The 65,791-nt window shown below is 42.7% G+C and overlaps 2 protein-coding genes and 1 pseudogene across 3 annotated transcripts; all 3 read left to right on the plus strand.

The window, feature by feature from the left end:
- Positions 1-4,154: 4,154 nt before the first annotated feature.
- On the plus strand, positions 4,155-35,724 carry ano5a (anoctamin 5a; the record flags this gene model as incomplete). Its single annotated transcript, XM_080539657.1, has 22 exons — positions 4,155-4,227; positions 9,500-9,567; positions 10,386-10,523; positions 10,987-11,028; positions 22,418-22,525; positions 24,308-24,376; positions 24,725-25,009; positions 27,246-27,365; positions 27,534-27,649; positions 27,771-27,905; positions 28,342-28,447; positions 28,800-28,860; positions 29,097-29,248; positions 29,425-29,505; positions 30,489-30,717; positions 31,044-31,222; positions 31,490-31,587; positions 34,042-34,172; positions 34,283-34,488; positions 34,626-34,828; positions 34,990-35,095; positions 35,491-35,724. The coding sequence occupies 22 exons, from the start codon at positions 4,155-4,157 to the stop codon at positions 35,722-35,724; spliced, it is 2,940 nt and encodes a 979-aa protein (XP_080395783.1).
- Positions 35,725-38,594: 2,870 nt separating this feature from the next.
- On the plus strand, positions 38,595-41,684 carry LOC308165506 (P2Y purinoceptor 3-like; annotated as a pseudogene). Its single transcript has 2 exons — positions 38,595-38,618; positions 40,651-41,684. The product of its transcript is annotated as a P2Y purinoceptor 3-like (transcript).
- A 1,625-nt stretch (positions 41,685-43,309) lies between these two features.
- On the plus strand, positions 43,310-52,094 carry LOC308165507 (vesicular glutamate transporter 2.1; the record flags this gene model as incomplete). Its single annotated transcript, XM_080539658.1, has 12 exons — positions 43,310-43,395; positions 44,995-45,250; positions 45,687-45,805; positions 46,771-46,885; positions 48,199-48,286; positions 48,578-48,664; positions 49,861-50,003; positions 50,099-50,248; positions 50,908-51,040; positions 51,249-51,359; positions 51,522-51,649; positions 51,762-52,094. The coding sequence occupies 12 exons, from the start codon at positions 43,310-43,312 to the stop codon at positions 52,092-52,094; spliced, it is 1,749 nt and encodes a 582-aa protein (XP_080395784.1).
- Positions 52,095-65,791: the final 13,697 nt, after the last annotated feature.

Raw genomic sequence — 65,791 nt, forward strand, 5'->3', positions numbered from 1 at the left:
GTACTTTTATATGACAGGATATGGGTTAGGGTTATATGTAGCGAGATAGATAGATAGAGCCAAAAGTAAAAAGTCGCTGAGAGACGCAAGCAGGGTCTGGGCTGGTAATTGTATGACGAGCCAAACAATCCGCTGAGATGAAATGTTTTAGAGCATTTATTGAATAGAACAATCAAACTTGGCGACGTACCAAAATAATCCATAAGCGATCAAAACCAGAAAAATAACAAACTATGCGTATAGAATATGCGTATAATGCGGTCAACAAAAATACATCGCTCCCCTCACTCTCCACTACCGCCAGGTGCGCAGGTGCTTAAATTACCTTGCAATATCACCCCCCATAACCATCTGACTTCTCAATACGGTGATCTAGGCAATAAACAAACAATCAAAGTAAACTCACAATAAACCGATTAGCCTGTTATACTAAATACCCCCTAAATCATATTCATACCTCCTACAACACCTCAGGCCTTTGGGTTGGGTGGTTCATCCACATGGATGGAGGCAGACTGAAAGGACACACATTCATTGCCTATTTCATAAATGTTCTCCATATAACGACGTCGATCATTGATCGGCAACGACACTATATAATTGTTTGCCTGACTGGCCATCGGATTTGGGCAGTCTGGGGATTTACACGGCAAATCAAATGAAGAACTACAAATCCCTGATGACAGGGAGATTATGACTGCTCTGATGAATCAACCCCTATTTCATTAATTTTCTCTATATAACGACTTCGATCATTGATCGGCAACGACACTATATAATAGTTTGCCTAACTGGCCATCGGATTTGGGCTCCTAATATCTAAAAAGCACTACGGTTTACTTATTTTATCGGATTAAAGTAGCGAAGACCAGAAATTCCCATTGACCGCCAGTCAAACTTCTCCACTTCTATCACCCAAAAAGGGGCGTGATCATTCTGATGACAGGGAGATGACGCGCAATTGCTCTGATATATACGGTGGCCGACAAGGGCAAACGCGCTGCAAATACCGGAAACGCGCTACATATAGAGAAACGCGCTACATATAGAGAAACGCGCTACATATAGAGAAACGCGCTGCATATAGAGAAACGCGCTACATATAGAGAAACGCGCTACATATAGAGAAACGCGCTACATATAGAGAAACGCGTTGCATATAGAGAAACGCTGCAATTCAGTTCACAACACAACGGAAGTGTTCTCACAACACAACGGAAGTGTAGAAAACGCTGCAATTCAGTTCACAACACAACGGAAGTGTTCTCACAACACAACGGAAGTGTTCTCACAACGGAAGTGTTCTGGGGGGGAACGATAAGTGGAACGGACCGGAGACGTGTTTTTGAAGAAGTTCCGAAAAGCAGTTCTGAAGAGGTTGTGGAGTGAAGAGGCGACATAAAAGGTACATATTATATTTCTTATTTATGTCTGCAGATAACATGTGCTGTATTTCAAACCGAAGGGCTCATTCTATGCCCTTGTGAATGAAATAGGAGTTGATTAATCAGAGAGGTCATACGTCATCTCCCTGTCATCAGGGATTTGTAGTTCTTCATTTGATTTGCCGTGGTCCTAACGTCTTCACCTCCAGTCCCCCCAACAGTGTTTGCTTTCATTTCTTCTTTGAACATTTATCTCCCATGATTACAATAGAAATATCATGCACAGTAGCACTAGTCGATAGCCGTTATGGGTGAAGGGTTAGTAGGTACTAAGTAGTACCTTAGTAGGCTAGATCAAATGAAGAACTACAAATCCCTGATGACAGGGAGATGACGTATGACCTCTCTGATGAATCAACCCCTATTTCATTAATTTTCTCTATATAACGACGTCGATCATTGATCGGCAATGACACTATATAATAGTTTGCCTAACTGGCCATCGGATTTGGGCTCCTAATATCTAAAAAGCACTACGGTTTTCTTATTTTATCGGATTAAAGTAGCGAAGACCAGAAATTCCCATTGACCACCAGTCAAACTTCTCCGCTTCTATCACCCAAAAAGGGGCGTGATGATTCTGATGACAGGGAGATGACGCGCAATTGCTCTGATGAATAGTGAGGATGGATGATAGGCGAACTTTTTTTTTGGGGGGGGGGGGGATGATTGGGGTTTGGGGGGGTTTGTTCAATGCCATGCGATCTACCCATACTACCTTTGCGATCGACGTATTGGGCACCCCTGATTTAATAGAACACCTGTGCGGCGGAGTGATACATATAGTTAAAAGTCCCAGTGCTGTTATACTTTATCGTAACTCATGGAATGCCTCTTGTCCAATCAAATTACTTGGTCGGAACTAACTGTTGTATAAAGCACAGTAAAGCATTCCCGTGCTTACTAGTAATCTCATCACAGTCATCTTAATTACTGTTATCCACCACTGGGTGGCAGAAGATTATATATGAATAGTATTCATTGGTTATTAGTGGGTATTATTGGCAGATCATTTTTTAGGTGCATATATTAGCCTATGTCAATGTTCAGATGACAAGACTGTCATACAATGAGTTGTAGTGCCCAAAGTATGCTAATTAATGACAGATTATTTCATGTGTGTTGACTGTAACATTTTCAAAGATAAATTAACTAAGATAAGGTTATGTTTTAGACACAAGCTTTTCTAGATGTTTTAGGACACTGCGGCTCCAGAATGCATGTGTGTGTTTTCTTCTCAGTGACCCTCTTTAATAATAATAAATAAATACATAAATAAGTAATATGCAAGACCACCCATGCCCTGTTATTAAACAAGACATAGTTCTCACCATTAATTTAGAAAACCCCATCTTTGTGAAGAGGTGCACACCCAAGACCTCCACATATTAAGGAGGAGAAGCATAAGGTTGAAAGAAAAGTGGTTGAAGAAAATAAGCAGCTGTATTTCTGCATGTTGCCACACCCCGGGAGGAGGGATAACATAATTACATGGGTAAGGGACTGTGCAAACCACTTTAAGAGCGATCGGGGCCAAGTACTACTCAATTTGACCAGACATGACTTTTGTGGACAAAGATGTGGCTGAGAGCAGGGTAACATACTGTATGTCTAAATTGAGGGGCAGATCTCAGGCTAAAGGCCAGCCATTGAATCTTCCCTCTGCAGTGGTGTGGTGGTGAATGACTATCCTTGCTGGCACTGCTGCCTCTGTATGATGGCCCCCAACAATCATCTACACTACAGTATATGTGGTTGCTACAGCAACAATTTGTTCAAGGTGATTCATAGAGGGTTTGTTGAATCGCCTAGAGTAGTTATTCTGTTATTTTTGCTGAATGCAGTTGCGAAAAGCGAATGCATGGGAACTTCATATGCAAACACCTTCATAACTATTTATGTTTAGGCTGTGGATATTATCTTCTATTGTTTCATATTTTTCATAAATAAATCTGTTCAGGGTGCAAATTCCTGAATGAAATCATACACCAACTAAGTCACTTTTGGCCAAATCAACATAAATCAGCAAACAGTAAATGTTACCGTGCACAGGCCGATCACGTACAACCATCAATATCATCATCATCATCATCATCATTATTATCATTATTGTCGTCGTTACTATCATTATAATTATGTGTATCTTATGTAGGCCTACGGAAGAGTATTGGGGCCATCAAATTACTTGGTCGGAACTAACTGTTCTTTATGGGCTATATTCTGAGTTTAAAGTCTGAATTTCTGAGATTAAAGTCTGAATTTCTGAGAAAAAAGTCTGAATTTCTGAGATAAAAAGTCTGAATTTCTGAGATTAAAGTCAGAATTTCTGAGAAAAAAGTCAGCAATTCTGACTTAAAACTCGGAATATAAGCCATATAACTCAGTTGGTGGCCCTAATACTCTTCCGTAGTTATGTATTAATGTACTTTTATTTATCCGTTAGAGAGTAGGCCTACTGTAAGTGCGCCGACAGAATGTGTTAGGGCCACTCCCCTTTATTGGTGAGATTTTTTTTCAGAGGTAGTTGGGTGCTAGGTGACGTCTTAAATCCAGAGTGCAGTATCCAAATTCTTCGTAGAAAGGTAGTTTAAGATTTGCCTTTCGAAGTGAGTCCAAAGGCAAAGGCGTGGGCTGGGACAGAGCCCTGGCACCAAGGACACTTATTCCATCCTTATTGTTTCCGTGCCGACCGCTGACTATCACGGCAACATGAATCGAATAACGGGAAAGACGCGAGATGCAACTTTGATAGAGATGAGCCCTACGGATTCTTTCAGTGGTGGTGAGTTCATCAGTTCAATGTGTCTCTGAATAATACTCGCGGCGCCGCATGAACGGGTGATTATGTTCTTTTAGATTTATTTTCATCTTGAGACAATACAATGACTGAATTATCTCCAAAATAGACATCCCACGCTTCGCAAACGAAGTACCACCTGGTATCATATTCTGTTAATTACCTCTGCACTCACTGGAACAACATCCAAGATCAATAAACACGGAGCATGAACAGAATAGAAAACATGTCATAGAAAACACGTAATAATACCCGGCAGAGATTGTAATATTAGGCTCAGCTGTAGATCAGTGGTATAAATCTCAGTTTCTTCATGCTTTGTCAATGTATTCACCGTAGAAAGTTAGGTTAGGTTTAGGTTAATGGAGAACATGCTGTATCATTATGGAGTCATCGTCCTGACTTAACTTTGTGTTTTATGCCCACTGTACTTCCAGTTTTTACCACTGCTTTTATTATTATAGATATCTTTTTAATTCACTGTCAATATATGGCTAGTGAAGGATGGGTCAGTTCCATAGAAAGTGAAGTGTTACAATAAGACACTGCTAAATTCGACTTTCCCTTTAACACTCCTGCCTGCTTCATGGTCGAGACTAGAGATTCCTCTTTAGCTGGAAATGGCCAGCCTCTCTTAGTCACAAGTCCACAGCCAACCTTGCAGTCCTGACAGCTGGCCAGTGGAAACAGTCTGTCACCACCAGTAATCATGGTGGCAGCCGCTCTCAGTCTGCAGGGTGAAGCCCCTGTATGACTGCTTTAGCCTGAAGAAAACCCCTTACAGTGCTTACAAATAAAAGACTCATAACTTTTGTCAGCTCAATTGAGCAGAAGACAGTTTTACACCATGTATGGTAATGTCAGAGGGATTTACTCTGGATGCCCTCCAGCAATCCTTTCGGACTTCAAGCTTACAGTACTGTATAATAGATTACAGAGAAGTCAGTTAGTAGAAGATGTGACAACTCCCAGCTGTTATGGCACTACGTCTAGGGGTTGTAGTGGGAGTCAAACAAAAAGGTGTATGTACCCCAGCTTACTGTGGGGGAAAACTAATAATTAACACATCAAATAGAACTAATTTACTGATTTATTAACGAAAATGGCAGTGATGGTAACAATACACAAGCCACAGGACAGGTAGACTATGAGTGGTGCCAATCCAGACAAATCAAAGATAAAGTGAAAACCCAAGTGTCTATTTACAATCCTAATACCTACGACATCCGCTCCTTTGCCTGATGTATAACAGAGGTGAGCTTACGTGATGAAATGTATACCCAAGGGTATCTCAACTACTCACCTGTTTCCTATGGCTAATGTATGACAAAAACAAACTCAAAGTAAACTATTCTCCATATAAAGTAAATGAATAGACAAACCAAGTTTAACAATAACAAGAGAAACTACTGAAATTACAGAAATATTTGTATGTACTAACTACTTAACACAACAAACCTAAGAGCATTTAACACAAGCAGAACACAACCAAACACAAAACCAGTCGACTAACAATGAGGGACAATGAGGAACATTTAAACAGACGGACAGCCCTCAGATTGGTTGATGGGCAGCCCTCTGACTGGACGAGATGGGAATAATGATTGATAGGAATGAGGCCAATTGACGAGACCTCAATGTAGAATGATAGAAAGGAAAACAGAAGAGAGGGAAACATAACAAGGACACACGTGGACGTTACAGTAGAGAATATTGTAAAGATGGCACATGGTGAGATAAGACTGGTTTTCCTACTACACACTGTGTGTGTGTGTGTGTGTGTGTGTGTGTGTGTGTGCGTGCGCGCGCCTAGTTTCTAGTGTTTTTCTGAGTCTAACCTCAGAGTTTGTATGATGCTCTAAAATCTGCCAACTGAGTGCTATTTCCTGTCATAGGAAAGCAAGCAAACAAAAAATCGTAGCTAAAACAGTCATGCCACATCTGTACTTGAGCAAAGATAAACCATGAAAATAATAGTTATAACAAAAGGTTGAAAGGAAGAGTATACTGTAAATCTATATATCTATATCTATATCTATATCTATATACTGTATGTATATATATATATATATATATATATATATATATATATATATATATATATATATATATATATAGCAGACTTGAGATAACCAGTATACCCACACCACTTTTATACCACTGTTTGACTTTATCTTGTCACCCAATGGGGTTTTGCTCTCAGTATTAGTATGGTAGATGATCAATAACTACTAGCTACTATATGTAAATAATGTGTATTGTCTCATGGAGGTACATATTTGTCTTTATGTTGCAATCCCCCCCCCAAAAAGTGTCAGTTTTTTTTTTTTTTTTTTTTTTCAAAGTTTGTTTTTTTGGTTGCAAATTCCTGGTCTTTCCTGATGTTGCTCCCTCAATGAGCCTTCAAAATAAGAGCATGAGCTGAAATGTGTCCTGGTTCTCGCGGTTAGTATTATTAGCGAAAGAAACACTGTGGTAACAGGGAAATGGTGTATTTATATTCTGTATTCATTACAGATTAAATGTTTTTACCCCAAAAAATTCAAAATCCTCTTTTTTGCTTGCAACTTAATGTACCTTCATACTCATACCCCTATCCTTCCCTTGATTGCTGCTGTGGTAAACAGAGTCAGGCTTAGAGCTGGGGGATAGTGTGATCAGGTGTACTGTGAAGGAAACAAAGGGAAGTCCTGTGTCTAGATGCCTTTGGCACAAGGAGTCTCTTGGTGTAGCAGAGCTGCTGAAGTGCCCCAGTAGATGCCACTGTATTCCAATGTGCCAGCAACTGTTTCAAGGCCCTCTTAAAAGTTCAGAAAGTCTGTCACAGTTTCATGGGAACTGATCCGACAACACATATCCTTATCTTCTTTAGTACTGGCAACGCATTTGCTGTAGGTCTGAATGCTCAAACAGTGTCAGTGAGCCAACAAGAACATGACTTTCGGGTGGACATTTTCTAATGGCTTCCTCGCAGTCTTTATTGTGCTTGAATGCAGGCTACACTATAGTTACTGTATACAGAATAACATATTTCAATAAGACAATAACTAAGCTAAAAGATAAGTAGGGTTGTCGTTATTTTCTGAGAGTTGTTTTGGGGTATTTTTATACAAGGCTGGTATGAAAGAGGAAGTGGTTTTTGACAAAGGGGACTATTCGTTTGGTTGCTAGGTTGCCTGAACCTACGTTCATGTCCCTGTTGCATCCTAGTTTAATTTAAGTCATTATAACAATGTGGGAGACACTGAGGGATTACATTGTTTTGTCACCCAGTGCTTGTTTCAGGAGTGCAGGAATGTGCTAAGAGCAGAACTAAATATAGCCCCAAAGAGCCCCATCAATCAATTAATGTCTATTTAGGTACAGAGATGAGAGGGAAGCTACCTTTGAGTATTTGTATGTGTGATGTTCAGTGTACTTTCTGTGTGCCCAACCATTTGTTTATGGAAATTAAATGACCTAGTAATTCCCAAGCTGTTTACTCTGCTGACCATAAATTATATTTTTTTACGGGTCAGAAAGTCAAATCAACAAACTATACATCATATAAAAACAAAACACATTAACAAAACAAGTTACATATGTGAGAAAGTAGCTTTAGTCAGCAGCTAGCTGGCTACACAGCCTTGGGCTTTAGCTGTACAATGCAGCCTGAAGTTTACCAAACTTCCCAAAGTTACAATCCCCCTCACCCCCCTCATAGCTGGCACAGGCAGCTGGTTCAGTGGATTCTCTAATACAGTGATTCAATATTGTTAGTTAATGCTGATTCACAGCCTGACTTCCATTGAAGTCATAAGGGGGTACTGTGGTATTGCTCTTGTGCTCTTGTGATATCAGCACTCCTAAGCTCAGAGCCAATGGCTGCCCTGGTGGTCGGAGCTGCACCCTGACCTGCCTGTCTGTTTTATCACTCTCTATAATACGGTAATTGGAAGTTGTCTTAACATGTCAGTGATGAAAATACACATTATTGCTTGTAATTAGCCTACATAAAGGTATAAAGGAGGAGCAACGTCCAAGAAAATGTATTAATTGATTTGGAAACATATGCTCAATGCTTTATGCTTTGTGTCTTCATAGATTTGGCAAAAATCGTGTGACATAAAATATCTTTCTGTAGATGTATGGCATTAATGCATCTTTATAATATTCAGCATTAAACAATGAAATGACACCTCAGTCTTGAACCCTGTAATAATCCTGGACCTTGCTCTTTGATGTATCCTTAGGTGTGCCTCTTGAAATTACTTTGTAACTACATAACATTTTGATGATATTTTTATTTAACACTATTGTTAAAATCAGACATTTAGGAAAAGTCAGGACAACAGTAGATTCATTTTATTATTTGTTATAAGTATCACATCACCCCCATGGACTATCCATGGGGCATCGGTTAAAAGAAGCAAGACGCACTGCTATGATTGAGGACTGCACAAAACACATCCTTCCCATTGAAAACAACAGGGAAAATGCACTGGCACATTGAAAAAAGATTATGGTCCTATTTTGCCTGTCTTGACTTTTAGTCTTGTAACTACACATATGAGACTGCATGAAAATAATAACATTAGGAATTAAACCATTTAGAAATGTTGGCCCTGGAGTAACAGTTTGGCCCCTTTATCTATGGAATAATGACCCAATTACAATGCTATCATAACTAATATTAAATTCTCTGGTAGTGACACATTTTTCCATTCCTTCACTATTCACCTTCAAAACTGCATGCTTTTCTTCCACTTTTATCTCTCATTGAACGTCTGTTATGTTATGTTAATTTCATTTATAATGCGCCCCCCATCCAACTTTTACATCGGCCCGGGGCGCAGCCCGGGTAAAGGAACAGATAAAGACAAAGACAAGGAACACAGAGAGCAATCAGACACAGACGACTTAAACGTAAAACTCAGGCATACAATTCACAACAAATAGGGAGTAGATTTAGGGAATGTCATTTTGGAAGAGGTGGGTTTTTAACTTGGCTCTAAAGGAGTCCAGAGTGGGGGCAAACTTGATGGCAGAAGGGAGCGCGTTCCACAGGGTCGGTGCTATCACTGCAAAGGCACGGTCACCCTTCCTCTTGAGGTTGGTACGTGGGACCCTCAGGCTGAGTTGGGCGTCGGACCTGAGCCTGGGTCTGGGCCTTGAGGAGGTAGACTGGTCCAGACTGGTCCAGTCTGTATTTTCCTTGATTCTTCCTCAGAGCTTTGGGGCCTTTTGTCTTTATCCCTTTTATCTCTCTGTCTTTCAGATGGCAGCAACGGCTACCACTCACACCCCACATCCAGCAGAGGATCTCCCCAGCATGGACACTCTGAGGTAAACACACTACATAAACTGGTGCATCTTGATAGGCCTGCACATAGGCCTAAATCAAAACATTAGTCATAATTCGTGGGACATGTTTTTTGTCATGGGAAGACCTGTTGAAGAATGAGTTGTTGCGTGGATACACAATTGACCTTTAACTATTCAATATAATACTGGGATAGCTCATGTTTGCTCATCACTGCATAGTGCGATGTGGTACTGTCGTTTCGGTTGGTCTTTAAACAGCTGTTACTGCTGCGGTATTACAATGGTCTTACTGTACAATGTCATGCAGTTGTTTACCATATGCCAACAGCCTGCAGCTGTGGGCTGTGTCTGCTGATCCTAGCACCAGTTTGCATGTTATTTCCTCATGTTAACAAGTTAAGAATTAATTCATTCTAGTCTACCACTCCTCTGTGGTATCCAGGACAGTGACCAGGCCATCAGTGTGTGTACCCCTGGCAAAAGGAAGTTCATGATGTCCTGGGGAATGTTGTTATTTTTATGTTTCCTCCCTCCCTTCCTCGATTGTCATAGCAACACTGATTTACATAGCTACTGTAGTTGTGTGACCTATAACAGCTCCTCTTTAAACCCTCCACCCTTCTATGGCCAGGATGTGGCTGGATCTCATGGGATACCAGGTTGGGGCTAAGTAGCCCTCAGGTTCTACAGGGTCAGGATTGCTGTGCAGTGTGGTGGGGGAGGGGGTCCATATATTACTCTGCAGTGTGGTGGAGGAGGGGGTCCATATATTACTCTGCTATCTGTCTTCTCACTTTCCCTTCCTCCTCTCCTCTCCTCTCCATGTACTGCACTGTAAGTCTCCTTTAACGCCTCCTGACTGTGCTGAGACATGTGACTCTCTGCACTCCAGCCTCCCATCCCTCCCGCAATCTGAACACAGTGACAGCAGTATCCCAGAGTCCCCCACCATTGAACGCATCAACACTCTGACGGGGGTAAAAGGTGGCAGGGGCACCGCTGCACGCTCCTGTGTGTGTGTGTGTGTGTGTGTGTGTGTTTGTCAACTCACAATCTCTACACACACTCCTGCAACTGTTGGTTATGGTAACTTACTGTACGCTCTGTGTGCTTGAGTTAATACCAGCTGCATACTGTCTGTTCTCAGTGTGCTTGTTGTCACGGACAGTCCAGTTGTCATTGTAGTGTACCACGTATGTATATGGAGGCCCTTCTGCTACCTTATGTGCTGTACTGCTACTGTCAGGGAAAGTGCTTGTCTTACTTCCTGTTTTCTCCTGGCTTTATATATTTTTTTAAGTTGCCCATTAGAGTTTATGTGTTTGGTGTATGGTGTTTCCAGTGGTGTGTGTAATACAGTAGGAGCATGTCAGTGCCAGGGATCCTCCTGTACTGTATGTTGTCGTTCCAAATCTCACTGTCCACCCGGTTCCTCCACAGCTCTGGAGAAAGAGGGCGATGTTCCTGAAGTTCCGCTCCAGGGTATGGCATGGTAAACGGGCTTGGTGTGGTGCTAATGTAGACCCGTGCCTGAGACTAAATCCAACCCTTGCTTCCTTACTTTCTCCCCCTGGGCTAGATGCTAAAAGTCTATTACATTTTTGACCTTTAGCAAGCAGAATTATTGAGGAAAGCTGTTTTTTTATGGTAATGCGCAATGAATGTAAAATACAGTACATTTGTGTGTATGTTTACATTTTTACATCATTGCAAAGCATGTTTTGCTGGTTAAAGTGAATCATGGAAACATACTGGCATGATAGACCCAAGCATCATGTGTGCTTCATTAAAATTTGAATAGCCCTTTTCAGTTGTTTTGTTCTCACCTGTGATTACACAGTCCGCGCCACTGAAGAGCACACAATATATAGAGCATCATGAGAAATGAGCTCACACATACACACACCTTTTTTCCACACACACACACACACACACACACACACACACACACGCACACACACACACACACACACACACACACACACACACACACACACACACACACACACAAACACACACACACACACACACACACACACACACACACACCCACCTATACAGAAACCTCTTTCAACTGGACACACAACCCAATTTCTGCCCAAAATGATGCCATAAATAATATGAAATGTATAGTATATAACCTAAAGTACAGTACTTATCATGGTGGTATCTGGTGTGGTCTCCAGAAGGCTGTTGGTGCCAGGCTGTCCTAGCCCAGGGTTAAATAGAGGGAAGCTAGAAGCTCCACCAGTGTGTGTATTGGGTGGATCAGGCTTGTGTGTGTGCTGTGCTCTAATCATGGCCCAGCCCTGTGCTCATGAGAGGCCTGCACTAAACATGTGGCTGTCTGTGTCGGTTTCACCCACTGACTCTCTCAGTAGTGGTCAGGTCTTAACGGCATGTGAGCCGTTTTTATGAGGAGTTCTAATCATTCTACCCTTGTACAGCTTCTAAGCATGAGATTCATAATGTCCATTTACACAACTTCCACTGCCTCTAAGTGGAGGCCCCTTAGGTTTAAATCTATTGTATCAGTGTATTTGTTACATCTGATGTTGGGATGCATTTTGAGAGTTTGATTCTTCACTATCATGAAATAACAAGCAATTCAGTACATGTAGCCCATCAAAATATGTGCGTAATTTCAAGGCCTACATTAAACATCATGTATTCAGGCACCACGATTGTGGCTGCTGTTTGATATAATGTCACTCATCGTTACTAGAAGGTCTTCCTCTCATTAAGCAAGAGAAAATTACATAGCCTAGCCTAGCATGGGGAAAACAGAATCCCTTTTACGGTAAGTACTCATCCTCCATCATGTTCTACATTTATCCTTCTTGATTCAGCCCTTAGGCCTCAGCTATAGGCCTGTCTGTCTACAGTACACACCCTGTGGTCAGGCTTTGGTTGATAAATGTATAGAGCTCCCTACTCACTTAGGAGGGGAGGGTTAAAGGCAGCGTGTGCAGGAATTCCATATGTGTAATCTGTAATTACAGGAAATTAGAGAGCTGCTGTCACAAGGTCTTAGTCAAAAGAAAGCGCCCTCCCTGCCATGTACAACACGGTGCGGCAATGGGGGGTTAATTCAAATGGCTGGTTGGGAGCTAATTCAGGGAGAGGAGGCTAAACAGGGGTTAGGTACTGCATGAAGAGACGGCGCTCTGCCAGGTCAGCATAGGAAGAAAGGAAGGAAGGACAGAAGGAGGAAGGAGGAGAGAGAATCAGGACGAGAGTCCTGTACACCAGAGACATGTCTTGTTTACTGAACACCGCTCTTCTGTTGCCTGTACTGTGGAGGACACATGAGGCTTAGATAACTTCTACAATCAACAATCCTACCCGGCTCTCTGTACTTTGTACACTGATATTGTGAAGTCTTAAGATTGTTTCAATAGATTTTTTGTTTCTGAACAATGAGTAACCATTGTGAGGTAGGGTGAATTCGGGGTAATCTGGGACAAGCTCCAGTGTGTTTATTTCCTGTTCTAAGAAAATCTACATTACATTTTCAGTCACAAGTACAGATTCACAGATTCAGACCTTTGATATGAGGATTTAGATACAGTATCTACTGTAGTTAGCATATCTGTGATTGTTACACTGGACAGTATATGCTTTACATGCAGGCCATGAGCTCCAAGGCATTTTTAGGTAAATTCTGTGTTTCTGTGTTTTTGTAACACATCACGCCCCCCCCCCCCCCCCCCCTTCCCGTTTGATGATGAATGAATGAATCTTTATTTTGAACATGATTTAAAAATAAATAAAAACGAATAACTAATAGAAAGAGTACAGGTTTCACTGTTTGAAAGGGAGTAGGATGAAGCCTACTCTTATCATGTCCTACCACTATCCGTCACTTCCAAGTGAGAACAATAATACTTAAATTATATAATCCAATGAATTAATACATACATTACAGTATCAACAGTACTAATCATTTTTCATTCTTAATATTGAAACACAAAATAAATAAATAAACATAATTTTCCATTCTTAATACTGAAACACAAAATAAATAACAAACATCGGTATCCGCAATGTAATACAAAAGAAAAAGACAAAGAAAACCACAGCTTAGTATCCAGAAGATTAACAATAGTCACCTTCCCTTTCCTCATTTTGGTAGTTAACGAAAATCCTTCCTTTATACCTTTTTTAAAATAGAGCAATATTTCTGCTTTCCTTAATTTTTTCCATCTAGCCCATTCCACATGGTAACTCCATAGAATGATATGCACCTGGGGCCGGATTCACCAAGCGTTTTTAAGAACACATTTGTTCTTAAGAACAACATTTGTTCTTAAGACAAAACTTAAGAAGATTTGGTATTCCCGAAGAAAATCGTATCTTAACTTTAGTTTTTTCTTAACTTTCTTCTTAAGATTTTTCCTAAGATAGAACTTAAGAACAAATGAGATTCTCCAAAACAAAGTTCTTAGATTTCTTCTCAAATGTCTTCTTAACTTTAAGAGAAGCTCTCACCTGTCTTAAAGCAGCTAAAGTGAAAGGTAAGTCTTACTTGAACAATTTTGTATTGCATTTATTTGATTTTATTAATATTTAGTTTAGCCCTAGACAATGTGTTAACACATATTGTTAATTCAAGTTGGTCAGAGTACTTTTGTGTGAATGTTTTGTGTGAATGTGTGAATGTGTGAATGTCTATCACATGTTTGTATGTTTGAGATATAACTGAAATGGGCCTTTCAGCCTGTGTCACATGTAGGCCTATTCCTAGATTACACCACAATGTACTCAGAAAGTAAATCAAGGAGGCAGTTGTTGTATTTGATGTATACTACTTAATTAATCATTATGAACATGTTATTTAAGTAGACCAAGTAACTGAAACAATGTCCTTACTATTATTTATTTTATATTCACATTTTAGATGGAAGTTCTTCATAAGTTCAAAAGAGAGAGAGAGAGAGAGAGAGAGAGAGAGAGAGAGAGAGAGAGAGAGAGAGAGAGAGAGAGAGAGAGAGAGAGAGAGAGAGAGAGAGAGAGAGAGAGAGAGAGAGAGAGAGAGAGAGAGAGAGAGAGAGAGAGAGAGAGAGAGAGAGAGAGAGAGAGAGAGACACACAGGTGTAAAAATCACAGTTCAAAATCTAAGAACTTCTTAAGTGAGAAAACTAAGAAGTTCTTAAGACATAGGACAATTCTTAAGAAAAAAATGGTGAATAGCGTTTAAGAACATTCTTAGGAACATCTTATCTTTTTTCTTAAGAATTGTCTTAAGAATTATCTTAAGAACACCTGAGATTGGTGCGAGCATAACCCTTATTAAAGTTGCAGTTACCTCTCAAATGATATCCCTTATCCCTCTCTATATATACATTTTTTTAATGTTACCTGGGAGTTCATGAGTCTTTGCTTTATACATTGTGCCAGTTTAAATTTAAATAAGTCCATAAGCTTTAAGGCATTTGACTTTAGGAACAAGTTATTTGTATGATCACAAAATCCGACCTTATGTATACAATTCTCATAGCTTTTTTCTGTAATGTAATTGTGATGGACCGAGCCGAAGTACAGGCACGAGGACACAGGGAAAATGTGAAAATTAGGGGTTTTATTTACCCAGAAATAATGCAGAATGCAAAAATTAGTCATGGGTGTGTTTTGGGCGTCTTCTCAATCAACCCAATCAGCGTGCCAGGTGCCATTCCCTTTAAGAACCGGCTGCGTTAAGTCATAAGCGCTATGCTATTATGCAGTTCATAGCCGCTAGACTTCATGCACGTTTTGAAACAAGAGCGCGCTCGTGTTTCAAAACGTGCATGAACTCTAGCGCCTAAGAACTTTTCAAACCACTTCTTAGCGCTAGGCGCAAAGTCAGATCGCATAATAGCAGGGGCGCCTAGCGCACTTCATTAACATATGAACACTCCCACAATGAGTAATATATGCACGGGAGTCTTACGTCTTATGTGTGGGCGCCTAGCGACACCTGCATAATAGCAGTAGCGCGTATGAGGCGCATAATAAGGGTGGCGGTAGGTCTTAACCTGGCGGTGCGTCTTAATTAAGACTTAAGACGGCAAGTTAAGAAGTGCATAATAGGGCCCAAGATGTTCCTAAGAATGTTCTTAAACGCTATTCACCATTTTTTTCTTAAGAATTGTCCTGTCTTAGGAACTTCTTAGTTTTCTCACTTAAGAAGTTCTTAGATTTTGAACTGTGATTTTTACACCTGTGTGTGTCTCTCTCTCTCTCTCTCTCTCTCTCTCTCTCTCTCTCTCTCTCTCTCTCTCTCTCTCTCTCTCTCTCTCTCTCTCTCTCTCTCTCTCTCTCTCTCTCTTTTGAACTTATGATCTTACTTATGATTAATTAAGTAGTATACATCAAATACAACAACTGCCTCCTTGATTTACTTTCTGAGTACATTGTGGTGTAATCTAGGAATAGGCCTACATGTGACACAGGCTGAAAGGCCCATTTCAGTTATATCTCAAACATGCTTTATGTGATAGGCTACATTCACACAAAAGTACTCTGACCAACTCGAATTAACAAAATGTGTTAACACATTGTCTAGGGCTAAACTAAATATTAATAAAATCAAATAAATCCAAATAAAAAAAATATAAAAATAAAAAATGCAATACAAAATGGTTCAAGTAAGACTTACCTTTCACTTTAGCTGCTTTAAGACAGGTGAGAGCTTCTCTTAAAGTTGAGAAGAAATTTGAGAAGAAATCTAAGAACTTTGTTTTCGAGAATCTCATTTATTCTTAAGTTGTTCTTAAGTTCTATCTTAGGAAAAATCTTAAGAAGAAAGTTAAGAAAAAACTAAAGAAAAGACAAGATTTTCTTCATGAATACCAAATCTTCTTAAGTTTTGTCTTAAGAACACATTTTTTCTTAAGAACGCTTTGTGAATCCGGGCCCTGGCCAGGTACATTTAAATGAAGCAGGGGATAAACCAATTAAGCTATACAAAAATGAACAACTATGCTCAAAACTATTTAACACAAGTAATTAAGTTATGCAATAAATATATAATAATATATAAATATGCCATTTGAATTACTTAAATACATAATGCTAATGTTAGATAAATAATAAACAGTTAAATTAAACTAATCCCTCCCCCTGTAGTCTCCCAGGAGATGGTACAGTCCACCACCCCCACCCTCTGTATTTAGTAGGGTCCAAAATGGCCGCTCACTCTTTGCCTAGCCAGAAGAGGTGCCAGACGACTCCCGGTGAGACACGTGGTCCATGGAGGAGAAAGACAGAAGGTGGTGATCAATTACAGCAAAAATGATAAAACCATGTTAACTAAAATGTGTGCACTCAATTTAGAAATGTGATCAATAATGCTAATAAAGGAATGACCATGTGTAAAACAAAACAAGGTCTGTTTGTTATGGGGTGGTGGTGGTGATGTGTACTGAAACATAAATGTTACAAACTAACTGAATGAACAGAGGAAAGGTGTGTTGTGTGTTTGCTACTGACACCATGTGCGGCGATTTGGTGCAGCCGTCACACACTCCCCCTCCTCTGGTTAGGCACTATTTTTAGGGCACATTGGCTTGGTATGCCCCTCCTGTCCGCTCAAATTAATTAAATTAATTAATAATGCCTTTGCTCTATTAAATGTCATTGGTTGGCTCTCCCTTTGAGGAGGCTTACCCACATCAGTGGATGTTCTGAAGTTTGCATATTGAGAGGTTGGTCTCCGAGTGTCTCTGGTCCCCTCCCAGGCAACATGACTCCATAGTTGGTTTTTCCGCCAGGCAGCCACAAAGACATCGGCAAGGCCAGCAGCCTCGGCAGCAGTAGCAGGATCATGCTCTTTAATCCACACCTGTAGCTCAGGGGACAACATTCTCAAGAATTGTTCACATATCATGATTTCCCCAATGTCACTCATAGTTTTGCCTTTAGGCTGGACCCATTTCCCATACAGTTCTTTAAGCCTTTACATACAAACCAACTCCATCGTAAAGTTTGCAGACGACACCACGGGGGTGGGCTGCATCTCGGGGGGGGACGAGGCGGCGTACAGGGATGAGGTAGAGCAGCTGAGCAAGCTGTGCAAGGTTAACAACTTGCTGCTGAACAAGTCAAAGACCCAGGAAATCATCGTGGACTTCAGGAGGAAGAAATCTGAGATCCAGCCCCTGCTCATCGACGGAGAGAGCGTGGAGAGAGTCTCAACCCTCCGATTCCTGGGGGTGCACATACAGGATGACCTGTCCTGGAAGAACAACACAGCAGCCACCATCAAGAAGGCACAACAGCGGCTCTACTTCCTGAGAGTCCTCAGGAAGGAACACAACAAGCAGGAGATACTGGTGGCCTTCTACCGCGGCGTAGTGGAGAGCATCCTCACCTACGGCATCTGCAACTGGTTCTCCAGCTGCACAACCGCGGAGAGAAATGCGCTACAGAGAGTCGTGAGAACAGCCCAGAAGATCACCGGCGCCCCCCTCCCCTCTCTGGAAGAGCTGTACAACACACGCTGTCTCAGGAAGGCCTCCAAGATCTCCAGAGACCCAACCCACCCTGGGTACGAACACTTTGCCCGGCTGCCCTCGAAAAGGCGGTACAGGACCATGGCCGCAAGGACAAACAGACTGAAGCTCAGCTTCTACCCCAGGGCCATCCAGGCCCTGAACACAGCAAAGACCTAGGTTCTGGGCCCTGGACAGTCTGGACGGATTGATGGCAGCTGCTGGATTTAAAAAATCAGGTGTAGTGCTGAGGCACAAATGTGTACATTTCAAGCCTGCAAACTGCGACACTTTAAATGAATGTGCAATATGACAACCCTAGTCGTCTTATCTGTACAGTATAGTATAGTGGATAGTGTACATAGCCTTTATTTATGTAAACCAGCTCCTTTCCCTTCTTGTTTTTTTAGTTTTTTTTTTTTCTTTCCTAGCACCAGGGGAGCCACCCCTCCCAAATTTCGTTGTTTGGTACCTGTACTATAGCAATGACAATAAAGACCATTCATTCATTCATTCATACAGCTCCTTGGGGGTTTCATTGGCCTGCACCTCCAACGATCGAAACCTTTCTATGTCTCAGGATTAATATCATACTTCTTAAGGATTGCCATTTTGACACTATCATAATTAAGTGAGTCATCAACATCCATGTGTACATATGCACTTCTGGCTTTACCAGTGAGTAAAGGGATGAGTCGGCACAGCATGCCACACCATGACACAGCAATGCGCTCAAAAGTTATTAGAAAATGTTCAATGTCATCTGAATCAGTACATTTTTCCAGTTTGGGTTCTCTAGTAAACCGATACTGATCAGACCGATACTGATCATCTTGCTGGCTGGCTCCAGGGCCCCAACCGTCCTGTGCAGGGTCACATACCTGGGGCCTCATTTATAAAAAAGTACTTGAACGTCATCTTTGACTTTCACGTAAGCACATTTTTCTAAACGGACGTAAGCATTATTTATAAAAAGGGCTGAGATGGTTTAAAGTTGCGTACGTGCTTCCTTCTATAAATACCAAATATACTTGGAATTGAACGCAGGTGAATGAGGTTTGTATTAACGCCCTGTGATAGAGGCTCAATTATAGCGGCTGAATTACAAGTGCTATAATATAGGGTAGGCGTTCGTCTGGAAGCGGGAGAGGGCAGAGAAGGGTGGCTTCTCGGTAAGTTGCGTTTGTAACGTTTGATCATGACAACTAACCAGGCAAATGCTTATACTCAGTAGGCTACTCAAGTTGTAGAAGAAAATCAGGGGGGATGGTGGATTTTATCATATGAGGACAATGTTAGCATCCCCTCAGCGTCAGTGACTTCAGTGTCAGTAAAAATGTCATTGCATGCAGTGGCGGCTGGTGATAAACATTTTGGGTGGGGCACAGGTTATGGGGGCATGCTCCACGGGGAAGAATATCAACTTTAAAATCTGGATTTACAGTCGATTTTAGCATGAGAATATATATATAACTTATTAAAGGGCAAACTGCAAACACAACAAAAGTATAAAGCACAACAACTGACAAATCAACTGGAATAGTCTTTGTTAGCAGAGTAGACCTAATGTTAACAGAATGGACTTATACCCTTTGTCTATCTGTGCAGCGGTAAGGTGAATAATTCTAGCAGTACTGTCCAGACAGTTGTCTTGTTTAGCCATTCAACTAGGCATTATTTATTCAATGGAGAGGAAAGACAAGAATGCAATTGTGATAATAAATGTGTTCTTTGTTACTTCTTTAATTAAATTAAAGTGTACCTTTCTATTATCATACAATATTTCCTTGAACATGTAAACTATAATCATACTGTTGTCTTTCTATTAGTTGTCTCTGTCATACTGAACTGTTTGTTATCATCCTGAACTATCTCTGTTGCTCACCTCACCTCAGTTCTGTCTCTATTGCTCTCCTCTCCTGTTGTCTGTCTCTCTATTGCTCTCCTCTCCTGTTGTCTGTCTCTCTGTTGCTCTCCTCTCCTGTTGTCTGTCTCTCTGTTGCTCTCCTCTCCTGTTGTCTGTCTCTCTGTTGCTCTCCTCTCCTGTTGTCTGTCTCTCTGTTGCTCTCCTCTCCTGTTGTCTGTCCGAATATCGGTTGTTAAGTCGCGACGTGTTTCCGGGTCCAAAGTTGGCTGAGGCGCTGTCTTCGAAATGCCGCAATAATAATAATAATAAATTATATTTATATAGCGCTTTTCCGAGGCTCAAATACCCTGACAATATGGGGAAAACGGGAAAGTGCTGTGTCCCTTGTTGTATGAATAGATCCGAGTCTAAAAAACGATTAAACTGTCATCCTACCGCTGTAGTACACTGGTATTCTGGTGCAGAGAATTTCTGGTTTGGAGCCGGAAATTGCAAAACGTCACGTTTGGCGTCAGACTTAACAACCGGATATTCAGGGCTCTCAAGTCTCATGCATTTTTAAATTTTTACTACCCCTAGTGGTAGTGGCCCTAGGCTGCAGCCTAGATAAGCCTATAATCTGCGCATGCTCGGGGCGCACTTTTCTGCGCCCCGGCCGGGAAATAGGAGACAGCCAATTGGAGCGCTGCTACAGCTCACGTGTAAGCCAAAAGTATTTGGACTTGGATAGACTGCCATTCGGCCGGCGCCCCGACTCCTCCCCTATGTATTTTCACAGTGAATTTTACACACACACACAGATAAAATGTTTATTGTATTGGAGGATTTTTAATGAATGCTGATAGGCGCCGACAGAATATCAGCCGCATTTTATGAATAAACAATGTTTATTTAAAAAAATATTTTACAAGAAGTGGGGCTGCGTTGGAAGGTGGGGGCGGCGCCCTTAGCGCCCTCTATTGGCCAGCCGCCACTGATTGCATGTGTGCGTGCCCCCTCGCACCTTGAAATAGCAGTAATACCACGTTCATTGATAAATGACATAACGGAAAGAGGGGAGGGCAGTTTTAGAAGGGGGACGATTTTGACTGTTTTCATCCCGCCTCAACTCGAGTGCTGCTTATACTGTAATAATATAATGGTCTTATTCTTATCAGGTGACATTGAAAACATGATTGCGTACTCCCTTTGCGAACTCCCAGACACCGGAGAAACTCCAGTATAATTTAGCGCGTGGCCAGGCAAGGTCCGTTGTGGAACGCACTATGCACGTTGAAGGGGAGATAGGCAGCTCCGGAGGCGCCGACAGAATATCAGCCGCATTTTATGAATAAACAATGTTTATTTTTAAAAATCTTTTACAAGTAGCAACTAGGAAGTGGGGCTGCGTTGGAAGGTGGGGGCGGCGCCCTAGCGCCCTCTATTGGCCAGCCGCCACTGCGAAATGTTATCTCATATACTTGTTCAATATTGACGTTATTACTATTGTTACTTGCACTTGTGTATCTATAGTGCGGTTTCCAAAGACCATCCGTTTGGTTTTGTCCACATTCAGTGAGAGTTTATTAATGTCAAACCATAGTTTTAATTTGGACAATTCAATGATGAGCTCTCTTATTACATTAGTGTGCTGCTGGCAGCGGCTGTACTGCTGGCATGATGATGTCATCACTAGGAGCCTCCTCTCTCTCCCTCCTGGATGTCTGAGCGAGTGTGGGCTTGTCCTGGGATGCGAGTGGACTGGATGGAGGCGTTTTGCCCTGGAGACTGAGGGAGAGAGAGAGAGAGAGAGAGCGAGAGAGTGAGTTGGGGGCTCGGCAGTGCAACCCAGGGGAGAGAAGCACTCTGTTTCTGTCAAACGGTCAGCGTTTCAGCTGATGCACTGCAGAAGAGTGGGCCATGGAGGTAAAGTGCTCTTCTTCTCTTCCCCTCACCCTCGGCCCTGTAGCTGTAGTAAGAATCGGAGGCAGGGCAGACTCACTGTGTGTAAGGGGCGAAGAGGCTGTTGGGACTGGGGAGTGGGACTTTACAAGTGTTTGTTGTGCTAATTCTATCAGCAGGATCCTGTCCGGACAGCTACAGTAGTGATATGAAGCAGGCTGCTCTAGAATATGTGGTGCAAGTATTTATAGCATTGTGAACAGCTGTAGCAGCAATGACAGCGAGAGAGAGAGCAGGCAGGTCTCCTCTTTCTCTCTCATGGCATTCCTGTGTCAGAGCAAAGTGTTGGGTATTTATTTCCCTACAGGCCGCATTGGGCTGAACTAGTGCAGGGTTGGTCAACGTGGCTGTGAACAGGGGTTTAGTTTAGCCAAAGGTAGTTACAAATAGCTTCTTCGACTTCAAGTTCCTGCACATTGTGCCTTGAGACGCTCGCACAGGTATTCCAACTCAAACTGGGGTGATGGTGATCTGCAGTGTTGATTGCATCCAAACACTTTGGCTTTGAGATGGCATTGTTTATCTGTGCCTGCTTACCTGTATGTGTTTGTGTATGTTGTGGTCATCTCCACTCTCTGTCTCTCTACAGGTTGCCAAGCAGCAGCAGAGTAAAGACTCTGTTTTCTTCCGGGATGGAGTACGCAGGATTGACTTTGTCCTGTCCTACGTGGAAGACAAGGTCGGGGAGAGGAAAGGGGTTAGTAAAACTAGTTAGTAAAACTATTCTTTCCTCTTGCGGGAATGTCGAGTTATCATCAATATTTCAATACATGGTAATTCCCAGTGTTTCATGGTGCTGGTTTCTCAGCAGAACAAACTGGCAGTTGAATGAGTCACTATGAGCATTGACATGAACCCCAGTTTCACTTCACTTAGCTCTACTGCATTACATCAGCTCAGACACTCAGCTCACACACAAATGGCCAAGTTGTTCATAATATAACATTCATAAATCTCTATTGTTGATAGTGGTAACATTAACATTTTGCAATGTAGGATTAGTTACTTTACAGGCTGTAGCTGCATGACCCAAATGCTGTACCTAAACAGATGCTGTACCTAAACAGACATGTTAGTTGTTGTTCTCAGTCAGTATGAATCAGCCCTTCCATCTCTGTGAGTCTCTGCATCAGTGGGAAAGTGGTGGAACATGCTTAAAGTTCCTGGGTTTCCACATCTCTGAGGATCTTTCTTGGACCCTCAACTCCTTCACCCTCTCACCTCTCACCTCTCAGTCTCCTGCACCAGCAGGCTCACCAACAGCTTCTTCCCTGCAGCTGTCAATCTGCTGTACTCAAAATCCCAGTGGTAGACTTGCCCCCTAGCCCCCTAGTGCCCTTGTTCTGTACATATCATAATGTACATATTATCTTACATATCATAATGTACATATTATCTTACATATCATAATGTACATATTATATTGTACATCTTACATATTATATTGTACATATTGATATCCATTGCACGTATATTAACTTGTTATTGTCTTAGTACTTGTACTCTGTCAATGACAATAAAGTTGAATCTAATCTAATCTAAAATTCATGCAATTCTGAGTTAACCCTGGTTTCTTTGCTAAATGAGTCAGTCATTGTCGTATGACAATATATATATATATATATATATATATATATATATATATATATATACGTACGTATATAATAGTATGTATTGAATAGTATATAATAGTATGTATTGAATAGTAATAGTATATAATAGTATGTATTTAATAGTATATAATAGTATGTATTGAATAGTATATAATAGTATGTATTGAATAGTATATAATAGTATGTGTATTTTCATGTTGTGTGATAGGCCTTCTCCACATGTTTAGCTGAGGCTGGCCAGCACCTCTAGGGTGGTGAAAGGTCTTGTGTCTGTGACTGGGCTGTCGGCCCTCACACCTGCATGTTACTGCCCCATGGCTGTGAGGCCTGTCTGCTGGCTCTGCCCTGACACTCACACAACAGTCTGAAACAGGTCTTTCTAACAGTAACAGTAAATTACCTGTACTGTGAAATAGCTCTGAGTCACCACACTGACCCCACACTTGGCCAGGAACTCACTCATTCTTTCCACTACGTGGGAGTCACAGCACATTTCCGGCCCATTTCCTGTATTTGTAACACAGATGATAAATCTGGGTGATATTCAGGGAGGCTGCAATAAATCTATACTGTTATTCAAGCAGCAGAGGGGTAGTGGTGGTCTAGTGGATAGTGAGTTGGACTTGTGATCGGAAGGTTGTGAGTTCAAATCCCGCCTGAAGCCACACCACTACTAGTGTGCCCTTGGGTAAGGCACTTAGCCCTCAGTTACTCCAGGGGGAATGTCCCTGTAATTCGTAATTGTAAGTCGCTTTGGATAAAAGCGACTGCTAAATGGCAAAATTATTAATTAAAATTATCTCTTGAGCCAAATGAAACAAACACACCCATGATATGTATGTGTCTATCTATGTGTTTCTCTACAGGAGAGGAGAAAGGAGTATGAGGCTAACCTGCAAAAGGCGGGTTTGGAGTTGGAGACTGAGGATAAATCGGTAAGAGGCCCGTGGTTTATAAGATTAAATCTAACAAAGTCACTGGCCTGGCTGCAACAAGATCGCTTTAGCACACTGGCTGTCTCTGGGCAGTGTTTTTATACAGGATACCTGTACTCTTTTTCACCACCAGAGGGAGAGAAATATTTTCCTTGGCTGTACTGAAAATAGCTCTTATGCATACTCCTGAGTATGACTCAGCCAAGGTGATTATTAGCAATAACATTAAGTGTCAAAATCAGGACTATAATCTAAACACAATTTAAAGGGCCCCTGTAACATATAATCTGGATCAGAATTCTATTGTACATCCATCTTTCAAATGATTCCCTTGTTCCCCTACCTCAGGAGTCAGACGATGGTAGGACTTACTTCCTGAAAGTCCACGCTCCCTGGGAGGTGCTGGCCACCTATGCAGAAGTGCTGAAGATAAAGGTGCCCTTCAAGGCCAACGACATCCCCAACAACACTGAGATCCCCTTCGAGTGGCTGTGCACCCCCTTCCGCCTGCCAGACCACATCATGAACCCTGAGCCTGACTACTTCACCTCCCCCTTCAACAAGGGCAAGACCGACTTCTTCCTCATTGACGACAAGGACACCTTCTTCCCTCCCTCCACTCGCAACAGGATAGTGAGTGCACCGCCATGAACTCTTTCTAAGACAATTAGATGTATTCACGCACATGTATTGTACTGTATACAGTATATCTCAAAAGTGAGTACACCCTTTAGATTTTTGCAAATATTCTGTCATATCCTTTCAGGGGATAACACTATCTTAATGAAACTTTGATATAACTTAAAGTAGTCAGTGTGCTGCTTGAATAACAGTATAGATTTATTGTCCATTGAAAATTACTCAGTACACAGCTGTTAATGTCTAAACAGCTGGCAACAAAAGTGAGTACACCCCATAGTGAACATGTCTAAATTGTGCCCAAAGTGTCAATATTTTGTGTGACCACCATTGTTATCTGAATCAGAATCAGAATCAGAAGACTTTATTGCCATGACATGTAAACATGTTAGGAATTTGGTTTGGGACAATGGAGCACGGTTTACAGCAGGACAGGTGCAAGACAGGACAAGACAGTGCAAACCAACATCAAAGTGCAAGAGTCATAATTAATATAAATATAAAGTGCAGAGATCAAGTGTTCAAGTGTTCATATCCAAACAGTCCAAAGCTCTCTGGGTGGGGGTGGAGGGAGGGTAGATAGATAGATAGTGGTCAGGTCAGGGGGGGGGGGGGCAGCGGCATTTAGGAGCCGGATGGCTGTGGGGAAAAAGCTGTGTGCATGTCGGGCCTTCACAGTTTTTAGGGACCGCACCCTCCTGCCTGAGGGGAGCGGGGCGAAGAGACCGTGTCCTGGGTGTGCGGGGTCAGCCATGATCTTCCTGGCCCTCCCCAAAGCCCTACTTTTAAACAGGGCCTCAAGGGGGGGGCAAAGGGCAGCCAATCATCTAGCACTGCTTTAACCCTCCTGGGCATGGAATTCACCAGAGTTGCACAGGTTGCTTCTGGAATCTTCTTCCACTCCTCCATGACGACATCACGGAGCGCACGGATGTTGGACACCTTGCACTCCTCCACCTTCCTCTTGAGGATGCCCCACATGTGCTCAATTGGGTTTAGGTCTGGAGACATACTTGGCCAGTCCATCACCTTAACCTTCAGCTTCTTCAGCAAGGCCGTTGTCATCTTGGAGGTGTGTTTAGGGTCATTATCATGTTGGAAAACTGCCCTACGGCCCAGTTTCCGAAGAGAGGGGATCATGCTCTGCTGCAGGATGTCACAGTATATATTGGAATTCATGTGTCCCTCAATGAAATGCAGCTCCCCAGTGCCGGCAGCACTCATGCAGCCCCAGACCATGATGCTGCCACCACCATGCTTGACTGTAGGCAAAACACATTTGTCTTGGTACTCCTCACCAGGGTGCCGCCACACACGCCGGACACCATCTGACCCAAACAGGTTTATTTTGGTCTCATCAGACCACAGGACATGGTTCCAGTAACTCATGTTCTTGGATTCATTGTCTTCAGCAAACTGTTTGCAGGCTTTCAGGCTGACATCCCACTTCTGCAACCTCTGCAGCAATGCTGGAAGCACTCGCACGTCTATTTTTGGAAACCAACCTCTGGATAGGACGCTGAGCACGTGGACTCAACTTCTTTGGTCGACCCTGGCGAGGCCTGTTCCGAGTGGAACCTGTCCTGGTAAACCGCTGTATGATCTTAGCCACTGTGCTGCAACTCATTTTCAGGGTGTTGGCAATCTTCTTATAGCCAAGGCCATCTTTGTGAAGCGCAATAATCCTTTTTTTCAGCCGCTCAGAGAGTTCCTTGCCATAAGGTGCCATGTTGTCCAGCATTCAGAGAGAATTGTGCCCAAAACACCACATTTAACAGCCCTGCTTATCATTTACACCTGAATCCTTGTAACACTAACGAGTCACATGACACCAGGGCGGGAAAACAACATCATTGGGCACAATTAGGACATGTTCACTATGGGGTGTACTCACTTTTGTTGCCAGCTGTTTAGACATTAACAGCTGTGTACTGAGTAATTTTCAAAGGACAATAAATCTATACTGTTATTCAAGCAGCACACTGACTACTTTAAGTTATATCAAAGTTTCAGTAGGATAATGTTATCCCCTGAAAGGATATAACAGAATATTTGCAAAAATCTGAAGGGTGTACTCACTTTTGAGATATACTGTACCTGCAAACATGTCGTCTCGTATCAGGGGGTTCTCTGGTTGAACCGGGCAACACTAATGTTTAACATTCTCTGTTTATGTGAAATCTAAGAGAGTATTCTTGCCTGACCACCTGTTGTCCGTCCCTCCTCTCAGGTGTACTACATCCTAGCGCGCTGCCCGTACCACAAGGCAGATCGGGAGGATAAGGACAAGAAGGGTATCAAGCGGTTGATCAACAACGGGACCTACATTTCTGCTTTCCCTCTACATGATGTAAGAATCCAGTATCACTCTCTCTTGGCTGATGACAAATGTAATAGATGCTAATAGAGAACTGTTCCCCTGTGTGTGTGTGTGTGTGTGTGTGTGTGTGTGTGTGTGTGTGTGTGTGTGTGTGTGTGTGTGTGTGTGTGTGTGCGTGCGCACACGCTCGTACCACAGAGTCGATACTGGAAGAGATCGCTGGATTCCAACTGCGAGAGTGAGAGATACAATCTCTACAAAAACTGGGCCCAGTTCTTCTGTTTCTTCAAGGAGCAGCCGCTAAACCTTATACGGTGGGGGCAGAAGAGGGATTGCAGTATCAGTTGTCTGTTTGTTGCTATATTTAGACACTGTACTGGTCTGGCAGAGGAGCTCACAACCTGCATTGTTTTTAATTGTGTTTGCTTCAAACAGGAAATATTATGGGGAGAAGATTGGTATCTACTTTGCCTGGCTGGGTTTCTACACTGAGATGCTGTTCCTTGCTGCAGTCGTGGGCCTCATCTGCTTCATCTATGGAATCCTCACCTATGAAGACAACATTTGGAGGTGAGCTCTGGGGAGAAGGAGAGAGGGACAATTCACCCAGTATGGTACATGGGTTGGTGACATGATCATTTCCTTTTCCGCCGCTTGGGTAGCCTGGTGCGGGGCTATTATGGTCTGTGCTTGGTTGGCTGGGCCGGGTGTGCTGGTGGTGGGACAGGTCGGGTGTGTGGGGCGGCTGGGGTCCCCCGGGGGGGGCGCTGCTGTGTGCTGGTAGGCAAACTGGTAGTAGTCGCACTATGAGTAGAGGGCTGCAAGGGAATTTTCCTGGCTGCACAGTGTACATGTTGTTTACCTTTGCCTGCTTGCGGCTCTGTCATCATGTGAAGCGCATTGAGTCACATCTTGTGAGAAATGCACTATACAAATAAAACTTGATTTGATTTTGATCATTTCCTTATCATTTCATTGTTTTGAAATGTCGTTCTTCCGCCTCCAGTAAAGAAATCTGTAGTCAAGAGATTGGAGGCAGCATCATCATGTGTCCACTCTGTGATAAGAAATGTGGCTACTGGAAACTCAACTCAACTTGTAATTCATCCTGGGTAAGAATTCCTGGCTCTGTGATTGCCATATGATTGTCATATGAGGGTTTTATATCTAAGAGACACTGTACCATATCTACTGTATATAGAAGTGTTTTCTCATATACAGTAGAGTACAAGCTTGAGAGTTGAGGTTCTGACCCCCGATGTTTCGTTTTATTTAGAGTCTAATCTTTAATTCTTGTTATGAATGACTGTTGTCTGTAAAAACTGTATGTAAATGTTTGGGAATAGAATGTAAATAGTGATGTGTTTAGATTACATAATCAGGGCATAATCATAGAGATCCTGGTCTCAAGATACTTTTCTCTGTATAAATAAAGGATAAATAATTCTCGACCTCTTCTTTCAGCAATCGCATATGTTTGACAACGTCGGGACGGTATTCTTCGCCATATTCATGGGGATTTGGGGTAAGTGAATATCCTATCCATGAGCACCACCTAGTGGCAGCTTCTAATATCTACAACTACAATGGTCAGAAAACAGACACTCCTTTAGGAGGTCAATGATACTTAATTGTCCACCCACAATGATATCGGGGAGGAATCGTCTTTTGTCCGTTGGTACAGTATGTTTGCACGTCACATGCGATCACAAACATTTTGCCAGCGTTTCCTGGTCTCACCTGGCTGTGACCCCCTTGCAGTGACCTTGTTCCTGGAGTTCTGGAAGCGTCGGCAGGCCCGTCTGGAGTATGAGTGGGACCTGGTGGACTTTGAGGAGGAGCAGCAGCAGCTGCAGCTACGTCCAGAGTACGAGACCAAGTGCACCAGCCGCAGGCTGAACCGCATCACCCAGGTGCTTGAAGGCCCTTAGGCTTTGTCCATCGCTTCTGTGTGTAATACTGGGGAAGGGCGGGGCGAAGGTCTTTGTAGTAGTACTATCTTTGTGCTACTTTGTAGTCGTTTGTACAGGATTCAAATTCATTACAACATATTCATTGGTAGTTTCACATCAACCTGTCCTGGCTGTAGGAGATGGAGTTGGTTCTAGAAAGGACTCCAGCTGATCTAGTAGGAAAGGTGCTTCTATGCTGGGTCACCGTGATGCTGTGGGTAAGACTGGCACGCAGGGGGGAATGCCAGTTTGATGTGGAGGTGTTTTGGCAGGAGTGGCCTGGCTTGTGTTGATGGCTTGGACATGTCTAGGAGACTCAGATGTCCATTGCTAGTTGCAGCTTTGTTTTACCTGGTGAATCAGGGACATGTAAGTTTTAATCAAGCCAACAATACTGGGAAAATAAGTTTGTGTCTTGGTATGTTTCTAAATGCATGGATTCACCAGGAGACAGTGGTGCTGCAGTGGTCAGTGGACTGAGTTCAGTTTGACATGCCCTTACAAGTAGCTGTGTGTGGGCTCTGATATGCTGCCCAGTCCTGTCCCTGGCCTGGAGTGGTCTGGTCTGGTCTAGGGACAGTAGTAACCTTGGTGACTGACTGCTGTGTCCTTGCTTTGCTTGATTATCGTTCAGGAAATGGAGCCTTACTTACCCGTAACAAGCAAGTGTGCTCGCTCATTCCTGTCTGGAGCCACCGTCCTATTATGGGTGAGCATTGTCTCTTTGCAATACTCCTTTATGATTATCTTCATTCTCATACTCTTCCTCCTCCTCATCTTTGCCATCATTATCATCGTCATTACCATCATCATTACCATCGTCATTATCATCATCATTATCAATATCACCAACAAAAGTAGATTTCTTCCCATTGTTATTGCTCAGCACATAATATTGAAAATCATAGTAAGATAAAACATAAAAGTATTACAGCCCACATTAAGACCACAGCTAAGTAACTGAAAAATGGTTGTAATCAAATGTGATCTTTGTTGAAAGTGCATGTTTGTATAAGCATGTGCTCCTCCTATAACAGTATGCTTTATAGTGTGACCAAATGTGCTAGTAGTGATTTAATTTGTGGGACCAATGTATGTCAGTATGTGTCATGCATGTGTATGTATGTACAGTATATATGATGTCCCTCATGTGTCCTCTCTCACCTGTCTTCGGCTTGTCTTCGCCCCGTCGGGCCCATAGATCTCCTTGATCATTGCCTGTATCATCGGGGTGATAGCGTATCGCTTGGCTGTGTACGCAGCCTTTGCTAGCATCATGAAGGACAGCCCCACCAACAACCTGCAGGTGGTGGGCTCTCTCATCACCCCCCAGCTGGCCACCTCTGTCACCGCCTCCTGCATCAACTTCGTCATCATCATGATCCTCAACCTCATGTACGAGAGAGTAGCCATCTGCATCACTGATATGGGTAAGGCAGCGTTCTTTAACGTATTTATGCCGGAAGACACAAACCAGAAGCCTATCTCCTCTTTTTGTAGAAGAGCAGCTTAATGTACAAGTACAGGGCCTTACAGGGCCCCAATCCATCTTCTGAACACTGAGTGCCAAGCAGAGAGCTTTTAGTATGACTTGGCAGGGGATAGAACATCCAACCTTCTGATCTCAGGCCGGACACTATAACCACAAGGACACCCAGTCAGATGAAAACGGAGCATTCCCCTCCAAATGCAATTTCAGATGGTTGGTAGAATTACTTTGCAATCCTTTTCAGACTGTGAAACTTGATTTCCACAGAAATCCCGAGGACTCACCTGGAGTATGAGAACAAGCTGACTGTGAAGATGTTCCTCTTCCAGTTTGTCAACTACTACTCCTCCTGCTTCTACGTGGCCTTCTTCAAGGGAAAATTTGTTGGATATCCTGGAGACTACATTTACATGTTTGGCAAATGGAGCGGGCTGAGGAATGAGGAGGTAGCATACTACCGAATTTCCCCTCTACCTTTCCTTACTTACTTATATTTATTTTTATTTTATTTTTTAACAATTGTTCTATTTGCAATTTTATTTTATGCACTGAGATTCTTCTTGTACAATGAAAAGCACTTTATATATTTATTATTATTATTATTATTATTATTATTATTATTATTATTATTATTATTATTACTACTACCGTCAATACATACATCTGAGATTAATCACAGAGGGATATGAGACTGACTCTCCCTCTCTCTCCAGTGTGACCCAGGTGGTTGTCTGATTGAGCTCACTACCCAGCTGGTTATAGTGATGACTGGCAAACAGGTGTGGGGCAACATCCAGGAGGCTCTGGTCCCGTGAGTACTCCAACCGTCACCACTGTGGAAACCCAAGTTCACTAAACATTTCTTGCTGTCTTAGCCTTTAGCTTTTATATACAGTTAGGTCCGGAAATATTTGGACAGTGACACAATTTCCATACTTTTGGCTCTGTACACCACCACAATGGATTTGAAATGAAACAGGCCAGGCCTTTACTGCAGCTGTCTTCAGTTGTTGTTGTTTGTTTGTGGGTCTTTCTGCCTTTAGATTCGTCTTCAGCAAGTGAAATGCATGCTCGTTTGGGTTGAGATCAGGTGATTCACTCGGCCATTGCAGAATATTCTACTTCTTTGCCTTAAAAACCTCCTGGGTTGCTTTCGCAGTATGTTTTGGGTCATCAGATGAAATCAGAATTATATTTTTATATTTTTATTTGCACAGGAAATTTACTTGGTGTAGTAAGACATAAAGACACAGCAATATAATAATATATATATATATATATATATTTTAAATGTAATAAACAACAGTATATGCAAAAATAGTTTAAAAAGACAATGACAGAAATGGGCAGTAGAACAATAAGACTGTAAATTAGAGTATGTAAAACTAACATAGATTACATTGTGAGTGTGTGTGTGTGTGTGTGTGTGTGTGTGTGTGTGTGTGTGTGTGTGTGTGTGTGTGTGTGTGTGTGTGTGTGTGTGTGTGTGTGTGTGTGTGTGGGTGTGTGGGTGTGTGTGTGTGGTTGTGTGTGTGTGGGCTTTCACACCGCCAAAGAACCGTTCCCGTTCCTGTTCTGGAACCTCTGAACCTTGGTGCTGTCTGGTGAACCAGCCCGCGTTCATACCAGTGTAACCAGAACCATCCGCGTCATCAAAGCTGGGTGATGAAGGGGCAGCTACTTCACTGGAAATGAGGATAATATCTTCCACTACAGTATCTGAAATAAACACTATTTTCTATGAAACAAAACAAAAGACACTTTCTAGACGCGTTCACTTACTAACCAGCTGCTCCATTACTCGAATAGAAATGGCTTACGAAGTTCGCGTTTGCGTGTGTGCGCGCACGTGTGCTTGCTGAGCATGTGAGGAAGATAGAGAGAGAATGATGAAACATTTGATAAAAAACATTTTGCACTAATGATTAGATTTTGTCTCCTTCCTTCTTGCTGGTCTTTGCAGCCTAGAATATGACACACCCACTGACGACGTGACTGTTCTACGTTTTGGTTCCCGCTTGAGAATCACTATTTTCTGGTTCCCGCTGCGAACCAACTTTTCAGGCTCCGAACCAATTGAGTTTCGGTCTGAACGCGCCGGCCGGTTCCAGACTTAGTTCGCGAACGCGAACTGGAATGGTTCCTTGTGTGTGTTCAACTTTGCTGAATTTGGCTGAATCTGAGCAGACAGTATATCCCTAAACACTTAAGAATTCATCCAGCTGCTTCTGTCTTCTGTCACATCAATAAGCACTGACCCAGTGCCATTGGAAGCCATGCATGCCCATGCCATCACACTGCCTCCATCGTGTTTTACAGATGGTGTGGTATGCTTTGGATCATGAGCCATTCCTAGCCTTCTCCATACTTTTTTCATTCTGGTACAGTTTGATCATAGTTTCATCTGTCTAAAGAATGCTGTTCCAGAAGTGGGCTGGCTTTTTTAGATGTTTTTTGGCTAAGTATAATCTGGCCTTTCTATTCTTGAGGCTTATGAATGGTTTGCACCTTGTGGTGAACCCTCTGTATTTTCTCTCGTTAAGTCTTCTCTTTATGGTAGACTTAGATAATGATATGCCTACCTCCTGGAGCCTGTTCTTCACTTGACTGGATGTTGTGAAGGGGTTTTTCTTTACCATGTAATGGCTCCTGCTAACATCCACGACTGTTGTCTTCTGTGGACGTCCAGACCTTTTTGTGCTGCAGAGCTCACCAGTGCGTTGTTTTTTTCTCAGAATGTACCAAACTGTTGATTTGGCCACTCCTAATGTTCCTGCTATCTCTCTGATGGATTTTCTTTTTCTTTTAGCAGCCTGAGGATGACCTATTTCACTTGCATTGAGAGCTCCTTTGACCACATGTTGTGCGTTCACAGCAACAGCTTCCAAATGCAAATGCCACACTTGGAATCAACTCAGACCTTTTACCTGCTTAATTGATAAAGAAATAACAAAGGAATAGCCCATACATGTCCATGAAACAGCTGTGAGTCAATTGTCCAATTACTTTTGGTCCCTTGAAAAACAGGGGGGCTACATATTAAAGAGCTGTAATTCCTAAACCCTTCCTCCAAGTTCGATGTGATTGTCAATTTAAAGCTGAGAGTCTGCACTTTGAGCCAATATTTATATAACTGTAACTTATATGTTTTGGTAAACAGCAAAAATAGAAAAAATTCTGTCAATGTGAGTCCAAATATATATGGACCTAACTGGATATCAATCCCATATGCAGTAGTGCTAACTATTGTGCTGCATGTTTTCAGGTGGTTGATGAACTGGTGGGGCAGCAGGAAAGCTCGCAGCCACCCAGAGAGTCTCTACAGCCGCTGGGAGCAGGACCATGACCTGCAGGACTTTGACCATCTGGGTCTCTTCTACGAGTACCTGGAGATGGGTAAGCTGAAGAAGAGAACTTGTCTTGCTTGTTGCAATGTCCCCCACTCTCCTGCAGAGGGCGCTGTGTGCATCCCCCTGTCTCATTAGCATGTCTCCTCTGTGCCACAGTGATCCAGTTTGGCTTCATCACGCTGTTTGTAGCCTCCTTTCCGCTGGCTCCCCTCCTGGCCCTCTTTAATAACATTGTGGAGATTCGAGTGGATGCCTGGAAGTTCACCACCCAGTTCAAACGGCCAGTTGCATCCAAGGCCCACAGCATCGGTGCCTGGCAAGAGATACTCAATGGAGTGGCCGTCCTCTCTGTCGTCACTAATGTGAGTGTGCAAGCCATGCTCCCTCAACAAGATGTGTGCTATTTGACGATAGTTCCGTTCTGTTTTTTACGGAAGTGACTTCTCCAACAATATGATACCTAACTCACTTAAATCTTCTTCTTTTTCTCAACCCGTAGGCGTTTATTGTAGCCTTCACCTCAGATATGATCCCTCGGTTGGTGTACATGTACGCCTACCATACTGGGAATGAGATGAGCATGAGTGGCTACATCAACAACAGCCTGTCAGTGTTCAACATCTCTGAGTTTCTCGACGCTAACCGACCTGATGATGGAGAGAGCCCTGCCTGGTTCAACAGCTCCGTCATCACCACCTGCAGGTAAGATGCGTGCGCGCGTGTGTGTGTGTGCGTGTGTGTGTGTGTGTGCCTCCGTGTTTGTGTGTCTGCATGCTTCCGTGTGTGTGTGTGTGAGAGTATGTATGATGTCTTTGTCCATCTATTCTTGTACTACATGTGTAAAGACACTGATCTATTCCTAGGTACCGTGACTATCGCTACCCCCCAGGCCATGAGAAGCAGTACTCCCACACCATGCAGTTCTGGCACATCCTAGCTGCCAAGCTGGCATTCATCATCATCATGGAGGTACAGTAGGGCTCCAGTACAGCCCACACCACTAAACCTACTGCTCACTACAGACAAGGCCCACACCTTCTAACACATCTCTATTCACCCTTTAGTAGTCATCTGTAACATTGTCGTCCTACACTTTTAACATCCACATAGTATATCCACCAGATCCAGATCCAGAACCATCTGGGGGGGGGGCTGGTGGAGGTAGAAACTGGAGGGCTCATTGTGATGCATAGAATGGAATGAGGAATGGCATCAAACACCTGTGCATTAACAATGAGCCCGTCCTGTGATTTCTGCCTCCACTCAGTCATAGCAGACTTTCCTCCATAGTGGGTAGCATTTTGTTAGCTCCAGTGTGAGCTGGAGACTGATCTGTTTCTGTCCCTTTTCCCAACCTCTCTCAGCATGTGGTGTTTGTGGTGAAGTTCTTTGTGGCCTGGTTGATCCCTGACGTGCCTTCGGAGGTGAAGGCTCGTATCAAGAGAGAGCGCTACCTGATTCAGGAGTACCTGCATACCTACGAGGTGGAGAAGCTCAAGATCCAGCTCAGCCAGAGCAATGGCTGTAACGACTGTTCCTGCATCCCTATGATCTACCCCTCTGTACCCCAGCATGAGGTGTTGTCTGAGTGTCTCTAGCCCCGATGTCTCCTCCACTCCCTCTGCCCACTCCCTCTATCCACATCATCATCTGGTTAAGGCTGGGCTTGGACTGGTCTGGTGGAGAGTCTCTGTAAACTACCCCTGCTCCTCAGAGGTGTTTTGTTTTGTGTTTTTTTAAGTCTGTCTGCTGATTTGATAGAGGAAAGCTCACAGCCAAAGGGAAGGAAAGTACTACTATATTTTGGTTGAAATGTTGTGGTGCCAGTTCTACCCAAGTCCTAGAAATATCCTCAGTTCTCAGCCATCAACCATTCATCACTCACTCACATGACCAGATCCATACAGACAACATATAGGGAGGGTAGGGAGATTTGACACGTGGGACAGCTAGCATGCACGGCTGTAGTCATCATAGAGTACACTTGATTTTATCATTTTAAGTTACATACAGTATATATATATGTTTATGACCTTTCTCGTATTAGTTCACTCTATAGTTATCCTCTGAAGTAATGAGAATGTTCTAAGAGGAAGGCCATTCACAATGCTGTACTAACACTGTGTTAGCACCAGGCAGCTTAGTTTAGATCTCTTTGCATACCACATGACATGCCTCTATTTAAAAAGTGCCACTACAAGTAACCAAAGACTAATGCCTTAATATTTTACATGCTCATCATTGAAGTCGGTCTACAGTTTACTCAATGGAAAAGTAATATAATTTGGACGTTTTTAAATATTTTGTTTATTTATTTTGTTGAGTAGTTTTACAGTATGTTCTTATCTTTTGTGATGTAAAATGTTCCCTGAAGATGCATATTTATATTCAACAAATAGCAATAGATGCAGTTTAAATGTCATTTAACATTATCAAGATATTCAAACATGATCAAATTCCCCTAACTCCTGTGTTTGATTGATGAAGAATGTCTATTGCTGAACAATCAAAAAATGTAGCATGAAAATAATATTATAACTGTTGAATGCCATGCGAATTGTTGTAACTTCCCAAAATTGTTTATATGTTGAAGATTTGCATTTGTTATTAGTTCAGTCTGGACAAGATTATAAATGTACCTTGTCATTTATCAGCAAGTGGGTGCACAGACAATAGTTTGCAATTTGCCAACTTTTTGTGTTGTTCAACAGCCCACTACACCTCAATTGTTTTGCAGAGAGACTCGTCCACAGATATCTGTTGCAATACTCCAGTGAAGAAGACATTTCAATACGTTTTCCAAATCTACAATAAGTAACCTATCGGATGACATGTGAAAAAAGCCTGTTTGTGAAGGAGCAATCATCTGTTGTAGGATTCTGTGTTGCTTTTATGTGTGCTGTAGTCAGCGGAGGCTGTCCACTCTGTATCCATGTGATTTCCTCCGGTCAGGGCCAGTTATGTTGAAGTAGCATTGCTATTAGCAATATCTCAGCAGGTTGGATTTTGGCATGGGCAGCAGCTGGTGCATGTTGACTGTGTGCCTACTGTGTGCTGTGCCTGGTGATCAGAGCACAGTGTCCTGAGAGAGAGAGGAGAGATCCCTTTGTAATGTGCCTGTGTTTACCCACACCTTGGCTCTAATGAACGCCTACCCCTCGTCCACTGGGGCCTGTGAGCCGCCTCTCATAAAGCACATCAGTTAGCTCTTAACTCTCTCATGGTTCTGATTTCATTTCCTTTATAGTGTTTGTGATGAGAAGGAAAGATAAATATTAGTTTTTTGTTTTGCACAAAGCACTTAATAAAACAGGACTACCAAGATATAAACATGTCAGCCTGATTGCTGTAGTAACTACATTATCAGTGTTTATAAGCAGGAACCTCCATTTAGTCATGGAACATGATATTTGAATCTTATCAACACGAGATGTGTTTAGAATGGATCTTGGTTTCATGTTAATACATTTCTTGACTTGAATTTAGAATTTAAAGATTTAAAGAATTTAAAGAAGCATGTAGTAAAATGGTGAAAGTCATTTACCTTTTCGGTTAATAGGATTTTTTTTTTATGAAGGAAATGTGTTCAAGAGTATTAAATATGTACCTATATAAGAATATGTAAGAAGCCTTTTCTTTTAACCTTTTTTTCTATGATAGATGGCTGGCTATGCCTCAATCTCAGGCAGATACATCTTATATGATATTTTTACGACATAGATGCATACAGATATGAATGTGTTTACAGTACTAAGTAACACATAAACACCAGAGCACTGTTTGACTGTTTGATCTTGCTTTTCTATGCAGTGTGCTTTATGAAACGAATGCCTGTCTCTCTTGTTAATTAAAAAAAAACTTCTCTATGTTGTACTTTCATATGATTTTCCACTCTTTTTTCTGAACATCTATTTTCTTGCTTTATTGTTAATGCAGTTAATTTGAATAGATTTCTTTGAAGAAACTATGGCAGTTTACAACACGCTATGTTGGATCTTGGTGAACAAGATCTGTTTTCACCATGTTGATCTGTGTATCTAATGTATACTGAATAAATCCCAATAAATTATCATACTCCTTTTTTGTTATCATTATGCAGAGTTGAAATACAATTGTAAACATACACTGAGCAGTGAGACTGAGAGCCTATATATTTAACAATTGAAAAATGTTATGAATATTAATGAGTGAAAATATATGTTGAATGTATGTGTCTGAATGAACAGCTGATAACATACAGTATCATTGGCTCAAACCCCCGTGGAGAGAACCATGAGGGCTTCATGGTTTCTTACTGTGTGAGATGGCTGGTCACTGTTCATGTAGCAGATGGCAGATACAGTTATTCAATATTTGTTCACACATAATGGGGTGCCTAACACCAAGAAATGCCTGTGTGGGAGGTACAGTAGGCATGGCCATCTTACACTAGCATGGCACATTACTCAGAGGGAGCTGACACACTGACATGGGAAACCACGACCAAGCTCAGGTGAGTTCCTGGGAAGGATGAAGGGCCACACTAAAGTTTTGAAAATGTAATTTGCTTTATTGTAATTACTGTATTTGAATACCTCTGAAAATGGTTTGCTTTTCCATGCTGTCTTAATGTTTCATTGTTGAGGATTACATAACATATGCCATCGGAAAGGGTTAGATGAGTTCAGGAATCAGGAATATCTAATGGAAACAAGTGTTCTGTGTTTTATCTCTGAATGAATGAATGAATGAATGAATGAATGAATGAATGGACTTTATTGTCATTGCTACAGTACAGGTGTTAGGAAAGGAAAAAAAAAAAAAAACTTTTAGAAAAAGAATAAAATCACAAGAAGGTAAGGAGCTGGTTTACATAAATAAAGGCTATGTACACAATCCACTGTACTATACTGCACAGATAGTCAACTAGGGTTGTCATATTGCACAAAAGTATTTTTTCACGTTATTTAAAGTGTCACAGTTTGCAGGCTTGAAATGTACATGTTTGTGCCTCAGCACTAGCTGCCATACAATCCGTCCAGACTGTCCTGGGCCCAGAACTTAGGCCTTTGCTGTGTTCAGGGCCTTGACGGCCCTGTGGTAGAAGCAGTTCTTCAGTCTGTTTGTCTTAGCGGCCGGGGTCCTGTACCTCCTTTTCGAGGGCAGCCTGATAAAGTGTACGTGCCCAGGGTGGGTCGGGTCCCTGGAGATCTTGGAGGCCTTCCTGAGACAGCGTGTGTTGTACAGCTCTTCCAGAGAGGGGAGGGGGGCGCCGGTGATCTTCTGTGCTGTTCTCACGACTCTCTGTAGCGCATTTCTCTCCGCTGTTGTGCAGCTGTAGAACCAGTTGCAGATGCCGTAGGTGAGGATGCTCTCCACTGCGCCGCGGTAGAAGGCCACCAGTATCTCCTGCTTGTTGTGTTCTTTCCTGAGGCATCTCAGGGTGTATGGCCGCTGTTGTGCCCTCTTGATGGTGCCTTTTGTGTTGTCCTTCCAGGTCAGGTCATCCCGCATGTGATGTCCCAGGAATCGGAGGGTTGAGACTCTCTCCACGCTCTCTCCGTCGATGAGCAGGGGCTGGATCTCGGACTTTTTCCTCCTGAAGTCTACGATGAATTCCTGGGTCTTTGACTTGTTCAGCAGCAGGTTGTTAACCTTGCACAGCTTGCTCAGTTGCTCTACCTCATCCCTGTACGCCGCCTCGTCCCCCCCCGAGATACATCCCACCACGGTGGTGTCGTCTGCAAACTTTACGATGTAGTTGCTGGGGTGGACGGGGGTGAAGTCGTGGGTGTAGAGGTTGTAGAGGATGGGGCTTAGCACGCAGCCCTGGGGGGACCCAGTGCTGAGGCTGAGGGCTGTGGAGGTGTGGGGGCCCACCCGCACCCTCTGGGGGCGGTCGGTCAGGAAGTCCTTGATCCACGCACATATAGAGTGTGATAGACCCAGGTCTAGTAGTTTGGTCACTAGCCTGTCTGGAAGGATGGTGTTGAAGGCGGAGCTGAAGTCCACGAAGAGCAGTCTCGCGTAGCTGTTTCCCCTCTCCAGGTGGGATAGAGTGGCGTGGAGAGTCGTCGCAATGGCGTCCTCTGTGGACCTGTGGGCTCTGTAGGCGAACTGGTATGGATCCAGGTTGGGCGGGAGGCGTGTGAGTATGTGGGCCCGGACTAGTTTCTCGAAGCACTTCATGATGATTGGTGTGAGTGCCACCGGGCGGTAGTCGTTTAGGCAGCTCACCGTGCTTTTCTTCGGGACTGGGATGATAGTTGAGGTTTTCAGGCAGGGTGGGACGGTGGCCTGGGACAGGGACTGGTTAAAGATGTTGGTGAAAACCCCGGCCAGCTGGTCGGCGCAGTCTCTCAGCACCCGTCCCAATATCCCAATATTACAATTAATGCATAACTGGAATGATTGTAGACACCTTGATCCTCATTGGTGTTTTGCAGTTCTATACAGCTTCATTAAAAACATGTGCAGTCCTGAGAAGTGACACAATGATGTTCATAATGAGCTTTATAAGTCATTCACAGCACTATGCCCTATAGTCTCCAGAATACGCCTTCTGTGACCTGTGTGACCCAGGCCAGGAGGGGATGCTGGTGGTTCAGCTGTACCTGTTGCCAGCCATATTCCTGGGGGTGCTGATCTTAGGGCTTCCCCTCAACCTGACCTCCCTCTGGATCTTCTCTCACCGCCTGAGGCGTTGGACTCGCAGCACTGCCCTACTCTTCAACCTGGCTCTGGCTGACACCTCCTGGCTGCTGGCCCTGCCCTTCCTTATCTACTACCACCTGAACGATCTCCGATGGAACCTGGGCCCGTCCGTCTGCAAGGCCCTGCGTCTGCTCTATCACAACTACTTCTACCTCAGCATCTTCTTTGTCACATGTCAGTGTGGACCGCTACCTGGCCATCGTTCACCCGCTGCGCTCCCTGGCTCTGCTGGGCCGCCGGCAGACCTGCCTGCTGTGTGTGGCTGTCTGGGCTGTTAACATGGCGCTCAGCCTCCCTGTGGTTTACTTGACCTGGATCCAGCAATGCCCCCAGGGCAACCGCACTATCTGTACCCTCTACATGATGCTGGATAATCCTGTGGCGAGCCTGCCCTACTCCATCCTCTGCTCCTGCATTGGCTTCCTCTTCCCCCTCATCTCTATCTGCTATTGCTGCCTGCGCTGTGTCAAGGAGCTGCGCAGCCGTCCGCACCTCCCACGCCCATACAACAGTAAGCATCGACTCATCCGCATCCTGAGCGCAGTGCTGATCCTCTTCGCTCTGTTCTACATGCCGTACCACCTGACCCGTAATGCCACCATATTCATGCCGGTGGTCTACCCGGGGAACCCTCCCGCCTGGCAGGCTATAGACCTGGTCTTCTCCCTAGAGATCTGCATCTGTAGCCTCAACACTATTAACCCCCTTTTCATGCTTTGTGGGTGGCCAGTTCAGGAAGGAGCTCCAGAACACCTTTGCTGGGCTGCGTCACCAGCGTCCAGGTGTGGAAACAGGAGCCACAGTGTTGCATGAGAGAGAGCAAAGGAACACTGTCCAGAGGATGGCTACTATCAGTCCTCTGTGAAGGCTGAGGGAGCAGCTGTGGCCAGTGTAATGCAGTCTTCTGGACTCCGGTCCTTCCTCCTTTTCAGGATCCTAATACAGCTCATGTGTAGCCAAATACCAGTAGCATTTGTAACAACTTAGATGTTGTTTTAGATGTTAGGGTAGGGTTAGGGTTAGGGTTTAAATGGTGAATTGTCTCATGCAGATAGATGATTGTTATTCTGTGTTGTGAAGGATTTTGTCTCATCAGCAATATAATTTTCTGTCTGGAATGATATCTGTATGCATATTATGTGCTGTGTTTCCATCTATGGCAGTCAGCAACTGCATACCTTCTCTTACCCAACACTGCCTCTGTGTGGTTGTTACACTGAACACGACATCCTTATTAGCATTCACCGCGTGATTCGTATACCTTATCAGATATCTCCTTTGCCAACCTTGTGTCTTGCCTGGGAATCCTTATTGCATTTTAATTTAAGAAAGAACGTTCTTAATCAAAATCAGCTGTTTTTGTGTACGATTAAACCTTTATTACAGTCCTCACAGTTGTTTTTAAGTGTTATTATTTTACCTTATAAGGTACGCTCATTTCAATATTCAGATCATGCCATTGACAATGCCACAAAGACCTATGCTACTATAACTATATCTTGCTATATAAAAGTGACTAAAACCAACAGTAAAAGGCATAGGTCTCCAAACGTTAAGACGCGATAAGAGGGGGAAGATAAGACCACTTCTCTTTGTGCTTGCTGTCCGCGCTCTGCGGGCCCTAGAGGACTGCAATCCGGTTTCCATAGTACCGCCCCCCTAGAGGCTTGGAATGGGCCTTTGTAATATCTGGTAACCACGAGAGATGATACAATTAAGGCATAAAATGTTGGCTGGGTTGCGTTCTAAACTGAGGACAACATTGCATTGGTTGCAAGCTAGAAATTACGGATAGTTAAGTCATAATGATGTGCCACTGTAATTGATACATCCTCGATTTAAAAAAAAAAAAAAAAAGAACGAGAAAACCCCTGGCATTGGGGAGCGAAGACAGTGCGCATGCTGCATATCGTGTGCCGCTGAGGGGAGCTGTCGACAGGTTTGTGAAACAGCTGGGCGCACGCAGGCTTTCGCTCTCCTTGGTGCTGAATTTTCTCCTGGCCGCTTCATCAGAGATCCTCTCATCAGAAAGACTGACGCTTCCTGGAGTCGAGGACGGTGACATTTCGACTTTCCAACATAATCATCGACATTTTCTGTCTTGACCTTTGCATATATCTTAACACGTTTAAAACTTTATCAAGCCCTCGATTCTTTGGTTAACACTGACTGGATCTTTACAAGATGGCACTGAATGGATGTACAGTACGCAAGGCAGAAGAGGACTTATTAAACGACTGTTTTGTGACTGTGAAACCTAACCCTATCAGATTGGTCGCATAATTGAGAAAGCCACACAAACGTTTCTCCCCCCCCCCCCCCCCCCCGTCAGCTCCTTCCTAATACCTCTGGCATTGCATAAAAAAATCTCGATTTATTTTTTCACAGAGGCACATTATTCTGATCAACATCTTAACAATATGTTCAGTATTTTTATACTACAACTCGTTATCGTAGGATCATAGAATTCGAGTGGAGAATAAATTGGATATGGAGCCGGTAAAGGAGCGAGCTTTCCCCCCCACTAAAGAGGGGTTGAAGAATTTTGCGGGAAAAACCCTTGGGCATCTGCACAGGTAATCAGTATAATGCTACCATCTTATCTAGTATTCACCTCTGATTATTGAAATATTTTTTGAAAATCAAAAAATTGGACATCAACCATATAAAGTGTTTAAAAAGTATCCCACATTCAGCCGATGCAAGTGTGAATTGACTGTCTTAAACACATCTAGACAATTGTGCATGAATTCTGTTGCCATAATACATTCACGACAGATAACAGCGTAAGATGAATTATGAACAGGAAGTGCATGGACAAAAAAGAAAAGAAAGAAAAAAAAGTCAGAGTTGAATATTTAAGGATCAAATATTTCCCCTGAGACTCCCCCCTCCGCCCGCAGTTGTGGCTGTTTTTAATAATTAATGAAACAGAACGAGTCGTGACACAGGGTCGAGGAATATCTGTTACATTATGTATTAATCACTATTAACCAAGATCGATATGTTTGATATCAACTGTCCTACTCTATTCTTTATGGTTCTTTTATATGGGTCTTCTTTGGCATCTGTAAAATTGTTCTCAATTGATGAAAAGCGTAATCCGAAAATAATGTTTCTGACCGGATAGTCTCAAACGTCGATTCTAATAATAATAGTCGATTCGAATAATTTACCATAGATTATAATGATTTCAAAAAGTTACAACGACATGAATTAAAAAGCAGAATAGCCTTTAATAAATGCCTGCTTCATCACAATGTAGCTGACTAAACGTTTTCTCCAGACTGATGTTTACAATGCACTACATTTTAACATAATACATTTAAATTGCAATTCTAATTCAAGTATGACTTGACTTATGACTTGTAATGATTTGTGTTGGTGTTTAGACAAGTGTGTAGGCTATTAATTTCAATGTTCTAATTCCCAGTGGTTGTACGTGTCAACCATTTCACTCAGTTGCATGCCATGATACGTCACACAATACAACGAGGACTGTGTTGGTTATACATGTTTTGCCCTTTTTTTTAAAGATCCATTAGATTTGTCTTTCTTACAAAATCAGTAGTTTCGAAACTTGACTTTATTACATTTAATTAGTTACCTGAGTTCTTTAATCCGACTCAGGCCTATAGGCCAAATGTAGCCTAAATGTAAATGTGTATGATGCTGTGTAGTGCTGCAATGCGGTATGAGGGTAATTTTATTGTCTTCGTTAGAAGTCAATTGAGCAGGAAAAAATTATTCTATGGAAATATTCACAAAACATGCATGGCCTGCATGGCCTCTCCCTCTCACCTCATAGTGTCCTCAAATTCTATTGTAAAGGACTATCGCAGCAATACTATTGTTGAATGACAATTCATTAATGAAAAAGAGAGAGAAACGGTGGTGCTTATGTAGGCTAATAGTTTTGTATTAAAGCCTATAAATGCATTTGTCTAGTAGAGATTTATATTTTTAAACAATTGTGGTTCTGATGAATTCCTTAAAACGTGCAATGAAAGTGGCCTGCACGAAGAGGTATTTTAGGCCTTCCCTGTGCAAAATGTAACGAAAATTCCCCAATTTTCCAGTTTGTGGTTAAGTTAATGCTCTCCATTTGTTTCGTTATCAGCGACAATAACGTTGTTGGAAATTCTTTGAGAAATACGCCTTCTTGATTGGTGTAGGGTGTTGGAGAAACGTCAGCAAACAGGTGAGGGGATCGAACTGACGGAGGATGGGCGGCCCGCGGAGACACAGGAGAGGAAGACTCCTCTATGTGACTGCACGTGCTTCGGGCTTCCACGCCGCTACATCATCGCCATGATGAGTGGTCTCGGCTTTTGTATCTCCTTCGGCATCAGATGCAACTTGGGCGTGGCTATCGTGAGCATGGTCAATAACAGCACAATCCACCGAAACGGAAAGATCATCGTCGTAGAGGTGCCTATAGTTTCGTATAACGCAGTCCACGCCCATATCAACCTCCTATCACTTATATATTGTGCATCGTTTTGAAAATAACTTCGATCTGTGTCTTTGTTAAATGTAGATGATAATAATGTTGTTGAGAAAGAAATAGGTTAGGCCGACTCATAAAAACATGTTTTCGATAAGGTTGTTTGCCAAACATTGCACGCTTGTTGCCTGAAATGTTCCTGTAGAATGATTAACCAAACACCTTGCTAAAAAGGAAAATATGCTAACCACATGTTAACAATAGTCCATAAATCATGACGAGGCATAGGCCTATATCATTATTAGGCATAGCCCATACTAATTATAATTATACTTCTAATCATATTACTAGGCTATACTAAATATGATAGTTATGTGTTTGTAGGTTGATGTTTTGTGTTATTATTTCTTTTCATGAAAGAAAGCGAAGTTCAGCTGGGACCCTGAGACGGTGGGGATGATCCACGGTTCATTCTTCTGGGGATATATCGTCACGCAAATTCCAGGAGGGTATATTTGTTCCCGACTTGCAGCAAACAGGTATAGGCATAACTAACTGTCTCATTATGGAATGAGATTGTAACCATAACCAAATTCATACACACAAAAATAATAAGATGTTTTATTTTAGTTTTAGGATTATTTTGTGAAGTGAAATGTATTGTGAAGTGTCTGATCATACAACCATTGACCATTGGGCAGACATTTGCCAGAATGTCAGACCAGTGAATCAAATAGTGAGGATTAAGGAGGGGAGGCTGACTTTACTACAGATTGGGAATTTCATTGATGCCCGCAAGGCCTGCCTCCTCGTGTTAATGAGGTCCCACGGGACCACCTGTCTAATCCTTTACATTCGGAGGCATGACAATCAGCCATATTAATATAGGATATGTTGTGGGCATTGATGTCCAGATACCAGTTATATATATATATCACAGTGCTAACCAGTGACCAACAATTGTTGCTTTCAAATGACACATATTAAAGGCCTACGGAGAACTACAAATCGAAGATATGGGAACAGGGAAAATTGGAGCAAAAAAAAAAAAAATGCTCTTGTCTTGTATAGGCTAATTCAGCAGGGACCGTCTCGGGTCTTGTCAGCTGAGCACACAGACACCTTCTGCCTTACGCTGTCCTCACATCCTTATTAATTCACAGTAAACTGATCTTTAGTGGAAATGCATCCATTATGTTAGCAATGTATCTCGGCATTGTGTAGTCGGCAATAGGCTTTTTAATTAGGCCTGGCGGGTTTTTTCTTTATTATGTGATTATTATTACAATTTCAATATAAATAATTATAACGATATTACCTCAAGGAATAGGCTAATGTAGCCCAAGTAACACGCGGTTTTTACAGTTGATGAACAAAATATCTTTATTGATAGGAATCTGAACTCACCATAATATCTAACGTATGCAGTATGTTGTTGCATGTATTTAATGGAATGTTTCTACCAGTCTACAGGCACATTACAAAACGTTTTTTTTTTTTAAAGAGTTTTCGGGGCTGCCATCTTCCTCACGTCCATACTCAATATGTTCATCCCATCGGCTGCTCGAACGCATTATGGCTGTGTCATCATTGTTAGGATATTGCAAGGCCTTGTCGAGGTAAGCCTGAATGGTAAGACTGGATGTGGTGAATGTGTGGTTTTGGTATATGCTGATTTAGTGATTTAGTGAGTAGCCTTTTGTAGGCCTATATCTTGCTTGTTCTAGTGCTTCTATTGGCAACATGTCAGCATATAGTTACAATAACACAATTATTAATTGTCTGTCTAGAGATATGTACCTACCTAGCTGCCTCTTGTTTAAACATCCATTTCAGAGAGCTGGATTTGAGCTCCTCTCCAGTGAATGAGCAGGATACTCAATCCTCATTGGATGTCCCGATTGTGCGTCAGAACCGGAGAGTTCATTTGCAGACCGTACAAGTTTACTCTAGATCTTTTTTATGAGAGAACATGGTGTGGATAAGCATACGGGTCGGCAGCAGAGGTTTACATCACCATATCATGCACTAAAACATACATTTTAGTGGAAGCCTAAAATGCACCCCTCTTAAATGTCTAAATTCTGTCTGAATACAATTGTAGAAATCCTCTGCAAACAACCTGGAGCATGTGTTTTTGTGGGGAGGCTCTTTTAAACCTGACCATGAACAACATACCAGTGAGAGATGGAGCATTGTTCATGACAAGATAACAAAGAAAAAAAAACACATGATGTCATCCTTATGTCTCTCAAACGAAATTTGGAATGAAAGGGGTAGCCTAGTGATGATGTAGCCGTGAAAGGCCATTATCAGCCAGAGTATGAAGGTCATCCTTCCTTTATCCTTTTTGTTCTGTAGAATCCTGTTCTGAATGGAAACACATGGCCCTCCATGGAGCAGCAGCAGACTGTGTGCCAAGTGTATCGACTTATTACTGCAAATTAAACATTAGCATTTCAGGGTGTCTCCCGTAGCAAGCCCCATCAATTTGTGTCCATCAATACTTGATTGTGCACCACTTAGTGAGTAATGAAGATTTAATGGGTACAATTCTCATTTTGTAGCAAAGTGGGCATAGTCAGCTTGAATTTGTACAGACTCACACCTAACCCATTAATCTGTATTAGAAAGTTCAGCTCAGAAGCATTTTTTGTGATTAGATGCAATTGGTCTTGCAAGTCTTTGACTAATGGAAAACTGCTATTGTGTCAATGTTGTTATTGTGTTAGCAGTTTAATACTAAAATGATTGAAGTCCTATTTGGATTTGTAATTTGGTAATCAGCCCATACAGTATACATAGTCATTTGCAAAATGTTTGTATTACATCAGATTACCTGACGGAAATTAATGAGTGACTGAATTATATTAATCCGTCTGTTAGATCAACAGAGATTGCTATTGTTATTAACACACTTGTCTGCTCCCAGGGAGTGACCTACCCAGCCTGCCATGGAATCTGGAGTAGATGGGCTCCACCACTGGAGAGGAGCCGTCTAGCCACCACCTCTTTCTGTGGTAAATATAATGTAGCAGTAGCTTACAAACGACTGCACTGATAGTTATAACATGGATCTTTTAAAGGAATTTTGAAAACGAGAACACTTTAACACAGTCAATATGCTGATCTCAATTTGTTTTGATGGAACGGTAATACTGTAATTGTTTGTAAAATGTGGTAATCATTTCAGTGAAACATTGACCTGTTAAAACCTGCAATAAACGCTGTCAAAATGAATCACTTTCCTATAACTATTTACCTCTGCCTGGCTTGGACCTGGTCACTCATTGCATTTCTTTCCTTTGTAGGATCTTATGCTGGTGCCGTGATAGCTATGCCTCTAGCTGGGATCTTGGTACAATACTCTGGCTGGTCCTGTGTCTTCTATTTATATGGTGGGTTCATGTTGTTAATAGTAGTATATCTATTATAATCTAAAATATATTATAAAAGTACAAATAATATCAACAATCAATGTCCAAACTAACCTTGGCTCCCAAAGTTGAAATCTTGGCAAAGCGAGACAAAATACCTTTATTTATTTATGACATTTGGCTTCATTACGTGACTCCTCACATTTGTTTGACACCATACCTCATTCCATTCCATGGATTACAATGAGCCTGTCTACAACCCCAATTCCCAAAAAAGTTGGGACATTGTGTAAAACGTAAATAAAACAGAATGTGATAATTTGCTAATCCTTTTTTGACATATTTTCAATTGAATACAGTACAAAGACAATATATTTATTGTTTTACCTGATCAACTTCATAGATTTTTGTAAATATATGCTTATTCTGAATTTGATGCCAGCAACACCTTTCAAAAAAGTTTGGACAGAGGCAACAAAAGACTCGGAAAGATGAGGAATGCTCAAAAAACACCTGTTTGGAACATTCCACAGGTAAACAGGTTACTTGGAAACAGGTAACTGTCATGATTGAGTATAAAAGCAGCATCCCAGAAAGGTTCAGTCATTCACAAGCCAGGATGGGGCGAGGTTCACCACTTTATGAACAACTGCGTGGGCAAATAATCCAACAGTTTAAGAATAACATTTCTCAACATACAATTGCAAGGAATTTAGGGATTTCACCATCTACAGTCCATAATATCATCAAAAGAATCTGAGAATCCGTAGAAATCTCTGCACGTAAGGGGCAAGGCCGAAAACCAACATTCCTTCGATCCCTCAGGCGACACTGCATTAAAACCAACATCATTCTGTAATGGATATTATCACATGGGCTTGGGAGCACTTCAGAAAACCATTGTCAGTTAACACAGTTCGTCGCTGCATGTACAAATGCAAGTTAAGACTCGACGCAAAATGGAAAAGTGTGCTGTGGTGCACATTTCAAATTGTTTTTGGAAATCATGGACGGCGTGTCCTCTGGGCTAAAGAGGAAAAGGACCATCCAGATTGTTATCAGAGAAAAGTTCAAAAGCCAGCATCTGTGTTGGTATGGGAGGGTTGTTAGAGCCCATGGCATGTCCCAACTTTTTTGGAATTGGGGTTGTACCTCCATCAGCCTCCACTGACTTATTCATATCCTATTCTACCCCCACCTCCCCCTGTCTGTTACAGGATGCTTTGGAATCATCTGGTACATGTTCTGGATCTTAGTGTCGTATGAAAGCCCAGCAGTGCACCCAACCATCACTGAGGAGGAGAAGCGTTACATCGAGGAGAGCATCGGGGAGAGTGCCAACTTAATGGGTGCAGCTGAGGTCAGTCATCCTCTAGCCCTGCTTGGTTGTGCTACTGTATTTGTATGTGAACTGAACTCTACCTATCCAACTTATATGTTTTGTGTTTTCTGCAGAAATTCAAGACTCCATGGAGGAAGTTCTTCACCTCTATGCCTGTCTATGCAATTATCGTGGCCAACTTCTGCAGGAGCTGGACCTTCTACTTGCTTCTCATCAGCCAGCCGGCCTACTTTGAAGAAGTGTTCGGCTTTGAAATCAGCAAGGTAAACAAGTCACTCACAATGCCAAGCATCAATTGCTGCATTAAGTACCTGTGTTGGATTTCATTTTCCTGTTGGACATTGGTGTAAATGTCAACAAGACAGGAAACCCAGATAAATTCTAGGATTTGAATTGATCTGTGGCTCCCAGGGAGAGTAAGATGTATAAATCAAGCTGGTCTGACAGGTGCAATTCAAGTGGAGGTTGGATTCTTCGCCCCATGTGATTACTAAAGGTGAGTTATGGCTTGGGTGTGATATTGGAGTCAGAGGTTGAAGTACGTACAAAGATTTGTTCTGGGAGAATCGGTTTTCTGGATATCAAATCCTACAGCAGCTATCATAGAGTAGGTGGTAGGATTTAGAGGAAGGTAGTATCACTGTTATCTCCTACCTCTATTCTCTTAGTTGTTAACATTATACATATAAATCATTAAACACTCTGTTGTAATTACAGAATTACCCACAGGATAGTGCAACATCACTAGAGACACACAGACATTTAAAGGCGCATTTTGTGCATCATTATCTCAGAGGAAGCTGGTCAGAGGATGGGCTCATTCCATTACATGCATCCTCCTACAGTATGTCTACCTCCACCAGCCTCCCCTGCTGTATCTACATTCTAACCTTGCTGATGGTTATGGTCCATGTTTCCTCAGGTGGGAATGCTGTCAGCCCTCCCTCACCTTGTCATGACCATCATCGTCCCCATAGGGGGCCAGCTTGCTGACTACCTACGCACCAGAAACATATTATCTACCACAACCGTCAGGAAAATCATGAACTGCGGAGGTGAGAGTTATTCACCAATATAAACTACATGACAACAATTCAGAAATGTGTAATTTCATAATTTCACATTTTATGTGATTATGGTTATGTCATTCCATCATACAAAGAGAATAACAAATTCTGTTTCGGACACTTAAAATGTCTCAATCATGGTGATACACCGATGTATTCAGACATGACAAAGCTGTGACTGTGGTCTTGTTTGCAGGGTTTGGGATGGAGGCCACTCTGCTCTTAGTGGTTGGTTATTCTCACAGTAAGGGTATGGCTATCTCTTTCCTGGTTCTTGCTGTGGGTTTCAGCGGCTTTGCTATATCAGGTGAGTAACATTAAGCCCTGACTATTAGAAGTGGGATCTATTTGGGCCAAACATTCTTTCACACCTTTCTAATCTTTTCATATCATAAGATTTGAAATCAGTCACAACCACTGTTGATCTTAATATAAACCATTCTGTTAATATAAACCTGTCATTCTGTAGGTTTCAATGTCAATCATCTGGACATAGCTCCGCGGTATGCTAGCATCCTCATGGGCATATCTAATGGTGTGGGAACCCTGTCAGGGATGGTGTGCCCTCTTATAGTGGGGACTATGACGAAAAACAAGGTGAATATTCTGCTTTAGAAATGCAATTTGTTATTAATGACCTTTATAATTATTTTGGTTTACCACATATATACTGTATATTTAGACTGAAACATTTTACTTATCTGTCTAGACTCGAGAGGAGTGGCAGTATGTCTTCCTCGTCGCTGCCCTGGTGCATTATGGGGGCGTGATCTTCTATGGGATCTTTGCGTCTGGGGAGCAACAGCCATGGGCAGACCCAGAGCAGACCAGCGAGGAGAAGTGTGGCTTCATCGATGAGGACGAGCTGGCAGAGGAGACAGGTGACATCACACAGGGCTACGGTGCTATGGGAGCAGGGCCAGTCAAGAGCTATGGTGCCACCACCCAACTGAATGGAGGCTGGGCAGAGAGCTGGGAGAAGACTGAGGAGTATGTACAGGAGCCAGTCAGCCAGACCTATGCTGAGGGAGACTACTCTTAGACCAGAAATATATACACGTTTGCAGTAATGGTGAGTACACTCACAAAGAGAGAAATGCCATTGTTGTGTACACAAATTAACATAAATAGATATAATAATAAAAAAAGTTAAGCAATTCAAACTAGCACGTTATCAGTGTAAAGATATTTATAAAGTTAATCGCAATTCAGCGCAATCTTGAAGCGATTGAACATATTTCTCATCGCATCCATCTAGATTCTTCCTCACTCTTAGCAGGAAAATAGTAGGCCTATATTGTACTTCTAAGGCTCCCTAACCTCGTAACACTGTACTTGAACAACAAATTAGCCTTTTTTTTATTGCATAGGTTTAAACCTGGTCTGAAATACCACTCTGATTGCACTGATAATTTAAGTATTCAAAAACGAAATACTATTATATTTCTTCAATGTGTTTTATGTACTGTATATATACTGTTTCTGTGAGACTATTGTGGATTTGGGTCGTTGATCTGTGTGAACATTAATATAAAAGGCCATATTTTTAATGGACAGTACCTTTTCAGGGAGTTGTCTGCTTACAAAACAAGTCTTGTTCTTAAGCAAGGCCATACAATAAGAAAAGACTATAATTGTGTGTGTGTGTGTGTGTGTGTGTGTGTGTGTGTGTGTGTGTGTGTGTGTGTGTGTGTGTGTGTGTGTGTGCGTGTGAACTAAAATGTAGAATTTTAATGTGCGTTGTTGCATGAATTTGCTCAAATCAATGTTAAGATACAGCCTTTTCAAAGCCGATAGTCCTCATCTCTTTCACTGCTCTGTTTCTGGATATGTGTTTTATGTCATTACAGTGATAAAGTGAATGTTCATGATCAAGTTTTCGTATGAGAAATAAAATAATAGGAGTTTGAAAGGGAACATCCCCAGGCATTGTTTATTGAGCAACTGTGTTTGATGTGCATTGCAATAAACCCTGTGGTACAGTTGCTATCCATCACATTTCTGTTTTGCAACACATGCTTGCTGTATATACCTGTTTTTGGAGTCATGTGATGAACAACAATGTATGTTTGTATGAAATGACTGGTGTCAGGAAAAACGCATTTACAGTATGCTGCTTATAATGCAGGGACACTATTATAACATTTTGCCAGACTGGCATATCTGAACAAGTGAGTTTTGTGTTTTATTGATGTCTCCTGGTTGCTCTCATTGTCATCCCAGTGGTCGTTTTTTGAGTGTAAGGCATTTGTGCAATACCCTGCTGATTATATCTAGGTTTGAACAAAACATGTTCATGGTTGGAGTGCCTATTCCAACCTTGTTTCCTTTATTGTTTGCTATATGTAATGATGTATGAATTCTGCAAGGATATATATAATATTATATAAATACTTGTTTAAGATGACCAAAATATAGTATTCTGGCATTGAGCCATGTATAAATGTGATTTTATGGCTTCTAAAAAATATTGTGTTTAACAGAGAGTTTTGTTGATGTCAAAAAGTGTTATATACATGCTCATATTATTTTATAAAGCAATAACAAAATCAAAAGTATCTTTTACCTTTCCTTTCTCCCCATTCACAATGTCACCAAATATGTGTCCACATCAGACAAACGTATACATGGGTTGAGATCAAGGGAGGCTGGTGGAGATAGAAATCGCAGGATGAGCTAATTGTAATGTAAGTAATGGTATCAAGTTTCAAGTATCATTTTTTAATTTTTTATAATTGCTCATTCTGTTCCATGCATTACAGTGAGCCGTCCTCTGATTTCTACCTCCACCAGCCTCCACTGGTTGAGATAAGCTTCAGGGTCTTCCGAACAGAACATCTCACAGAGCATCTGAGGGTCTAAAGGTGCATTACTACTAACCTAGAGCTGAACTGTTTCATTGTTTCCACTGTTTCCACCTTCTCTAATCAATCCTGCATCTCCTCTTCTCACCACGTTGGTCATTAGTATCAGTGGATGTGTCTCCAGAGTCTAGGGGGACTGTTGAATTCTGTAGCACAGAGAGTGGTGAGCAGCAATCTGAAGGCTATTTGTGGAGATTACACTCAAATCCAGCTCACCTTAGAGGCACTTCTTCTTCTGAGAAAGAGGAATCTGGTCCTAGTCAGTCCTCTATAGAGGGTCTTATATTGTCTTTTCAAATAACGATGGTTGTTAAATCTCATTGCCTCTGTATTATGACCTCTACACCACAAGGCTATGGTCGATATCATGTCACATCACTGTAAAAGACCAAGCTATTGACCTACTGTATGTCCTGAAAAAATACAAATGACCTCAAACATACAATAAATGAATTACTAATGAATACTGTTTAACTTACCTTGAGTCCTGAACAGCCTCTTCTTTGTGTACTGTATACAGTACTGTATGTGTATATGTGTGAGTGCATCTTGAGTGTGTAAATATACTTTTTACCAAACAATGGTATGTACAGTATAGTGTATTAGTACTTCAACTTACTCTGTCAACTTCTCGCTTGATGTGCACTGATGTGGGCTCATAAGATAGATTCTGCATTAGACATAAACCAAAACAAATGTTCAATGGCAATGGACCAAAGACCAAGTGATAGATTGGATCTCTGTTGGTTATGCAATTGCTATTACAAACAGTTCATATAGGCTACCTTTATCTTAAATCAGGAGGCTTCAAATAACAACACAGACATCAACCTCATTTTTAATTTGGTGAAGTGAAGCAACAGCAGCAGCAAGGTGAACCCCAACAATATATTCTGTGGATATGTATCCCACAGTCACAGAGGGCCGCATTCACACTCTCTCTCATTGCACTTTTCTGCACATTAATTTGACAGGAAACACAATTGTGTCACCAGCCGCGTGGAACATGTTTTCTCATGGCTAACCAGCTGGAATGGTCATGGCTGCTGCCCCAGTGACATGCCTGTTAAGATAATTGGATAAACCATTTAAAATACCATTCACTACAAATGTACGGCTATGGCTAACAACAGTATGCACCTAAACGTGAATATGTTTGTTTTTGAGGTGTTTCGAGCTCTGTAGATTTAGCCTATGTTTGTGGGGTAGGGGTGTATGTAATACTGTGGATGTGCCAGTGGTGAGTGGTAGTCTGTCTGTGGGGCAGGTGCGCTTGAGGTCCTGAGGGACTGTAATTGGATGAGGCCTAGCCAGAATGACTATTTGATGACAGGGACTACACTATGCCCCTGGGACCTTGCCTGCATGTAATCATCCTCTTGATCCCCACACACCACTCTCCGGTACACAGCTTACACACATGCACACACACACACACACACACACACACACACACACACACACACACACACACACACAAACAAACAAACACGTACACACGGAATATGAGCACCGCACAATGGTCTCAGCACATGGACCTCCCCTTTAACACAAAGCAGTTTTTAGAAAATACAGTACAGTACTAATGAGGTTAATATTTCATTTAATACATCATGTAAAATACAATCTAAGCAACCCCGTACATTTCCAAAGACCCAGTCAATGATTTGAAAAATTTGTTTTATGATGCCCCTAAGCACTGCATTATACTACCTCACGGCAATTAGATTTACACACGCCCTCCCTACACCTCATCTCTCTAATTGCTTTATTAATGGGACCTTTTCCACTATGCTCAATGTGTCGCATGTCCTGTCCACCCAGTGCCATGGCTAAAGGCACCATCATTGAGAATGTGTACTGTATCTTTTTTCACATGGGTCGAGATTACAGAGCAACAATTCCCTGTTCCTTATATTGGGAAATGTACAATGGTACTACCAACTGACTTTTATTGGAACGAAATTCACAACCTCACTAATTACTTGATATCCTGTATGTGTCTTTGCAACGAGCCTCTGCTTGAGATGCTGATCACGGCCACACTGAAACAATTCTCATTGATGTGATGTAAATGAGGCCCATAGCCATGCACTGTAATATATCTCCATCTTGCCTGGCTCCCAACAGTTTGTATAAAGTGAGCAGATCAGATGTAATTTCAGTGTCCTCAGTCCTAACATTTATCTTCTCCTTCCTCACTTTATTTTGCACAATGATGAGTCACTTGAGCAAATGTGGTTGTGTAGAAGAGCAGTTTCATCCAAGTTAGACTCAGGCACATCCAGACACACCCAGTTGGCTAATTCATAGTTGGGCCTGATATTTTCCTTTTTGAAATTGTGCCTTTGAATAATCTCTCTGTAGCCTAATAGGGACGACTATGTGTATCCCCCTGTGAGCTGGCTTCCTCCATTTTTATTTGAAGTAATCTATCATAGCTCTTCCAATCCCCTTCCCCCATATCACATGCTGTTGACAGCTTCATACCACCTCTCCCCTGCATCCTTATGCTGTCACACCAATGAAGACAAAGAGGAAGATCTTGATACTGCTTATATCATTGTACTGCTATCTTGTATTGGTCTTCATGCTTCATGCACAAAAATTCATAATCTTAAATCAACATAAACTGCTCAAGAAAATTAAGGGAACACTTAATTATCACAGTATAACATCAAGTCAATTAAACCTCTGAGATATCGATCTGTCCAGTTAGAAAGCGTAAATGATTATTAATCAATTTCACCTGTTTTGGTGCAAATGAAAGTGACAACAGGTGGAAAGGAGAGGCAACCGCAAGACAACCCCCCAAAAGGGAAATGGTTTTGCAGGTGGTGGCCACAGACCATTTCTCTCTCCTTATCCTTCCTGACTGATTTTTATCTAGTTTTGCATTCTGCTAGTGCCCTTATCACTACTGGTAGCATGAGGCGGTACCTGCAGCCAGGGCTGGACTGGGACAAAAATTAGGCCCTGGCATTTTTGGCCCAGACAGGCCCACCCCAATCGGTCGGACCACACCCACCAGCACAAAAATACTTGCCTTATATACTCGTCTTATATACTGTGCTGTACAGTCATATGACAAACTGTAGTATTCCCCCAAACCACTACAAAGACGACTACATACAGTAAGCAATGGTACCAGTGCAAGTAGACCAGTGTACTCAGTGATCAGATTCCAGAGCGAATTTACGAACGCAGCCTTGTTGTTCTAGAATTTTTTTTCCATTATCAACCTATCATTGCGCTTTAGAGTAAAACAAACTGTCGCGTCTATCTTTTCATGGCAACTCTACATTGAGATTTACAAGGGATATTAACTAATATTAAGTAATATTATTACTTGGTTACATTTTGCAATTGATCCGCGGTACACATGTGTGCCGAACCGTGGGGGGCGATCCGTTACACCCCTACACAGCTACCTATATTTTCCTTACCGGGTCAACGGTTACAGGCTGACTCGGCCCCGCTTCTTCTGTATCCTCTCTATCCTCTGTATCTGTACCCTGCTCCCGCTCCTCCCTGCCAGCCTCCTCTTCAACCTGTTGCTGCTGTGGTAAACTTGAGGGTGCAGCAAACATGTCCCTAATGTTTACACATTTGGCAGCATCTGCCTCGAGTTTCTTCTTGTTTTTCTCCCTAAGTTTTTCCCAGCCTCCCTTCCGTTTTAGTGTTCTTTTGCGCTCCATCTCTCTCAGTATCTATCTAGTAACTATCCAGGCTAACTAAATTTATTTTGCCGGCCGGCTCGGCCCAAAACTACCGCGAAACTGAGACGGAGGTCTGGTGCTGCGTGCGTGTGTGACCCCTGACCCCCCCCCCCTTCTCTCTGTTGATTGGGCCAGCCCAGTGTCTGTATAGAAAATTGTCCAATGGGCCGCTGCCCCAGATTTATGGGCCGTTCAATGATAGCTTTCGATTTATGGGCCGTTCGATGGTAGCTTTCGGCCGGGCCGGCTGGTTAAAAAAAGAATAAAATACAAAAAATAAAAATCCTTTTTTTTTTTTCCGGTCGGCTCGGCCCAAAACTGCCGCGGCCCACCGGGCAAGTGCCCGGTATGCCAGATGGCCAGTCCACCCCATTCAGGTTGCACAGGTAGTCCCTCTCCTCCAGGATGGCACATCCATACGTGCCGTCGCAAGAAGGTTTGCTGTGTCTCCCAGCACAGTCTCAAGAGGAGATACCGGGAGGAGATACCGGGAGACGGGCCATTACATGGGGAGAGCTGGACAGGGCCGTAGAAGGGCAACAACCCAGCAGCAGGACCGGTATCTGCTCCTTTGTGCGAGGAGGAACAGGAGGAGCACTGCCAGAGCCCTACAAAATTACCTCCAGTGGGCTACTCGTGTGCATGTTTCCGAACAAACTGTCAGAAACAGACTCCACGAGGGTGGCATGAGGGCCCGACGTCCTCTAGTGTGACTTGTACTAACAGCCCAGCATCGTGCAGCTCTATTCATAGCTTTCAGTCACGTGGTTTCTTCCCTAGCAACCACCAAACTGACGGGCAAAAAGTATCATAGCAACATCGCTCAACATGGCTGCCTACTATTTAGACCACCTCACTCATGAAGAACTATCAAGATACACGACGGTGATAGGAGTGGAGGATTGACACCATTCAAATAGTGTTGGATTCCCTGTCTTCTACTCTATCCGGACACGTTGGAATTGTTTTCCTAACCCCCGGAGAATCAAAGTTATTGACCTGCAAAGGGTGCCTCCTTGACCGGCTTTTCCCGTGAATAACACCGGTTATGGAGGTGGTACAAACATAAGACTATTATTGCTAAATTCACCATCAGTATACGGTCATTTTGAGCCCTTAACCACCGCACTGACACCCCGAGAAGATATACTTTTAATATGAAACTCGATCAACCGGGCGTTCACCGGCTGCTGGACGAAACTCCCAACTCCCGCTGTCAGCGAGGCGAGGGAATATTTCTACCCGGGAATTCGCTCCTTGCTGTGTCCACGGTGATAGGAGTGGAGGATCGACTCCATTCAAATAGTGTTGGATTCCCCGTCTTCTACTCTATCCGGACACGTTGGAATTATTTTCCTAACCCCCGGAGAATCAAAGTTATTGACCTGCAAAGGGTGCCTCCTTGACCGGCTTTTCCCGTGAATAACACCGGTTATGGAGGTGGTACAAACATAAGACTATTATTGCTAAATTCACCATCAGTATACGGTCATTTTGAGTACTTAACCACCGCGCTGACACCCCGAGAAGATATACTTTTAATATGAAACTCGATCAACCGGGCGTTCACCGGCTGCTGGACGAAACTCCCAACTCCCGCTGTCAGTGAGGCGAGGGAATATTTATATCCGGGAATTCGCTCCTTGCTGTGTCCACGGTGATAGGAGTGGAGGATCGACTCCATTCAAATAGTGTTGGATTCCCTGTCTTCTACTCTATCCGGACACGTTGGAATTATTTTCCTAACCCACGGGAAATCAAAGTTATTAACCCGCAAAAAGTGGGTTTTGCCCGTGGGTTTTGCCCGCAAAAAGTGCCTTTTGCCCGTCAGGTGGGCGTTTCCACTATGCTGTGACGTCACATGAAAGCTATGAATTGGCATTTGCCAGAGAACACCAGAATTGGCATGTTCGCCATTGGTTCTCTTGACAGATGAGAGCATATCCCTGAGGTATTCCCTAATTTCTTTGAGCAGTGTAGTATGCCAATCATGTTATTATGATTTTTAAGATTACTATAGGGTTCTTTTTTTCTTTTTTTTTGAGTGGGGCAGTCCCACTCATATTTTTCTTTTTTATTGACAGTACAGTATGGATTATGACAGGAAGGATGGGTGAGAGAGAGAGGAGGGATGACATGCAGGATATATCCCCGGCCGGAATCGAACCGGGGACCCTGCGGTTACATGGTCGACGCTTAACCCGCTACGCCACCTAAGCGCCCCTACTATAGGGCTCTTACTGATTCTATACTTATGCCTATTTCTATCTAGTCATCAGTTTATCTGACTTATTTCATTTTCAGTTACTGAAGGAAATACATTAACAGATATGCATGAGTTATTCAGACACATCGGATATAATCACTTCTGTCCTTTTTTCCTCACCTCATCACAATGTTGCAAAATAGTATTTAATGAATGAATGAATGAATGAATGAATGGTCTTTATTGTCATTGATATAGTACAGGTACCAAACAACGAAATTTGGGAGGGGGGGCTCCCCTGGTGCTAGGAAAGAAAACTAAAAACAAGAAGGGAAAAGAGCTGGTTTACATAAATAAAGGCTATGTACACTGTCCACTATACTATACTATACAAATAAACACTGTGCTGTACTCTATGCTATGCTATACCTATTCTAACATTTCCTATCTCTGAACCTTATGTACCCGAGGGTTGTCATATTGCACATAGTGTTATTGCACATTCATTTAAAGTGTCGCAGTTTGCAGGTTTGAAATGTTCACAGTTGTGTTTCAGTATTGCACTTGATTTCAATCTAGTAGCTGCCATCAAATGTCTAGATTGTCCAGGGCCTAGAACCTAGGTCTTTGCTGTGTTCAGGGCCTGAATGGCCCTGGGGTAGAAGCTGAGCTTCAGTCTGTTTGTCCTTGCGAACATGGTCCTGAACCGCCTGTCCGAGGGCAGCCGAGCAAAGTAGATAGATAGATAGATAGAGATAGATAGACTTTATTTGTCATTGTTACAGTACAGGTACCAAACAACGAAATTTAGGAGGGGAGGCTCCCCTGGTGTTTAAGAAAGGAAAAAGAAACACATTTTGGAAAAAGCATAGATGCATAAAATCACAAGAAGATAAAGAGCTGGTTTACATCAATAGAGGCTATGTACACAATCCACTGTACTATACTGCACAGATAGTCAACTAGGGTTGTCATATTGCACAAGAAAGTATTTTTTCACATTTTTTTAAAGTGTCACAGTTTGCAGGCTTGAAAATGTACATGTTTGTGCCTCAGCACTGGCTGCCATTACAATCCGTCCGGACTTGTCCTGGGCCCAGAACTTAGGCCTTTTCTGTGTTCAGGGCCTTGACGGCCCTGTGGTAGAAGCAGTTCTTCAGTCTGTTTGTCTTAGCGGCCGGGGTCCTGTACCTCCTGTTCGAGGGCAGCTTGACAAAGTGTTCGTGCCCAGGGTGGGTCGGGTCCTTGGAGATCTTGGAGGCCCTCCTGAGACAGCGTGTTTCGTACAGCTTCTCCAGAGAGGGGAGGGTGGCGCCGGTGATCCCCTGTGCTGTTCTCACGACTCTCTGTAGATCGTTTCTCTCCGCTGCCGTGCAGCTGTGGTACCAGTTGGAGATGCCGAAGGTGAGGATGCTCTCCACTGCGCCGTGGTAGAAGGCCACCAGCATCTCCTGCTTGCTGTGTTGTTTCTTGAGGCATCTCAGGGTGTATAGCCGCTGTTGTGCCCTCTTGATGGTGCCTTTAGTGTTGTCCTTCCAGGCCAGGTCATCCCGTATGATGTGTCCCAGGAAACGGAGGTTTGAGACCATCTCTACGCTCTCTCCGTCGATGAGCAGGGGCAGGATCTCGGACTTTTTCCTCCTGTAGTCTACGATGAGTTCCTGGGTCTTTGACTTGTTTAGCAGCAGGTTGTTTACCTTGCACAGCTTGCTCAATTGCTCTACCTCATCCCTGTACGCCGCCTCGTCCCCCCCCGAGATACATCCCACCACAGTGGTGTCGTCTGCAAACTTTACGATGTAGTTGCTGGGGTGGATGGGGGTGAAGTCGTGGGTGTAGAGGTTGTAGAGGATGGGGCTTAGCACGCAGCCCTGGGGTGACCCAGTGCTGAGGCTGAGGGCTGTGGAGGTGTGGGGGCCCACCCGCACCCTCTGGGGGCGGTTGGTCAGGAAGTCCTTGATCCACGCACATATAGAGTGTGATAGACCCAGGTCTAGTAGTTTGGTCACTAGCCTGTCTGGAAGGATGGTGTTAAAGGCGGAGCTGAAGTCCAAAGGGTTTCCCAGGGTGGGATGGGTCTCTGGAGATCTTGGAGGCCTTCCTGAGGCAGCGTGTGTTGTACAGCTCTTCCAGAGAGGGGAGGGGGGCGCCGGTGATCTTCTGGGCCGATCTCACGACTCTCTGTAGCGCATTCCTCTCTGCGGCTGTGCAGCTGGAGAACCACACGCAGATTCAGTAGGTGAGGATGCTCTCCACTGCGCAGCGGTAGAAGGTCACATTTTTTTGCAACTACAGCATCTCATTTAAGTCTGACACTGCATTTTTTGTTTAGGATATGCTGCAGAGGAGAACGTGCATCACTTTTCTTGCTCCTTAATAGGATGTCCACTGCAGCAACATTTGTTATGTAAGATTCAGTTAAACCAGTGTAACATTTTCCCGCCCACAAACACAAACATTATACATTCAATCGCATACAGAGCTATTCTAGGCCTTCCAAGCATGTGTTCTTTAAACCACAGTTAACTTCATACTGCACATAAAAAAGATTGTAAAATCCACTGTGACAGTTGTAATAGGCAAATAAAATACAATTTCTCCTGGCAATGTCTCCTGCCAGTGCTAATGAGAAGCCCCTGTATTTACACTGGACCGGGTCAGTGTGCTGGTGGGCCACGGAGGGATCAGGTGTGTAGAGGGGCCCTCCTGCCTCCCTGATCCCACAGTGAGCTCAGACAGAGGCCAGGCTAGAGCAGCTTAGACACGTGCTGGGGGAGGGCTCTACACAGCCCACATGGAGCCCTCCCTATTCACCACCAGATGGGGAATGGATTTGGGTTTCAATGAATACTACCCTTCACCCCCCCAACCCCCCCCCCCCCCCCCGCGCTACCCCCTCCCTCAAATACACTCCCTAAGGTACCTCTTATAATTTGTTTCCCAGATTGAAATCTGATTAGAATCAACTTGAAGAAGCTGAATAATAAGATACGTTTTGGTTTTCATAAAGATGTCTTGTTATTCCGTAGATCCCATAACCAATTCTTCAATGACATTCTGGAATTCAGAAATAAATCCTCTGCACTTTCTATGGCTATTTCTTGTATGTATTGATGACTGTAGTATGAGATACACTGCTGATACATGTAACACAAGCACTGTGGATGACAGGGTGATATCCTGCCACAAAAAACAAAGACAGGTCCACTGAGAGAATCTGTTGTTTATCTCGCTCAGCACTGATACTCAATCTTAACACACTCCCTGAAACAGTCTGATTAATGAATAGTAAAAACATCAGTTTCTCTAATTAATGCCTCATTAACACAATGATGCAATAGTTCTGCCTATTCCCTCTGTTAACAGCTATTCACCCATCACTCTTCCATCTGACTAAAGACAGAAGACAACATTTAGAATTTAGAATCTATTTATGTGTCACTATATGCTGTTGTATGTAGTGGGTATAATGGCCAATAGTTTGTGTTTTCACAGCTAAAAGGTTTGAGCACAATATTCAGGTCTGAAATGAGGTATCAATGTGCTATTGTGTTTGGCCTTGCAAGCTTTCATTTAGGTGTCCTTGTGTGATGGGTGAGTCACACGTTAATCATCACCATGGTTGCTCACTCTCTAAGCCAGTTATCTGCAATGCTGTGAAAAAAGAGGTGAGAACTAGAAACCTGTCAGTCACATACTCTAGCTTTAGTGTTAATTAATTGGCTGTGTTTCGAAGTAGAGATTCATCATGGCTCATGAGAGACATGCAAAAATAAGGAAAAGGCGTGGTTGGCTAAATAAATTCAAATAAATTCAATTTTGATTCAAGTGTCTTTGGGTGCTATATAGCCCAGGGTTGATCCAATAAGCACATGAGAAACATGCTCCTTGGCTAAGGTCTGGCATCATGTACAAGACAATATGTCAGTGAACACATACAGAAATCTACTTTTGAATTGGAGTAAAATTATACTAAATCTTTCAATGTCATTTCTTGTTATTTCAGAGAGGCATAGTAAGATATGAAGCCACATTGATTGTTTAAAGGTCCAGTATATAACATTCAAGATTTTAAAATCTTAATGGTAAAATCTTAAGGTACATTCTAATAGTTGTAATAACTGTGTTTAATCATTAGTGATCAGGGAATGGGGAATCCCTTGAAAGAAATATTTATTTAATGAACGCTGTTTTGGTCCTGAAAAGGCGGTTTTCTACCTGACACAGTTGCATATAAACATGTTGTTACTGCCAGGGATGATGATGAGTGGACTCACTGATTTTTGCTTTTCTGTCTCTGGTGGCTGCCTATTTGAATCATTGCAGCATGCAGAAACACAACAGCTCATGCCCATTATGGGGGGTTATATTATTATTGAGGAGGATGTTGTCGTTTGGAAATTCTAACTGAATTTTGCCATAGTGGTCAGATTGGTAGCTCCTTTAATAGTTAACTGGTTCATTTTAAACAGAGGAGCAAGTGAAACCACTTTAAGCATTGTGTTTTCCAGCTCAATGCATATGTTCCTCATTGGGTGCTAATTGCTTGTGTAACTGCTGACCCATATTCACTGACCCTCTTCGGTCTCTCTGTGAATTGCTTTCAGTGCGTGTTAAACGAGCCCTCCACACCGTGTCTGTAATCCGCTGTCTGCCGGTGTTATTTCACACACTTGCCATTGTCTAGGTTTGATTGAAGATGCCTGATCTGACTAATTGATCCCTGAGCAGCAGAGGTGCTCTGACACATGGGTGGGGTTTGTGATGTGTGGATTGGCAGCCAAGTCACGTTACCTAAGGGTGGCCAACCAGCTGTCTCAAATCTGGGGCCAGTTCAGCTGGGTGAAGACACTTCTGACAGATGGTTGTGTGTGTATGACAGAGAGAAAAACATTGTTTCTATTCCACAAATAATATGCATATATGGAATTCAGATCCTTTATATAAAAGTATGTACTGTATAGTGATTACTTCCTAGGCATTATGTTGTTGTCTTGTGCAGAGGCAGATTTATAGTTTCCATGGAGACAAAGCTAAAACACAGAAATCAGGCAACTCAGATTTCGACACTTTTTATGGTTTTTGAACAGCACAAATATTCATATACAATAAAGAAAGACACTAAACAATTGTAAACAAACAACAGCTAGCACATCCTGAGGGAGTACAGATTATTGCTGGTGATTTTAATCAAGCCTGCTTAAAGACAGTCCTCCCCCAATTTGTACAGTATGTACAATGTTCCACCAGAGGGGCTAACACACTGGATCGTGTCTATTCCAATCTGAAGCATGCCTACAGAGCAGTCCCCCTCCCACATCTCGGACTATCTGACCATATTTCACTCATGCTTATCCCAGCATACTGTCCCCTCAGGAGGAGAATGAAGCCAGTCACAAAGACTGTCAAAACCTGGCCAGAGGGTTCACTCTCAGAGCTACAGGACTGCTTCACTCAGACAGAATGGAGTATCCTAGAACAACCAGACCTACAGGGCTTCACTGACAATGTACTATCCTACATTAAGTTCTGTACGGATAATGTCATGGTTGAAAAGCACGTCCATGTTTATCCAAACCGGAGGCCCTGGATGACAAGTGAAGTTCAGTCACTCCTGAGTGCCCGTAACTCCGCCTTCAAGACAGGTGACAAGGCCCTGTACAGCTCAGCAAGGGCAGACTTGAGAAGGGGCATAAAAGGTGCCAAGGAGGCATATAAGAGGAAGGTGGAGGGCCACCTATCAGACAATAACTCACGTCAAGTGTGGCAGGGATTGAAACACCTCACCAACTACAAAGGGAGCTCTCCTGTGACCCTCAGTGCAGAAGCCTCGCTGGCAGAAGACTTAAACCATCACTTTGCCCGGTTCAAAGCAACGAGGCCCAACACAGCGACACTGACATCACAGTCCGGAAGCACATACACTTTCAATGTCGAAGAACATCAAGTG

This window comes from Nansenia antarctica (assembly GCF_963989245.1).
Source record: "Nansenia antarctica genome assembly, chromosome: 9".
NCBI classification, from domain to species: Eukaryota; Metazoa; Chordata; class Actinopteri; order Argentiniformes; family Microstomatidae; genus Nansenia; species Nansenia antarctica.